Source organism: Erinaceus europaeus, unplaced genomic scaffold (genome assembly GCF_950295315.1).
Source record: "Erinaceus europaeus unplaced genomic scaffold, mEriEur2.1 scaffold_781, whole genome shotgun sequence".
Lineage (NCBI taxonomy): Eukaryota > Metazoa > Chordata > Mammalia > Eulipotyphla > Erinaceidae > Erinaceus > Erinaceus europaeus.
Window position 1 is genome coordinate 1 of NW_026647854.1, and position 60901 is coordinate 60901.

Consider the following 60901-nt stretch of genomic DNA (forward strand, 5'->3'; position numbering starts at 1 on the left):
ATTGTGTGGAATTGTACCCCTCCTACCCTATGATTTTGTTAATTAATCCTTTCTTAAATAAAAAAGAAAATAAATAAATAAATAAATAAATAATCCTCAAACAGGAAAAATAAAACAAAAAAACACTGAAGCCTTCCCAGAAGCTCTCAATGATCGAGGGGGTGGGTGGGGGAGATTCCCTAACAGGCCTGGCTGCTAAAATGCAGCAACCAAGATAAAGTGCAGAATGGCACCTAGAGCTTTTCTTCCAAAAATAGTCGTACAGCTCGAGCCGCACTGGCTCGGGCAGGGGCCGCACTGGCATTAGGGCACACATTCCGGCTGAAGCTCTCTGCCTCGGCCGAGGCCCAGCCACCTATCACTCGTCGTCTCCACAAGAGGGTCTGTCAGAGTCGCCGGTGCTGATGGACAGGAAGCAGAGCTCTGCAAGCCTTGGGAGGCAATGAGCTGAGGGGCCAACAGAAGCCACTGGCCAGCCGGGCACTTACACCTCGTTTTCCTGCAGCGTCACGGGGTGGGAGGACAGCCTCAGGCAGGCGGGAGGGTGGCCAGCGTGAAGGGAGCCGGCAAGGCCTCAAGGAACCAAGTGCAAGTCGGCTTCACAACCCTGAACATTAAGGCACTTCCTGCAGCCAGGTTCTGCATCGATTCGGCCGCTCAGGCTGCAGGGACACCACAGAACTGCCGGGGCACAGCTGAACGAGCCTCCGCCTCCATCATCACAGGGCAAAGAGTGTGAAGCAGGACACCCGACTCCACGCCAGTCTACTGGGCCATGCTGCGAGCTTTTGTCCAGTCCAGCACGCCACCTTACCGGCAGCTCACCAGGGACTCAGCGGCTGAGAGCGAAGGCAGGTTCTCAGGGACCCTGGTGTATGAAGCTGAGCTAGACTGTCTCTACACTCCACCTGGAGGTAAGCGCCCCAAAGGAGGAGGGAAGACAGAAACAGAGGAAACCAAGGAGACTGGCTCTGGAATGGTCCAGGGACACTCAGAATGTGTGGCCACACACAGGTACACAGGCACACACAGGCACACTGGCACACAAGACACATACAGGCACACAGGCACACACAGGCACACACAGGTCCATAGGCACACACAGGCACATACACGCACACAGATGCACACAGGCACACATGCACTCTTGAGACTCATGTCTTTAAGAGCCTCTGCACTTAATATGGAGCAGACAACAGCAGTAGGAAATGTCTGAGATTGCACTGTCCTCATTTATGTCATGCTTTGGAAATTCCAGGTGGGGGTGGGATAGCGTTTGAGACAATAGGTAGTACACTACTGCCTTTACTTAGCTATCAACAATAGATTTATTTGCCTGAGTAAAAGAAATAAGTGGTCTGAGAAGTGGCACAGTGGATAAGGCACTGGAGTCTCAAGCCTGAGGTCCTGAGTTCAGTCCCCAGCAGCACATGCACCAGAGTGATGTCTGGTTCTTCCTCTCTCTCCTCCTATCTTTCTCATGAATAAAGAAATGAGCTCTGGTAAGCTCTGGCATAGGGTGATGGTATCAGGGACAGGAGCCGAATCCTCGCAGGACCTGGACTCTACAATACTAAGCCATCTCCATCACCAAAGAATGGGATCTGTAATTTTTTCCCCAAAAGATGGTGAGAGAGACCACAGTGCAGTGAGGGTTGGGCTCAACGCGGGTAGCTCACAAGGCAAAGCAGCGCACTACCTAGTTATTTCACAGCTGATAATTGTAGCCAGGACTGTTACACAGCTTTTCAGGTACCTGCTTCTACCTTCCCTTTAATCCCGCCTGGAAGACTAAGGGGACGCAGCATCCCAGTAGTCCATATCTGGATCCTGGGGCTACATAGGCAGAAGCAGCAGAGAGGACATGTTCAGCTTGTTGTTTTCTTCTCTTTAAATTTCTTCAGTGGGAAAAACAATCTAAAGCTGGTGGTATTTTCAGAGGCTAGTGGAGAGGCCATTCCAAGCAATGCCGAACGTCCTGAATGTTCAGATATTCTCCTGAAACACTATGGATTTTATTAGCATGGAGGGTCAATTCATGCTGGGTATTCTGGGGGCGGGGACTTCCTTTGCTTCAGCTAATGCTCATCCCAAGGACTTCTGTACAGTCTCTTCTCGCAACATTCCCATTTGTGCAAGGCTTATGTCAAGCACCTTCCAGCTTCAAATCAAACAACTTACGATCATTTAACAGCGGTTTATGCTAACATATGTGCAGCCTTAAAGTGAGACATATTTTCACATAGCCAGGAAGTGTATAATGCATGTGAAATTCAAGTAGACAGAATAAGGTTTGTGATTTGTCATGTTATCTTCTCAGTTTAAAAAAAAAATACTGGGGGCTGGGGAGACGGCATAATGGTTCTGCAAGACTTTCATGCCTGAGGCTTTGAGGTCCCAGGTTCAATCCCCAGTGCCACCATAAATCAGAGCTGAGCTCTGGTCTTTCTCTCTGTATCTCTCTCAATCTCTCCATAAAATAAAATAAAAATTTTTTTTAATTGGGTTGGGTTTCCGCACACCCACTTGAGCACATATTACCATACACAAGGACCCAGGTTCAAGTCCCTTCATGAGCACTGAAGCTGGTCTGCAGGTCTAGCTAGCTAGCTAGCTCTATCGCCCCCTCCCTTTTCAATTGCTCTGCCCTATTAAAAAAAAAGAAAGAAAGAAAAATTCACAAACTTTTTTTTTTAATTTTTTTTTCTTGCCTCCAGGGTTATCGCTGGGGCTTGGTGGCTGCACTATGAATCCACTGCTCCTAGAGGCCACATTTTCCATTTTGTTGCCCTTGTAGTTGTTATTGTTGGTATAGCTGTTGTTGGGTAGGGCAGAGAAAAATGGAGAGAGATGGGGAGACAGAGAGGGGGAGAAAAAGAGAAGACACGTGCAGACCTGCATCACTTGCAGGGGAGTCACTTGCGAAGTGATTCCCCTGCAGGTAGGGAGCTGGGGGTTCAAAACGGGATCCTTGCCTGCCCTTGCGCTTTGTGCCATGTGCACTTATGTTGGGAAACTGTGCAGATATGGTTGAGCTTGGCAGGGCCACAGACCACCCTATTTCCATGCTAGTATTATTATCTACATACCAATCTTCTGCTTTGTCTTACATAAGACTAAAGGCCTCCTTTCTAAAGTCCCCGCCTAATTCCTGCCAGCTGAATCCCTGGCAATAGTTGCTAGGGAGCCCCTACCATTTCCAGCCCCTCCCACTTATGGCATTATAAAAGCCACTTCCGTTTCTGGTTTCTCTCTTTTCCACTTCCCGACCTAGAGGAGGTCATGCCTGCAGACCGGGAGGCCGACGTGGGCCATTGCGGCTGGCTCCACGTGGCTTAACCCGCTGCACTCACGCACTCCAGGGCTCCCGCATGAATAAAGATTTGTATTGCTACTGCCACAAGCTTGGTTCCTGGATCCTCTCTCCCGCCTGTGACGCTAGCCCGGCACACTTAACCCGCTGCACTACCATCCAAAATTCAAAAACTGTTGGGAAGGTGGAAGCGTCCTTAGCAACTGTTGCAATGGTTTTAACTGAATTAGCAGTACCCTGAGGGGATAACGTGGTGGAGATCTGTAAGTAATACTTGCATGGAAATATAGTAGTTTGTGGGCCCTTCTTATGAAGGACTGAGAAATATGTTTTTCTTACTAAGGATGCAACAAATACTCATGTAAGCTCTCTCGATCAGGAAAGCCATGGAAATAGGGTGGCATGAAACACCTAAGTCTGACAGCAGACAACTAGACCAAGTTCCTGAACCCTTTCAAGTCCCGTTCCATTCATGAAGTCTTTCCCAAGTGAGTGGAACAGTAATCTTAAATTAAGGGGGAAGGATGGGTAAAGTCCATTTCTGACACGACACATCTTTGAATCTTCACTCAGCACCTCCGAGTCACCGCATCATTTTTTTATAAATCAACTTTTAATTTTTTTATTATCTTTATTTATTGGATAGAGACAGACAGAAATTAAGAGGGAAGATGATAGAGAGAGAGACAGAGAGACACTTGTAGCTCTGCTTCACCACTTGTGAAGGTTTCCTCCTACAGGTGGGGACCGGGTGCTTGAACCTCGATCCTTGAGCATTGTAACCTGTGCACTCAACCAGGTGTTCCACCACCTGGCCCCCATAAGTCTTAGAAATAGTTTGCTTGCTTTTGGAGTTTTTTTTATTTCTCTCTTTTTTGTAACTTTCATGTGTATCGGTTTCCAAATTCCACAGGAGTGAAATCACCCACCAGTTGTCTTTCATCACTTTAATTACTTTGCCAAACAGGATCATGGTGATGTCTGGGAGGTGGGAGAGTGAAAGCACAGAACTTCGGTGGCGAGTGAGGTGTGGAACTCCATGCTGTAATGCTACAACCATGTAACACACTAGAATCACAAATAAAAATCAAAAAATAAATAAACGTTGCTATGTTTCCACAAAAAAAGAAAAAAGGAAGAAAGAGGGGGGAAGGAAGGTAGGAAGGAAGGAAAAAGAAAAGACAAAAGATTTTCTTAGGCCCTGCACTTCATGCCTCTAGAGTGATGCTCTTCCATCCACATCCCCTCTGACCTTACCTGGAAGGACCAAACACAGACACAGGCTCATAAAGCAGGGGCTTCCTCCCACTGGCCAGAGCATCTGCTATCTCTGGCCCTGTTCTGGTTCTTTTCATATGACATAGTTTTACCACACCTCACAAAATCAGTGGTCCCATGATCTCGAAGTACTGGAAAGTGAGTGGATAGCAGAAGGAACTTCTATTTTATGTGCTTGCCACCATTTGGGGAAATCACACAGCACCTAAAAAAATGCCGTGAAGTTAAAATGACCAGTCTGTTATCTAAATAAACATCATTAGAAAGTTAATGCCGGGAGTCGGGCGGTAGCGCAGCGGGTTAGAAGTGCATGTGGCGCAAAGTGCAAGGACTGGTATAAGGATCCTGGTTCGAGCCCCCAGCTCCCCCCCTGCAGGGGTGTCGCTTCATAGGTGGTGAAGCAGGTCTACAAGTGTCTATCTTTCTCTCCCCCACTCTGTCTTCCCCTCCTCTCTCCATTTCTCTCTGTCCTATCTAACAACAATAACATCAATAGCAACAACAAAAAACAAGAGCAACAAAAGGGAAAAATAAATTAAAAAAAAGAAAGTTATTGCCTTGGGGGGCAGGCGGTAGCACAGCGGGTTAAACACATGGCTCAAAACACAAGGATCCCAGTTCAAGCCACTGACTCCCCACCTGCAGGGGGGTTGCTTCACAAGCAGTGGAACAGGTCAGCAGGTGTCTGTCTTTCTCTCCCCCTGTCTTCCCCTCCTCTTTCCATTTCTCTCAGTCCTATGCACTAAACTGGGGGGAAAAATGGCCTCCAGGAGCAGTGGATTTGTAGTGCTGGCACTGAGATCCAGTGATAACCCTGGAGACAAAAAAAGAAAGAAAGAAAGAAAGAAAGAAAGAAAGAAAGAAAGAAAGAAAGAAAGAAAGAGAGAAAGAAAGAAAGTTAATGCCTTCAGAAAAGAAAAAACAGAACCTCTCAAAGCATTATAGAGATTTGTATTAAACCCAAATGTACTGCCAATTCTATACAGAAATTTCCTTTTCTTCAAAGAAGAGATTTATCTTTCTAAATCTATTTATTCATAATGCATTTCTATGTCATTAGATCACTTGTTTTTTAATGGAGAGAGACAGAGAAATCAAGAAGGAAAAAGGAGATAGAGTCAGAGAGAAAGAGAAACACCTGCACACTGCTTTATAGCCCCTGAATCTTCCCCTCTGTAGGTGGGCATCAGGGACCTGAACTCGGGCCCTTGAGCTTCGTAACTGGCGTGCTTAGTCAACATCACTACCATCCAGTCCCTAAGCAGTCACCCATCTTCCCAAAAATTGGAACCTCAGAGACCAGGAAGTGGCTCATCTGATTCAGTGCATGTTACCAAAAATGGGAGGGTAGTGGAGTATTCTTTATTATATACTAACTTCCTAATTTCTGTCAGGGGAAACCCAATCTCTTTTGTATTATTATCATTAATAGCTTGTTAAAGACTGTAAGATGACAATGTAGAGTACCCACCACACCCACCACCACAGTTCTGTGGCCCCACTCTGCACCCCCAAAAGTAACCATTGTTCTGGTAAGTCTTACACTTTGCTGTCTTCTGTTTTGCTTGGGAGTTTTTTGTTTTTGGCAAGTTCATGTGACTCAGGCAAGTTCATGTGACTCAGATCTCTAGATTCCACGAGTGAAACCAACTGGTAGTTGTCTTTCATCTCTTATTTCCCTCAGCATCATCACCTTCAGTTCCATCCACTTTGTCCCAAAGGACACAATCTCACCTTTTTTTCATTTCAGGGTAGGATTCCATGGAGTCTATATCCCATAACTTCTTTAGCCAGTCATCTGATGATGGGCATGTAGACTGCTTCCACTCTCTGGCTGTTGGGAATAATGCAGCTGTGAACACGGGGGTTGGGGGGGTACATATGTCCCTTTGAATTTGTGTTTGAATGTCCACTGGATAAATACCCAAGAGGAGTACTGCTGGGTCATAAAGTAATTCCATTTTTATTTGCTTAAGGACTCTCCATGCAGTCTCCACAGGGACTGCTTTGTTTTCCCATCAGCAGTAGAGCAGAGTTCCCTTTTCTCCACAACCTGTCCTTTCCTAGTTTGTTGATGGAAGCCTTTCTCTCAGGTGTGTGATGGGATGTCAGTGGAGTTTTAATTTGCATTTCTCTAAGTGAAGTGGAGCATTTCTTCATGTGTCTGTGGGTCATGTCTCATCCTTAGAAAGCTGTCTGTTTAGTTCTTTGGCCCATTTTTTCACTGGGTTATTTTGCTGCTTTTGTAGATCTGTACCAAATCTGTCTAGATGTTTGATATCAGTCTCTTGTCTGGTGTATGATGTGCAAATGCCTTTTCCCATTTACTGGGTTGCCCGGATATCCTGATGTAGTTTGCTTTTCATGTGTAGAAGCTCTTCAGTTTTCACGTAATCTCATTTATTAACTCTTGTTTTCATTTCCCATGCCTAGGGGGTTGATTCTCCAAAGACATCTTTGATGTGAAGGTCCTGCAAAGTTCCACTGACATTTTCTTCTATAAATTTTAGAGTTTCTGGTCTAATACTCAGATCTTTAATCCATTTTGACTTGACCTTGGTGTGTGGTGTCAGGTGGTGGTCTGCTTTCCCTTCTCCACGTGTGGCTGTCCAGTTTCTCCAGCACCACCTGTTGAAGAAGCCCTCTTTACCCCCCTGAATGGTATGGGCCCGCTGTCATCTGTTAGGTGGTTGTGTTTGTGTGGGCTCATTTCTGGGCTTTGGATTCTGCTCCATTGATCCAAGGGTCCATTTTTATTCCAGTCCCAAGCTGTTTAGATTACTACTGCTTTATGGTATAAACTGAAGTCAGGGAGTGTGGCCCCTCATAGTTTTCCTTTTTTCTCAGAAGCACTTTGGCAATTTGTGGCTTTTTGTAGTTCCACACAAATTTTTGGAGAAGTTGTTCAATTTGCTTAAAAATGCCATTGGAATCTTGATACTGATTGCCTTGAAACTGTAGGTTGCTTTTGGCAGAATGGCCATTTTAGTAATGTTTATTCTTCCTATCCAGGAACAAGGACTATTCTCCCACTTCTGTGCCCTTCTGTTTCTTTTAGCAGTGGCCTGCAGTTCTCATTGTAAAGGTCCTCCACCTCCGTGAGGTTCCCCAAGGTATTGTATCTTTTGGGTTCTACTGTAAATGGCATTGAGTCTTTTATTTCCCTTTCCTGACTCTTTGTTTGTATACAGGATTCCACAGGTTTCTGTGTACTGATTTTGTATACTGCTACTCTATTGGAATAATCGCTGCCAGTGTTTTTTCTGGTGGAGTCTTTGGGATTCTCTAAGTATAATATCATGTCGTCGGCAAATAGTGATAGTTTGATGTCTTCTGGAAAGCTGATCTTTAATCAAAGACAGTTGGTGGAGTAAATAAATATAAACACAATCAGCGACCAGTAGCTGGGCAGTGGCCCACCTAGTTGAGCGCACACATCATCAGGCAGACTCAAGCCCCCAGCCCCCACCTGCAGGGCAGAAGCTTCACATCAGTGAAGCACTGCAGCAGGTCTCTCTCTCTCTCTCTCTCTCTTTCCCTTTCTCCTCTTGACTTTTCTGTCCTACCAAATAAATAAAACAAGATTTTAAAGAAGGAAAAAAGGAACACAGATATGGGTGGACTACAGTGCAGGCTCAGAGCGCCGGCGATAACCCCAGTGACAAAAAACAAACAAGGAAGCAGAAGAAGCCACAGATAATGGTAAATATGAATATGAAAAGTATATCCTGCTATTGGTCGTTTACACTTATAGTTTCATTTTGCTCATAATCCTATGGATTCATTCCATGTGTCTCAGGCCACATCTGAAGAAAAGCAGGGCTGTGAAGTATCCTGACCCCTCTGAACCCTAACTGTCCCAGGAAACTCCATCTTCCAAACAGATGGGCACACTGAACCCCAGGGGCCAAACTCAACATTTTCTTTGTTCCAACAGTTTTTGTGCATTATTTGACTGAAAAAACAATAAGAAGAAAAGACATGTCATAAAATGAGCAGTTGCACTGACTTCCCTCCACTGGACTAGGAGTGTCTGGAGGACAGGGCGATTAACAACAGCTGGCATCTCTCTCCTCTACGGGGGAAAAGGATATATTGGGTTGTCAGAAAAGTCATGATGTTTGGGTTTTTTTTTTTGTTTTTTTTTTTCTCTGTTTTCCTACACAAAAACGCATGGTGACTTTTCTGATGACCCAATATTATTTTTAAAAGAAGAACCATACAAGGCTATCAATATACCAGTAAATCTCTTAGAATGGGAAAATGAACTCTTTATCATCTGTAGACAAGTAATGTGACTTCCTTTCTTTATTATTTTATAATAAACTTACCTAAGGTTCAATTTTAACTATTAAAAATACATTTTAAATGTTATAATAATTGTCTGCACTGTTTCCAAAGCTAAGAATAAGAAGGTAAAAAGTCTTGACGTCTTGATGGCTCTGTTGCTATTAAGCTGGATCACCTTCTATTCCTCCACAGAGCCTGGAGACCAGGACTCAGGACTCTGGCAGCAAGCACCTTGTGGCACCTTCAGTCAAGGACAGGCAACAGCATACATCAAGTTCATACAGTGATTACAGCTTTGCATCACCAGGGGAGATAACATTCTCTTTTTTTCTTTCTCCACTGCCACCAGGGTTATCATTGGTGCTTGATGCCAACACAATAAATCCACCACTGCTAATGTTTTTGCTTTTGTTTCTTTGCCTCCAGAGTTATCGTTGGGGCTCTGTGGTGTCGGCACTACAAATCCACTACTCCTGGCTACATTTTTCCCATTTTATTGGACAGGACAGAGATAAATTGAGAAGGAAGGGGAGATAGAGAGGAATAGAGAAAGACAGACACCTGCAGACCTGCTCCACCATTTGGGAAGCATCCCACCGCAGGTGGGGAGCCAGGGGCTCAGCCTCAGATCCTTGAGCTGGCCCTTGCACTTAATACTATGTGTGGTATAAATATAATAGTCCTCTGTCCACTTTATAACTCATGTCAATAGTTTCTCCAGCTCATAAATAACCAACTAACTCAAGTAGTGTTAAAGGGTCAGTGGGCAGGTAGCAAAAGTATAGCTAAGTATATGCCAAGTATAGCTAGTAGTATTCTAAATCATGCCTAATCTTCGCTTCACAATATAATGACATACTGATAGTTTTATTATGGGTGTGGGTGGTTGTGTGTGTGTGTGTACATTTCAACTGGAGCTTTGGGGGAAAAAAATCAAAATTTATTACCTCATAATATACTCAGTAACAGCCATGAAGAAACCTAAGATTATTATTATTTTCAATTTATTGCCACCAGAGTTATCACTGAGGCTCTCTTCCCAGCACTGCAAATCTACCATCCTGGTGGCCATCCGCCCCCCCCCCCATTTCTTTTTTCTATTTTTATTAAATAGGACAGAGAGAAATTGAGAGGGATAGGGGTATAGGGAGGGAGTAAGAAAGACAGGCACCTGCAGCCCTGCTTCACTGCAGCAGGTGGGGACAGGGGCTTGAGTGCAGGTCCTTGTGAGTGGTAATATGTGTACTCACAACCCAGCCCCAGACATGCAAATACATATCACCTCAACTGTCAAAAACCATTCAGCTGAGGTCGTGTTATAGCATGCTTTTGTATCATGCTGGTTCAGATGTGCCTTAGAGAAAGCACAGTTCTATTTCCAAGTGTAGAAAGCCAAGGAACAATTTTGACATGCTAATCATGTCAAAATAGGATGATTAGTGTGACATGCTAATCAACTTAAAGAAATGAAGATGAGATGAAATAGTGGCTGCAAAGTGCCTGGATAAAAGCCAAAGCAATCATTTCTTTAAATGTCCTGTTTTATAAAGTTGAATTATTTATACTTTTTAAATATGAGAAATAAATTATATACAACAAAATATACAAAATTTAAAGTGTTCTGACAAGGGGCCAGGAGGTGGCGCACCTGGTTGAGCACACACATTACAGTGTGCAAGGACCTGGGTTAATGCCCCTGATCCCCAGTTGCAGGGGAAAAGCTTTGCAAGTGGTGAGGCAGAGCTGCAAGTGTCTGTCTGTCTCTCTCCTTTTCTCCCTCCTCCTCCCCTCTCAATTTCTCTCTATCTTTATCCAATAATAAGTAAGGTAAAGTATTTCCAACAATAATAAACTCTCACACAACTACCAGGCAAAACAAGATCCAACATTTTTATCATCCTTTGATTCAATAATTACACTACTTCAACCACCAATCCCAGCAGAGACAGACACTTTCTGACATTTCTATTTTGGTAGATTTGTTTTGCCTGTTTTCAGCTCCACAGAAATGGGACAGCAGACTATACTGTGCTCTCTTCTGTGGGTGACTTCATCTGTTCAGTGTGATGCCTCTGTGATCCATCCATGTCATCAAATCACATCAGTCATTCATTCCTTTGTATTGCTGGGCTGTATGTAATGGATCATATTGATATACCCTATATTTTATTGCCTCCAGAGTTGTCTCTGGGGCTCGGTGGCTTGGCACTAAGAATCCACTGCTCCCGGAGGCTATTTTTCCCACTGTTGTTACTGCTGTTGTTGTTGTTGGATATGACAGAGAGGAGAGGAGATAGAAAGAGAAAGATAAGACACCTACAGACCTGCTTAACCGCTTGTGACGTAACCCCCTGCAGGTGGGGAGCCGGGTCTCAAACTGGGATCCTTACACCAGTCCTTGCACTTCGCGCCATGAGCGCTTAACCCATTGCGCCGCCTGGCCCCACCCCCCCCCCTTTTTGCCATTATAAGTAAAACTGCTATGAACACTTGTATAAAGGTCTCTGGTGGATCTAATTTCTCCTGAATACTTATATGCGGACCTGAATACTTATATGTGAGAGTGATGTAGTTCTTAAATCTGGCAAGCAAATCCCCAAAGGGTGATCCCAGATCCCTCCATAGCAAGGACAGTCTCCATGGATCCACACCTGTTATCACACAAGGACCTGGGTTCAAGGCCCCAGTCTCCATCTGCAGAGGGAAGCTTCACGTGGTAAAGCAGGTCTGAAGGTGTCTCTCTTCCTATCTCCCTCTTCCTTCTTGCTATCTGGCTATCTCTATCCAATTTATTTATTGGATATATTTTTTTAATGTTTTTAAAGAGAAAGGCACTGGCAGCACTATTTCACTGCTTGTGAAGCTTTTCCCCTACAAATGGGGACTGACGGCTTGAACCCAGATCCTTGCACACGGTGTGTGCTGACCCAGCGACGTCACCACCTGGCCCCTGATGCCAAGTCTGTGTGTGTAGGGAATACTCCTATGTAGTATTCAATCTACTTTTTCTCTTGTTGGGTATCAGAGTTACTTGTAGTTCTGCAATATTATAAACGAAGTCTCCGTGAATATTCCGCCCTGAGTCTAGGTGGATAGACAGACATGCATTTTTGGGGGGTTTGTATCACTCATTACCTTCTTGGGAAATGCTTGTCTGAAGATGTCATGGAGAGCTTTCATCTTTTAATCACTGTGCTGATCTATACTCTTTCCAATAGTGTGTGTATTTATGTGTACACACCTCAGAGTTTCCGTGCTTTGTGTCTTTGTTGACACTTGATGCTGTTGCTCCTTTCATGGGAACTATCCTAGAAGGTTCCCCGTGAAATCTCACTGTGATTTCAATCTGTGTTCATTGCCAGGAGCGTTTCTCAGGCACTTGTTGGACAGTGGATGGTTTTAGAGCTTCCAGGTCTATAGAGAGCAGTCACGAGACGAAATGGAATTTACACTTCTGTTCCGAGAATCAATCTCTTAGGTTGTGCCACATTCTAATGACCTTACAATGCTTTCTAGAGATGTTTTGATAGATATCACTACTATCTATACAAAAATCACCTTTGAGGAACAGAGCACTTCCTAGGCCAGCTGTTCAAACTATTTAGCATTTTGAATTTTCACAGGGGGAGGTGTGAAGGGCTGGACGGTAGCACACTGGGTTAAGTGCACGTAGTACAAAGTGATCCCACGGAAGGATCCCACGGAAGGATCCCTGTTTGAACCCCATCTGCAGGGGGTTGCCTCACAAGGGGTGAAGCAGGTCTGTAGGTGTCTTTCTCCCTCTCTATTCCCCCCCACTCCTCTCTCAATTTCTCTCTGTCTTATCTAATAAAATGGCCACCAGGAGCAGTGGATTCGTAGTGCTGGCACTGAGCCCTAGTGATAACCTTGGAAGAAAAAGAGAAAGAAAAAAAAAAAAAAAAAAGAATAATGAATGTTTTGTTTACTGTCCACTGGTTTATGCCCCAACAGGACAAAAATAAATAAATAAATAAATAATAGAGAAAATGTGGGCTGTCGTAAATAAAGAAAATTTATAAAAACTCAGTACTCATTGCTAATATGTCACTTACAAATGTAAAGTAAGTAATTAAGCAGAGGCCAGGTGGTAGCACACCAGGTTAAGTGCACATGGTACTAAGCTCAAGGATCCAGGTTCGAGTCCCTGGCTCCCCAAATGTAGGGGGGATGCTTCACAAGTGGTGAAGCAGGTCTACAGGGTTCTCTCTGTCTCTTTCCCTTTCTGTCTCCCCTCCCCTCTCAATCTCTCTCTGTCCTGTTCAATAAAATGGAAAAATGGCCACCAGGAGCAGTGGATTCATAGTGCCAGCAATAAGCCCCAGCAATAACCCTGGAGGCAAAATAATAATAATAATTTAAGTGCCACCACAAGGGCATAAAAAGAGACCTTGTATTAAGGAAGAAAGCACTTTAATAGAAAAACCAAGGCCAACATTATATTTAAGGGGAAATGTAAAAGCCAGTAAGTGGCTGGTATAGCTGGGTTTGAACATCTGGACTAATGTTGGACCTGCCTCCTACTGTGGGTGGCACAGGACACACTAAGGAATGTAGCTTATTCACAGCCAAGCTCCTACAGTTCAGCACCAAGTCAAAATCAATACTCGACTCTCCATATTCACTCACAGAAGTCAACCCAGGGGGGCGGGGTGGGAGCTGCTCGGGGAATCACGACAACATTGAGTTGTTCCATTTGGCTTTGCACATATGAGCAAAGCTGTCTAGTAAGAGCCGGTAGAGTGAGGCAGAGAATTCAGTGAGGAAAAAGAACGAGCAATTATCCATGTTAACAGAACAGGTAAATGGATAAACAAAAGGTAGCAAACGCATACAGTGTGACACTACTCAGACACTAAGCATGGAAGGAGCCTGGAAACATTACAGTAAGTGAAGTAAAGCAGATCCCAAAGTACAGGTATTGCCAGATGTCCAAGTAGGCAGACACTTAAACAGTGGTTACTGGGCCAGTGTGGTGGCACACTTGGTTGAACACACATTACAGTGCTCAAGGACCCAGGTTCAAATCCCCAGTCCCCAACTGCAGGGGGAAAGCTTCACGAGTGATGACGCAGAGCTGCGAGTGTCTCTCTGTCTCTCTCCTACTCAACCTCCCCCTCCCCTCTCAATTTCTCTGTCTCTAACCAATAGTAAATAAACAATAATAATAAAAACTAAAAGTTTTCAAAAAGGTAGTAATGGCTGCATAAAGTGGGCAATGTCGTTCATGTCACTGACTTACACTTTTAAAAGCTAGTTAAAGGGCCCGGGAAAGAGCTCCTTGGACAGTGCGATGCTTTGCCCCAGGCAGGTCAGGGCCAGGGTGCCAGCCCAGCCCCACCACCTTGAAGCAAACTCCTGTGCTGTGGCTTCTTTGCTTGCACTTGAGTAAGGGTGCCAGCTGTGCCTGAGAGCTCCTGTGCCCCCCCACCCACACACCCCTCTCTGCTTCTCTTTTTCTGAAAGAAAAAAGGAAAGAAAAAAAACTAATTAAGATGGCTTTTTTTGTTCTTCATGTACTCCTTGGTCATATGTATGACTTCAGTGAAAAGTATCTATTTAGCTCTTTTGCCTAATTTTTTGTGTCTTTCGGCAACTGTGAAGAGTGTTGGGAGGTCGGGCAGTGGTGCACCCGGTGACGCTCACGTGGGATGAAGAGCAAGGACCCACACAAGGACCTGGGCTTGAGCCCCCATTCCCCATCTGCAGGGGGGTTGCTTCATGAGTGGTGAAGCAGGTCTGCAGGTGTCTTTCTCTCTCCCTATCTCCAACTCCCCTCTCAAATTCTCTGTCCTACCTAATAAAAAAAAAGTGTTGGTATGAAGTGATTTTGCTCAGATTTGATTTATAATCAGGACTGAGTACACTGGTCTATCATTTTCCTTTTCAAAATGCTTGTCTTGCTTTGGCATCAAAGTAACGCTGCTGCCATAAGCTGAGTGGAAACGTAGAGCTGTATTATCTACTCTGTTAGTGTGTTAGAAAGCAGCATTAAAGCAGTCTGGGCGTAAAGTTTTCTTTGTTAGTGATTTTTTTAAATACAAATTCAATTATTTAAATAAAGGGAGCTATTCAAGTTATCCACTTTTCAAATATGTCTTAGCCAGTTGTGTTTTCAAAGATATTTGCTCAATTCACACGGGATGTGGACTGGAAGGAACTCACAGTGCTTCCTGCAGTGACTGGCAGGAGCTCAGTCTGCTTTGGCCTACAACGGTCTGCAGGGATCACATCTCATCCCCAACATCCTGCATGGGGGGGATCCATTTTATTTATTTTTTTAATTTTTCATTATCTCTGTAAATTTTTAATTTTTTATTTATCTTTATTGCTGGATAGAGACAGCCAGAAGTTGAGATGGAAGGGGAGACAGAGAGGGGGAGAGACAGAGAGACACCTGCAACACTGCTTCACCACTCATGAAGTGTCCCCACCGCACGAGGGGGCTGGGGCTCGAACCCAGATCCTTGCACGGGTCCTTGTGCTTAGTACTATGTGTGCTTGATTGAGTGTGCCACCGCCCGACTCCCTACTTATTTCTTATTGGATAGAGACAGAAATGGAGAAGGTAGGGGAGACAGAAAGGGGAGAGACACAGAGAGACCTCTGCATCCCTGCTTTACCACTCATGAAGCTTCCCCCTGCAGGTGGGGATGCGGGGCTTGAACCCAGGTCTTTGGGCACTGTAATCTGAGTGCTTAACCAGGTGGGCCACAGCCTGCCCCCCTCCTTGCTTACTTTCTATTTCTAAATTCAAAGAAAATGGATTCCAAAGTCTCCAAGTTGAACTGTAGGACTGTTCAGATCTGTCACTTTGCTCGCCAAGTTTTCCAGCTGTTTCTGGCACATGTGGATCATCTGGACACTCTGCTGGGCTGGCTCTCAGCACCATCAAACACAGCTCTTTGGCCCTCACATCTGTCTCTACGTTGCTATTTTTTTTTTTTTTGCCTCCAGGGTTATCACGGGGGCTCGGTGCCTGCACCACAAATTCACTACTCCTGGAGAACATTTTTTCCCTTTTGTTGCCCTGGTTGTTTTATCGTTGTAGTTATTATTATCACTGTTACTGATGCCGTTGTTGGATAGGACAGAGAGAAATGGAGAGAGGAGGGGAAGACAGAGAGGGGGAGAGAAAGAGACACCTGCAGACCTGCTTCACCACCTGTGAAGAGACTCCCCTACAGGTGGGGAGCTGGGGGGCTTGAACCAGGATCCTTACACCGGTCCTTGTACTTTGCGCCATGTGCGCTTAACCCACTGCACTACCACCCAACCCCCCCCCCCCACGTTGTTGTCTACTTTATCTGATATTATTACCAGTTTTCTTTGAGTAATTATTGGCATGACATATCTTTTACCACCCTTTTACCTGAAGTTTATCTCAACCATTTTCAAGTTCTTGTAGAGAGCTGAAAGTTGGGTCATAATTTTTTTTTGCCTCCAGGGTTATCAATATCACTGGGGCTCAGTGCTGGCACTATGAATCCACCGCTCCTAGAGGCTATTTTATCCATTTGATTGGATAGGACAGAGAGAAATTGAGAGGGGAGGGGAAGAGGGAGAGGGAGAGAGAAAAACAGACACCTGCAGAGAACGCCTGAGGTACTGCTTCACCTTTATGAAGCCTTCCCCCTACAGGTGGGGACTGGATCAAAGACTTGAACCCTAGACATTTGTGCATAGTGAGATGTGCTCAACAGCGTGGCCCTAAAGTTATAATTTTCCTATTTTGTTTTCGCTTCTATCACCTGAAGAATTTCTCTCAGCATTTATTTTATTCTTTACATATATTTATACTTATTATAATTGATTCCTTTCATATTTATTTCAAACATATGCATGATAGCCTCTGTCTCACAGATTCCTGACACCTGACTGGTTTGTTTGTTTGTTTACAAGAGCACTGCTCAGTTCTGGCTTATGGTGGAGGGGAACTGAACCAGGGACCTTGGAGCCTCAGGCAGTAAAGTCTATTTACATAACCATTATGCTATCTTCCCCACCCCTGAATTGGTATTTTAAAGTCTCTTTCTGTACATTCATTAAATGCTATAGTTTATACTGCCCTGTTGTCTTTTAGTTTAATGACTTTTCTTTCCTCTGTTGTAACCTTTACTTGTTACTAAGACTAGCCAGTGAATACTTTCTTATTCAGTTCCAACTTTTCCATTTGATGCTTTCAATACTTTTCTCTCTGCTAAGATTTCTCTTTTTTTAATTATTTTATTTTATTTATTTATTCCCTTTTATTGCCCTTGTTTTATTGTTGTAGACAGAGAGAAATGGGGAAGACAGAGAGGAGGAAAGAAAGACAGACATCTGCAGAACTGCTTCACCGCTTATGAAGTGACTCCACTACAGGTGGGGAGCCAGGGGCTTAAACCAGGATCCTTACTCTGGTCCTTGCTCTTTGCACCATGTAGGCTTAACCCGCTGCGCTACCACTCGACTCCCTCTGCTAAGATTTCTATGTTTCAGTTAATTCAAGAATATTAAGTTTGGGGGACAAGCAGTGGAATATCTGGTTAAGCAAAGACACAGCTTTGCTCAACAACCCAGGTTCAAGCCCCTGATCCCCACCTACAAGGAAACCTCCACAAGTGGTGAAGCAGGGCTGCAGGGGTCTCTCCCTTTGCCCTCTCAATTTCTCTCTGTCCTATCAAAGAAAAGGCACTGGGGCTCAGTGCCGGCACTACGAATCCATTGCTCCTGGAAGCCATTTTTCCATTTTATTGGACAGACCAGAGAGAAATTGAGAGGGATGGGGGAGATAGGAAGAGAGAAAGATAGACACCTACAGACCTGCTTCACAGCCTGTGAAGCTTCCCCTTTGCAGGTGAGGAGTGGGGGTTCAAACCTGGATCCTTGCAGGTCCTTGCACAGAGAAAATGGGGGTGGGGGGGACAGAGAGGGAGAGAGAAAGAGACACCTGCAGCCCTGCTTCACCGATTATGAAGTGTCCTCCCTGCAGATGGGGAGCCAGGGGCTCAAACCTGGACCCTTGCACTTGGCACTATGTGAACCAACTAGATGTGCTAGCGATCAGCCGCTCAAGAGATTTTTAACTGTGGTCTGGAATCTCGTCGTTAGATGGAGTGCATCCCTGCCCCTTGTCGGTTTCTCTCCTTTTTCCTCCACCATCACTTCAATAGCCTCAGGAGTGTGTATCTGACATCCTCCATCCTGAACCCACGAACAAACCACGTGGAAAAGGACCTGCCAGGATGCGGCTCTCTGAACAGTGAGCACTGTGGACACACCATTTCCTTGGCCCCTTGCTTTCAGAATTACATCCAGATCCTGCAAACATCAGTAACGGTGAAACTGTATCTCCTTCCAAACTGTCCAGGGTGCTAAGCTCACTATAAAACCATTCAAGAATAGTTTCAATAGCTTGATTTTTGCCTTGGTTAGTTTTTTTTTTTTTTCTTTTGAAATCCCATGCAATTAAGCAGCTCAAAAGGATGTTGTAGGCCATTAATGCTACCCCATAAAGTGCAAAAAAACTAAAAATTAAATAAAATTTAAAGAGTTCCATTCACTTTTCACATTCTACTTCTATAACACCAAGACATGTGATTGAAATACACCTGCCACTGTCTATAACATATACTAGCTTTTGTAACTTGTTCTCTTTTGTGAGGTAACCTTACTCTGGATCTCAGGGATATCTCCTTCCACTTGGGAAGTCACTCAGCTCCTATTTCTTCAGACAAGAATTCTGCTTGGGGGGTCAGGTGGTGGTATACACACTAAAGTGCACGTAATACTAAGCACAAGGGCCTGTGCACAAGGATCCCAGTTCGAGGTCCCCACTCCCCACCTGCAGGGTGGAAGTTTCACGAGTGGTGAAGCAGGGCTGCAGGTGTCTCTATGTCTCTCTCCCTCTCTATCTTCCCCTCCCCTCCAATTTCTCTGTCTCTATCCAATAAATGGGAAAAAATGGCCACAGGAGCAGTAGATTCGTAGTGCAGGTACTGAGCCCCAGAGATAACCCTGGAGAAAAATAATAATAATTCTGCTTGTGGGCTGGTCATGCAAGACTCTCATGTCTGAGGCTCTAAGGTCAAGTCCAGTACCACCATCAGCCAGAGCTGAGAAGTGTTCTGACATCTTTCTCTCCTTCACATTAAAATAAAATAAATATTAAAAACAAAACGATGATAATTCTGCTGGTATAGTGCATCTGCTCTGTCACGTGTGCAGTCCGGGTCCAAGTGCAGTCCCCACCACACAGAAGGAAGTCTTAGTGCTATGCTGTCTTCTACCTTCTCCCTCTGTCTCTCCTCAAAATGCCCAAGTCCCAGCAGTGACACGGATATAGCAGATGTAGTGCCACTGGGCCATCACCTCGGTGCTGGCAGTCCTGTGCACACTCTGAACCTGACAGGGAAGACTGCTAGGCTGTGCACTGCAAATCTAGCCCAATGTCTGTTACTATGGAGACGGAATTCCGACACAGCAGCTGTGTTCTCCAGAGCTCAGGCATGCAAGTGGCTTCAGAGAGGTGCTGCCATCACTCTCCCACTCTCTCTTTGCAGCTTTTAATTTCCTGTTTCTCACAGCTGGCAAGTTCTAGGGGTGGGATTGTTGTGGTGGGGCCACAGACCCGAGCCTCGTGCCGTACACCTCTCTCTCTCCCCCACTTACAGGTCAGTTACTGGGATGGGAGCGTCTTCCTCGAGTTGAGCTTTTGCCTCTTGTTGTGTTCAGCTGGCTACTGTGCATGTTTGCTCGTGAATTGCTGGGGCCTCGCAGTCAGTGCTTGGAGGAGATGAAGAGTCAGGTCATCTCTACTTGGCTATGATGACCTTGTCTCCTATATTAAATACTATGTATGATACATTTGGGAATGCACAGTTCTATAAATACCAACTGTATATGCCAAGATCTTATATAGTTGTAAAAATGGAAAGCACAACAGGTGGTTATAAAGAACAGTATAAAACAGTCAGACTAAGCCTGGATTTGTACTAGATTTTATCTTACATTCTCTTTGGTGACTGAAACATAACAGATATTTCCAATTCTTAAAAAAAAAAAAAAAAAAAAAAAGAGGAAGAAAGAAGGAAGGAAGAAAGGAAGGAAGGAAATTTACTTTTTAAAATTTTGGAGTGTACACTATCATAAATTTTTTTTTTTTTTTGAAAGATAAATCTTGACAAATACAGCATCTGTGTGATAGCTTTTCCACTGCTTGCACTTCTGGAGATATATATATTAGTTTAAATGCTGTTTCCATTACAAAATAGGGACTTTAGTGAATTATTTATTCCCATTAAGTTCAGTTTTCTTGCTTATGAAACAAGAGTAGCAGCAGTTCCAAGAAAAACTTCTGAAAACTGCATGACCCATATGAAAGGCTGTCATAGTACCTGGCTGCGAGGAAGTAAGCATTAACTGTTTATTAAATGGATCTTTGGCTCTGACTTTAATAACAACTGCCTGACTTCATTTTGTAGCCAAATCACAAAACTGATAACTAGTGATAAATATTGAGGGATGGAGAGAATGGTTTACCAGAGAGAGAGAGAGAGAAAGAGAGAGAGGAGAGAGAGAGAGAGAGAGAGAGATTACTAAGGAGCTACAAATGATAAACTCTACCCTCCAGCAAAGAAACAAGAATGCAAAATGAGCCATTTCTCTCCATTACTGTTTTTTTTTTTTTATTTACTTCACAAGGACCGTTGGTTAAGTCATGTTACACTTTAAATAGCTTTCAATATTTTCCCTATTATAAGAATGTCACTAGATCCTCTAAGTAACAGAATGACTACCTCCCATGACAACTTAATTATATGTGAGTGTAATAAATAAAGAAAGAGATCACTAAAATGACCACGTATTCCCTTCAAAACAGTCACGGGAAGTTAAGTCTTAGCAAAGCTTGTGTTTGCCATCAGTATAAAAACTACACTGAATGGGGTGCAAATGGCAGGTGGCTGGATTGAGACTCAGTCATTAGGTGGATATATTAATGGGTGAAGAAAACATAGCGATTTCGTTTTGTAGTCACTGGCGCTTTACTGCTCCAGTCTGACTTTTTCAGAGAGAAAGACACAGATGAAGGCCACCCCGGCGCTGAAGCTGCCCTCAGTGTGGAGCAGGCCGAGCTCAACGCGGGTCAGGCACCAGACAAACACGCACACGCCTCCAGTTAGCTACTCCTGCCTTCCCTGGGCCTGGAAAAACTTTTCTTTCTTTTTTTCATTGAGGGGGTTAATGTTTTATGTGCAGTCACTGATATATGCAGACAATTTCATTATGTGACAGGCCCCCCCTAGTTTTCTTCCTCTCCTCCATCCAACCCCCCCCCCCAGAGCCCTTTGCTCTGGTGCAATATCCCATGTCCAGTCCATGTTTCGCCCTGTGCTCTGCCTTCCTCCCCAGAGTCCTTCGCTTGGTGCTATAGGAAAATATTTCTTTTTTTTTAATATTTATTTTATTTATTCCCTTTTGTTGCCCTTGTTGTTTTATTGCTGTAGTTATTGACGTCGTTGTTGTTGGATAAGACAGAGAGAAATGGAGTGAGGAGGGGAAGAGAGAGAGGGGGAGAGAAAGACAGACACCTGCAGACCTGCTTCACCGCCTGTGAAACAACTCCCCTGCAGGAGGGGAGCTGGGGGCTCGAACCTGGATCCTTATGCTGGTTCTTGTGCTTTGCGCCGCCTGCGCTTAATCCGCTGTGCTACCGCCCAACTCCCAGGAAAATAATTCTTTTTTTTTTTTTAATATTTATTTATTCTCTTTTGTTGCCCTTGTTGTTTTATTGTTGTAGTTATTGATGTCATCCTTGTTGGATAGGACAGAGAGAAATGGAGAGAGGAGGGGAAGATAGAGAGGGGGAGAGAAGATAGACACCTGCAGAGCTGCTTCACCACCTGTGAAGCTACTCCCCTGCAGGTGGGGAGCCGGGGGCTTGAACCGGGATACCTGCGCCGGTCCTTGTGCTTTGCGCCACCTGCGCTTAACCCGCTGTGCTACCACCCTGCTCCCAGGAAAATATTTCTTAACTGCAAGGTTTTTATAAAAGTTATCAAAAAGACCCAGAGTATATGTGCATGCATGTTTATATTTTCATTAGTGTGCTTCTGTTTTCTGAGTGTGACTTTTCGTCAGTTTTTCTCTGGGCTGCCCAATAACTAGTCCAGAACAAGGGGACAGTTGAGACTGAAAGTGGGCAGAGTAAAATGAGATAGAATGTTACATGACTGCTACCTCATTTCTCATCTGATGAGAACCACGAAATCATCCAGTCTAGCTTCTGCATTACAAAGTGTTAAAAATTCTTAAGGACCCTAATTTTCTGAACTTTTTCCATTTACTATGCACTCAAGAGACAGCCCTTGTCGAAACCTTGACTTCAAGCATCTTAGCACGATGCTCAGTCAGAGAAGACACACAGGAAGCAGTGCCTCCAGCTGAGGAACTAATGCTGTGGTCCAAGGAATCAGCACTCCGTCTCTCTGTAGACCCCCCAGGCAAGAATGTGTTAGAATCTATAGTGGTCTGGGAGGTGGCGCAGCGGTTAAGGGACTAGACTCTCAAGCATGAGGTCCTGAGTTCAATCCCTGGCAGCACATGTACCAGACTAATGTCTGGTTCTTCCTCTCTCCTGTCATTTCTCATGAATCAATAAATAAAATTAAATTTTAAAAAAAAAGAATCTATAACCACTATCCCACTGCACTGTAGTACAGGGCTGGAGAAATAGCATAATGGTTATGCCTAAGGCTCCAGAGCCCCATGTTCAGTCCCCAGCACCACCATAAACCAGAGCTGTACAGTGCTCTGGTAGCGCTGTGTGAATCATCTTCTCTGCATCTCTCTTATATTAAAATAACTAGATATTTTTCTTTACATAGTACAACTACAGAAAAAACATGCATCCCACTTAATTCACAGTGTTGGCACCTAAGCTTTTCCCAAAAGTGAACTGGGCACCTATTTCCCAAGCTAAGCAGCACTGGCCCCACCCTGCTCCTTAAAGTCACTGATCGTCAGAACAAACACAAGCACCTGACCATTCATCAACTCGGGGCCACACGGCGGGAACAGAAGCACACCATGGATCAAGAAAAACTCACGCCTGGCGTTTCTGTAGAGGAGGAAAGGGTCTTGCAGCTGCAGGTCCAGGTCTTTAGTGATGGGCTCTGTCCTGTTCTCCATGCTCAGCCTGTTCATAATGGTGAAGCCGTGCTTGGGTGAGGCAGACCTAGAAAGCAGAGGCAGGGGAGGTGGATCAAAGACAAGTCCCTCAGGAGAACGGCCCCAGCTGGGTCGCTCAGTCCTTCCGCACTCCACGGAGGTGAGCGTGCAGTGTGTGACCTGCAGCAGGGCTTCCTCAGTGTTCCCGGCACGTTGTGCGGCTCAGACGCCTGGACTAGGCTCAGGTGTGAATTCAGCATGAAGCTCTTACCCTTCCTGTGGTGAGATTACTTATGATGTACACACACGTGATGCTTTGTCATACACATTGTAAATTTCTTTAAGGCAGAGATAGTAAATAAGGTAAAAAGCAAAAAACAATAAATAATAGGGGGCTGGGAAGTGGCGCACCCAGTTAAGCGCACGTAGTACTAAGCACAAGGATCCGGGTTCAAGCTCTCGGTTTCCCACCTGCAGGGGGGATGCTTCACAAGCAGTGAAGCAGGTCTGTAGGTCTCTCTCTCCCTCTCTCTCTCTTTCCCTCTCTCTCTTTCCCTATCTTCCCCTCCCTTCTTGATTTCTCTCTGTCCTGTCCAATAAAATGGGAAAAAAAGGCCTCCAGGAGCAGTGGATTTGTAGTGCTGGCAGTGAGCCCCATCAGTAACCCTGGAGGCAAATAATAATAACGGTAATAGTAATACTACTAATAATAAATTACTGGCAGGTACTAATAAAGCATCTTGATGGCCAGCAAGTTGTGCACGGGGTAGCAGGGACGCTTTCTCATGGGCAAACAGCCCAAGTCTCAGTCTGGTCCCCAGCACACTGGAAGCAGTTTCAGTGCTGGAGTACCTTTCCCTCTCTTCCTCACTCTCTCCTGGCTCAGAACAGGCAGACCCCAAGGAGAACAACAAAAGAACCGTGATCAGTAATAGAATGAACACCAAGAGGTCGGGGTGGTGGTGCACCTGGCTGAGCGCACACATTACAGTGCAGAAGGACCCTGGTTCAAGCCCTGTGTCCACAACTGCAGGGGGAAGCTTCACGAGCAGTAAAACAAAGCTGCAGCTAGTTCTTGGGTTGTGTGTGTGTGTGTGTGTGTGTGTGTGTGTGTGTGTGTGTGAATCTCTGTCTCTCTCTCCTGCCTGTCACGCCCTCCTCTCTTAACTTGTGTCTGGATGCAAAAATAAACAAATAGGGGCTGGGCTGTGGCACATCAGGTTAAGCGCACATAGTGCAAAGTACAAGGACCTATGCAAGAACCCAAGTTCGAGCCCCTAGCTCCCCACCTGCAGGAGGGACACTTCATGAGCAGTGAAGCAGGTCTGCAAATATCTCTCTTCCTGTCTCCCACTCTTCTCTCAATTCCACTCTGTTCTATCCAATTAAAAAAAAAATGGAAAAAATGGCCACCAGGAGCAGTGGATTTACAGTGCTTTCACTGAGCCCCAACAATAACCCTAGAGGAAAAATAAAGAAATAAATAAAGATATATTTTTAAAGAGTGTATATCACAATTAAATGCAGAAAATTCTCATGGAAAACATCAGCCCTGTCTGAAATTAAAAGCTGAAAAATCTCACAGAAAAATTACCTAACTCAGGCAAGAGAATATATAAGGAGACAGAATTCACTGTTTTAAATTATTTCTGCCAGGAGTCAGGCAGTAGTGCAGTGGGTTAAGCGTATGTGGTGCAAAGCGCAAGGACCGCCGTTAAGGATCCCCGTTCGAGCCCCTGGCTCCCCACCTGCAGGGGAAGTCGCTTCACAGGTGGTGTAGCAGGTCTGCAGGTGTCTCTCTTTCTCTCCCCCGTCTGTCTTCCCCTCCTCTCTCCATTTCTCTCTGTCCTATCCAACAACAACGACATCAAGAACTACAACAATAAAGCAACAAGGGCAACAAAAGGGAATAAATAAATTTTTAAAAATTATTTCTGCCATTCTCGTTACTAGTACTTTCACAGAGGTTTGCAGAGCTCTGAGGTCCAGGGGTATAGTCTCATAGCCCTGTGTGTACATGAAAGTCACCCACCCCACCTCCAGCATCCTCTGAGACGATCTGGCCATTTTCTAATTTGTGCCAGTCCATCTGTTGGTTGCCTACGCTCCACATCTGTGCAAAAGCAGCCAGAAACTGTCTCAAACCCACTCACTGCCCGCAGTCCAGTCAGCTCCAGCTCCCTAAGTGATATGGTCTCACACTCTCCTTTGAACTGCACTACACTGCACTGCACTTCACAAAATACAAGGTAGTTTGAGAGCTCAGACTTGGTGGAAAGCACATTTTTTCCCAATAACTATGTTTTTATTTATTATTGGTTAAAAACAGAGAGACATTGAGACAGAGAGGGAGAGAGACAGAGAGACCCCTGCAGCTCTGCTTCACCACTCATGAAGCTTTCCCCCTGCAGATGGGGACAGGGGCTCAAACCCGGGTCCTTGTGCGCTATGATGTGAGCACTTAGCCAGGAACACCACCGCCTGGCCTCTATAAAATCATTTCACAACTATTGACTGACACCTTGCCGATGCACTATACCTAAGAACTTTGTAGCATTTGCCTGAATTAAGTACGAACTATGTTGTCTAATAGGGCTAAAAAGTTTAAGTAAGCTCACCTATATTGAAGTTTAAAATACATTCTAAAAGAAAACGTGTCACATGAGGCCAGGTGACATTGTGTAACATTCTCTTCCTGACACCATCTAGAACTTCAGACTAAGATTCAGTTATGTTATTCCCTCTGAAATAAAACTTCATTGGAAGAGTGAGATGACTAAGCTAAAATAGTCTTGCAGAAATCACCAGTTTCTCTATCAAGTCTCCTTACCTTGTGTAAACAAATAAGGTTCCCTCCACGTCAGTCTTCTCCTAAGAAACAAAACACATAGAGCAAAATATGTATGTTTTCTTCACTAACAGCAAGCATTCGCAGAAAACAAACTTCTTACACGGGTTGGGGCATAAGACAAGGACTTATTCTGAAGGAAAACAGGGTTCCCAGCCTCACTGGGGCTCTGCACTCATTCTCTTCTAGTTATCTGGAAAATAAACCAACATAATCTCTCTCTGGCTGAAACCCTACAGAAAGGCAGTACTCCATGGATGTCACCAGATAAATCTGAGTGAGCGTGTCTGGGTTCCACTCTTTATTTCCTGATTCGTTTCCTCTTCCCATCTCCTGTCACTGAGGGGAGCAGGTGATAAACTGCTAGTAACTTTGATGAGTAGATAGAAAGAAGTTTTTTTTTTTTTTCTTTTTTTTTTTTTTCCTCCTCCAGGGTTATTGCTGGGCTCGGTGCCTGCACCATGAATCCACTGCTCCTGGAGGCCATTTTCTTTTTTTTTCCCCCTTTTGTTGCCCTTGTTGTAGCTTCGTTGTGGTTATTATTATTGCCCTTGTTGACGCAATTCGTTGTTGGATAGGACAGAGAGAAATGGAGAGAGGAGGGGAAGACAGAGAAGGGGAGAGAAAGATAGACACCTGCAGACCTGCTTCACCGCCTGTGAAGCGACTCCCCTGCAGGTGGGGAGCCGGGGGCTCGAACCGGGATCCTTACGCCGGTCCCTGCGCTTTGCGCCACATGCGCTTAACCCACTGCGCCACCGCCCGACCCCCTGAAAGAAGTTTTTTTAAAAAAAAAAAAAAAAAAGGCATAGTTTTCAGAGAGGTTAGCCAAGTACCTACTGGGTATGGAATATTTAGGGGAGAGAGAGAAAAAAAAAAAAAAAAACTTTATCAAGTTAGGGAAGAGGTTCACCTAGAAAAACTGGGGGATGGGATGATGAACTATGGGGGGGAGGCTCCCCAAGTGGGGTGCTTGCTGCAGGATCTCCTCTCTCTGTAGCATGTCTTATTGAATGAAAAAAAAATTAATATTAACAACAACAACAAAAAAAAACCTGTGGTCCTAGGCCTCTAGTCAGTGAAGCTGTACATACAAGTGGGCCTGCATGTGTACACACACATTTTGATGTTGAGGCAATAATAATAATAATAAAGACTTCACAGTGTTTTTTTTTTTTCTTTTTTGCTACTAGGCAAGTCTGATTTCAGCACCCTAGTTAGCCTCCCAATATTTTAGAACTAACAGGATCACCAAGATCATTCAGATTCTAAATATGGTGGAAACACATCCAAGAACAAAGGATTATAGCCAGTTGATTTTGTTTGTTTGTTTTTTATATTTATTTTTCTCTTTTGTTGCCATTATTTTACTGTTGTAATTGATGTCGCCATTGCTGGATAGGACAGAGAGAAATGTAGAGAGGAGAGGAAGACAAAGGGGAAGAGAAAGACACCTGCAGACGTGCTTCACCGCCTGTGAAGGGACTCCCCTGCAGGTGGGGGGCCAGGTCCTTGCACTTTGCGCCACATGCGCTTAACCCGCTGTGCTACCGCCCGACTCCCAGTTTTTGTTTTTGTTTTTAAAGCACATGACAGAATTGGGTATTTCAACATTCTCAAGTTTAATGTCAGTGATTCTTCTTGATCACCTGAGTTCAGTGAGTCTCAGCGTGACTGAGGGGAAGGGACAGGCAGGGCTATAGATGTCTCTCTTCCTCTCTATCTCGCCCTTCCCTCTCAAGTTCTGGCTGTCTATCTAATAAATAAGGATAATAAAATAAATAAATAATGTTGACAAAAAACAGAATAATATCTACTAAAGATATGGCCCGTTTCTCCTATTTTGCGTGGCTAGTAAGAGAACAGACCTAATTCCTTGCTCTAGTTCAATAAATTCCCCTTTACCTAGGCATCCAGACCAACTCAAGGCAAAACTGTCCTTTCCCATTTTAGGAGCTACTTCTTTACCTTGTTTTATTATTATTAATTTTTTTTATTTATTTTTTTAAGCAGAGCACTGCTAAGCTCTGGCTTAAGGCGGTGCAGGGGATTGAACCTGGGACTTTGGAGCCTCAGGCATGAGATGCTCTTTGCATAACCATTATGCTTTATACCCTCTGCCTCTTCTTAACCTTGTTATACAGATTTTTTTTTTTTTGCCTTCAGGGTTATCGTCTACACAAAAAAATCCACTGTTTCAGTGACCAATTTTTCCCATTGTTGTTGTTGGACAGGACAGAGAGAAATGAAGAGAGGAGGGGAAGACAAGGGGACAGAAAGAGAGACACCTGCAGACCTGCTTCACTGCCTATGAAGCGATTCCCCTGCAGGTGGGGAGCCAGGGGATCGAGCCTTGTGCGGGTCTTTGCGCTTCGCGCCATGTGCGCTTAACCTGCTGCGCTACCGCCTGACTCCCTACAGAATTCTTCTGATAGAGGTGAAAAGCCCCCTTGACGCCCCCCCCCCCAGGTAGGCTGTGTACATGAAAGTGGCGTCAGAAGCTATGAACTTGTTCACTATGAGCATTTCCCTCGCACAGATCTTAATTCTGTCCAGTGTCAAAGAAAGCACATTTTAAGGGGGCGGAGCAGTGGCACACACCCAGTTAAGTGCACATATTACCAAGTGCAAGGACCAAGGTTCAAGCCCCTGCTCCCCACCTGTAAGGGGTCCCCACTTGTGAGCAGTGACGCAGGTCTGCAGGTGTCTATCTTTCTCTCCCTTTCTGTCACCAGGTTCTCAATTTCTCTCTGCCCTACCCAATAAAAGTTAGAAAAAAAATTTGAGAGAGAGTACATATTAAAAAATGATCTCCAATCAGTTCACCCAAATTATTTCTTTTTTTTTTTCTTTTTTGCCTCCAGGATTATCACTGGGGCTCCATGCCAGTACTACCGATCAGATCCACTGCTCCTGGAGGCCTCCCCAACCCCCAATTCTACTGGATAGGACAGAGAGAAATAGAGAAAGGAGAGGAGACAGAGGGGAAAGAAAGACACCTGCAGACCTGCTTCACGCTTGTGAAGCTACTCCCCTGCAGGTGGGGAGCTGGGGGGCTCGAACCTGGGATCTTTGAGCTTTGTACCATATGCACTTAACCCACTGCACTACCAACCAGCCTCCTCTACTTTATTTTTATTTGACAAGACAGAGATAAATTGAGAGAGGAGGAGGAGGAGGGGATAGAGAGGGGGAGAGAAAGAGAGACACCTGCAAACCTGCTTCATCGCTTGTGAAGTGAACCCCCCTGCAGGTGGGGAGCCAGGGGCTCGAACTGGAATCCTTGCTCAGGCCTTGCACTTGGTACTATGTGCACTAACCCGGTATGCCACTGCCCGGCCCCAAGGTTCATTTCTTTATACCATTTGTAACTGATGTTAAAACAACAGGAAGACATGGTTGTAGAATGGAGTATCACTATTTGAGGCAGAATCCACTTTAAATAGGAAACAACAGCAACAGACATCTCTCTGCTCTCAAGCAGGTGGTGGGTCACAAAACCAATAGTAATGATTCCTGCAGCAGGGCTAGTTCCCGGGGCTCCTGCCGGCCCCAAGGGATAAGTAAATCAGGTCTCATCTCAGCCCTGCTGATGAAGCTGTGCTTGGAGAAGAGCACAAACAATTTGGCTGAAGTGAACTGGGACTTGGAACTCCGGGTTGCCCGGTGTGGCCCTAGCTTGAGGCCCCACCCCTCCTCCTCCCCAGGGAGAGGAACAAGCAGACAGACAGACTCCTCTGAGTGAGGGTGAGGGCCAGGGCACCTGTCTTCCCTTTCCTGGGACCCGCTTTCCCTCCCAAGCAGGGGTCCCCTCAACCAAGCTCATCTGCCCCTCTCCCAGCCTGTCTGTCTGTCCCCCCCCCCGCCCACATCTCACTGTCTCCTCCTTTCCCTTCCCTCAGCCTGTCTGTCCGCACCTGCAGCTTGTCTGTCCCCTCCTGTAGTCTGTCTGTCCCCTCTAGCAGCCAGTCTGTTCCCTCCTGCAGCTTATCTGTTCCCTCCAACAGCCTGTCTGTCCCCTCCAGCAGCCTGTCTTTCCCCACCTGCAGTCTGTCCCCTCCCTCAGCCTGTCCACTCCAGCAGCCAGTCTGTCCCCGCCCCCCTAAGCCTGTCTGTCTGTCTCCCCACCCCAACCCCAACAGGCTCCCCCCACCCCCGGGTTCCGGCGCCCCCGTCCCGCACCCACACGCACCCACTCGTTAGCGCGGGGGCCGAAGGTGTAAAGAGCCACCTGGCTAGCCACGTCCACGATGCGGCTGATGTAGGGGTCGTGGCGCTGCAGCGCCGCCAGGCTAATGTCGCGGCCCCTGCCCGCCCGACCCCCAGCCGCCATCTTCCCGCTGCGCCGACGTGCACGGAGCGCAGAGACCCTCTCAGCCGACCGCCGAGCGGGCGAGCGAGCCGCCTAGCAACCACACGCCCCGCCCAGGACAGAGGCCTAGCCAGTCGATGGCCGAAGGCCCGCGTTGCTAAGGGCGACAGCTAGGGCCCGCCCCTCGCTCCCACCCTGCATGCTGCTTTTTTTTTTTTGTCTTCTGCCCCCCCCCCCCAGTAACTTTTTTTTTTTTTTTTGAAACTACTAGAACCTCCACGGTGGAACTCTCAGATGTGTTTATTCTACGCCTGTTATGCTTTCCCGCTTACTCGCCTATTTAAGCTACAATATAAGCCACAAGCCACACTGACTGCAGAGAGTCAGCCTTCCGGCCCAGCTAATCCCTGAGGGCCTCTAGGTGCCCCGCAACACCCTGGGGCCCCTCAACCCTTCCAGGAGGTCCGCCGGTCGCACCCATGTTGGTGACACGGGTTCGGTTCCTGTGTCAGTTGTGCAGAAACCGCGTGGGGCTCAGGGCGGGTCCTGGCGGGAAATGGAAGATGCAGCCCCGGTCTAGAAGCCGGAGAGGGAGACACTGGTGTTAACAAAGTGAAACACTGAGGTGCGCTGTTTAAGTTCTGTACAGAAAAAGCAGCAAGTTTGCATATAGCAAAGTGCACAGTGCCCATCTCCCAGAAAACACTTCTTCCTCTTCTTCTCCCTTCTCTTCCCCTCCTCCTCCGCCTCCTCCCCTACTCTTCCTCTTCCTCCCCTCGTCTTTCTCCGCCTCTTCCTCCTCTCTTCCTCTTCCTCCTCTTCTTCCCCCTCCCCACCTCTCCCCCTCCTCCTCCCTCTCCCCCTCCCCCTTCTCTTCTTTTTCACCTGAAAGATAGACAAGCTGTTCATTCAGACCGGTAGTTGACAGATATTTTCTCCAAAATAAATTCATTGTACCTGCCACTTTCAGTAAAGCAAGGCAAAAGAATTGTTGTCACTGGTAATGTTTCAGCCTTGGTTTTTGAAAATAGTCACCACCGGGAACAATTTAAAAAGAGATGCTTGTGTAAGATCATTCGGAGCAAAGTGAGAATTTCAAAACTCTGAAAAAACCTGAGAATGCACCGACAGTTGGTCTCGCCCTCCTAATACAGCGAGTACAGGCAGGCTTTCTGGACAGAGAGAAATCATTCTACTAGCAGAGGAGAGGAGCTAATTACCTGAAAAGGAACCATTGTGATGCACACAGTGAACTCTGACTCTGTTTGTGGGACCAGTCCAGGCTGCAACTTGGAGTGAGTGTTTGTGCAGATAGGAAGGGCTGGGCATTACCTTGGTTCCTGCCTACAGCAGTTTGCAGCTGAGACAAGGGTGATCTTGATGCACTCACATCTCCACGACAAACCTGTCGGCTGGTTTTAAAAAAAAACTCTGTTTTCTCTCACGACTTCATTAAGTAGAGGGTGATCTATAAGGCTTGTTGTCAGAGGGTTACACTTTTACAAGCCCTCCCTCCGCACCAAATTGTTCAGTGTACCTCACACCCTTTTTTATTTTTAAATATTTTTATTATCTTTTTTATTTATTGGATAGAGATGGTCAGAAATGAAGAGGGGAGGAGGAGACAGAGAGGAAGAGAGACAGACAGACACCTGCAGCCCTGCTTTACCACTCGAGAAGCTTTGCTCCTGCAGGTGGGGACCGGGGGCTTGAACCTGGTCCTTCACATTGTCAATAGTTTTTATATCCTTAGTTCTGTTGAAATAGGCCAGAATTCATTAATGTTTCTTTTTTTTTTTCACTTTTCCTTATATACTTATTTATTTTCTTATTATTTATTATTGGATAGAGAGAGAACTTGAGAAGGGAAGGGGAGAGAAACAGAGAGACCCCTGCAGCCCTCCTTCACCACCTGAAGCTTTCCCCCAGGAGGTGGGGACAAGGGGCTTGAACCTGGGTCCTTACACACTGTAATGTGTGTGCTTAACCAGGTATGCCACCAAGCTTTATTCCTAAACCACCCCCCACCCTGCTTTTTTTATTCAGACTCTCCTTTGAAGAGACACTCCAGTTCCATCTAGGTCTTACCTAGAGATTTCATCATTTTTTGCATCTGAGTAGTATTCCTTTGTGTATACTTGCCCATTGCTTCCTTAGCTACTCATCTGTCATTGGACACATACTGTTTCCAAACATGAACTATCAAAAGCAGTGCTGCAATGAGCTGAAGTACGTATAGGACTTTCTGGGTGGGTTTTTCATTTTTGGTTTAATATCTAGGAGAGAGATATCCAGATCCTATGGAAGATCTATTTTAAATATTCTGAGGAATCTCCTGCGCTTTTCAGTGGAGCTTAAACCTGTCGCATTCTCACCAAAGTTGTAGAAAATTCCTGTCTTCAGCACATCCTCCCTAGAACTTCCTTGCTTTTTAATGTATGACATTCTCAAAGGTGGTTGCTCACAGGTGACATTCTCATAGGTGCTGTCAGTTTGGTCTTGATTTGCATTCCTCTGGTCATCGGTGACTTTGAGCCTTTGTTTAAAAAATTTTTTTATTTATAGAAAGGAAACATTGACTAAACCATAGGATAAGAGGGGTACAACGCCACACAATTCCACCAACAGAAATCTATATCCCATCCCATCCCCTGATAGCTTTCCTGTTCTCTATCCCTCTGGGAGTATGGACCCAAGGTCATTGTGGGATGCAGAAGGTGGAAGGTCTGGCTTCTTTAATTGCTTCCCCGCTGAACATGGGCATTGATACGTTGATCCATATGCCCAGCCTGTCTCTGTCTTTCCCTAGTGGGGAATCAGAGCTCCAGGACACATTGGTGGGGTTGTCTGTCCAGGGAAGTCTGGTCAGCATCATGCTAGCATCTGGAACCTGGTGGTTGAAAAGAGAGTTAACATACAAAGCCAAATAATTGTTGATCACTCATGGACCTAAAGGCTGGAATAGTGCAGATTAAGAGTTGGGGAAGGTGTTGTTTTTGCCGGGCTAGGTTGTTTTCGCCAGGCTGGCTTCACGGGCAGGTAACAGATGACCAGGGACTCATGGTTGAGCTGTAGGCAGTATCTCTTTATTCATGCAGGACACAGCACAATCTAAGACGAGCTAAGCTAAACTCAAGTACCCTAAAACTCATAATGCTGTCTTTATATATACTTGCCAAGTAGGATGGAAACAGGATGTGACATAGAGAGGGTGGAGAGAAAAGTGACTGGTGAAAATCAGAGTGTGACAAGGAGGGGGTGGAGCAGGTGAGAATCCTATCACTGAACCACCAATGCCCTGGAGGAAGTGCTTTATGTAAATGTAAAAGTGATTTATGTAAATAGACCAAAGCTTTAAATAGGATTAAATCTATCCCTATATAGGCATATGGTTAAGCAGAAGCCAGGGGGAGCTGGCATACTATCCAACATCTCCCCCTTTCTTTTTAACTAATGGCCATTGTGGGGTGAACAGAAACCTATATCGTACAGACGTTTTCAAAAGAACTGGCATAAGACATGGAAAACAAAATAGGCGGGGATTCGACTTCCGGAGGTGGAGCTACGAGCAGCAGATGGCTTTCTCTCCTCTCCTCTCCTCTCCCGGATCAACTAGGAATACCAAAGGAGACCACCCGGACCGAAACAAGACAGGACTAGAATGACCACAGAAACCCAGTAAATCACCCGTGAGTACAAACACACGTGGCTGGTGACAGAGAGGAGAGAGGGGCCTAAGGAGAGATTAAGTGACTGCTAACAGTTCGACAGTTTGTCAGTGGAGACACCACCTCCAGTCTGCTGCACCAACAAGGGGACAGCTGAAGGGAGGAAAGGACTCCCCAGAGACTCACCAAGTGCAACTCTGAGTCTCCATTGCTACTACCCTCAGAATCTGGAGCAGCAACAGGGAGGGACACCAGGGGACAGAGATCTAACCAGGAAACTCAGGAGAAGACCTATACCTCGATGGCATAGCTGAGGGGCTGTGAAAGTCTCTTTGCATAACCACTGGATTATCTCTGCCACACCCTGCTTTATCTCTTGGTCAGGAATCAGTGATTAAGCTAAGAAGCCTATTGATAGTTTAAAAGCCCTCAGGCTCCCATAGCCTACAGGGAAAAAAAAAAAAAAGCTTTTACACCACTTAACTCCAACTCAGGGATTGAAAAAATTGTTAACTTATATAAAATGGTTAAAACAACAAGAAAAAATATTGGAGACTCGAACCAGGACAAGAGTCCAGCTAAAAGTCCTCCAGAGGGTGAAGCACAAAACAACGAGTTCAACATCCAAACATTAGCTAAGGAAATAATAACAGGAGTGAGTAAAGAATTTGAAAAAATTGTAATCAGAAATGCAGGAACAACAAATGAGAATATGGAAGAAAATTCTAATTATCTCATGGTTATTAGAGAGCTGAAAGCTGAAATCACTGAGTTAAGAAGGCAACTAGCTGAACAAGCTAAAACAGTATCAGAGCAGGGCAACAAAATAGATGAACTCCAGAAAGCAGTAGAGGGCAGAGAGAATAGAATCAATGAGGCTGAAGACAGAATTAGCAAGATTGAGGATGAATTAGAGACAACTAAAAAAGAAGTAAGAGATCTCAAAAAGAGATTAAGAGATGCTGAAAACAACAACAGAGTCCTATGGGATGACTTCAAAAGAAACAATATACGCATTATTGGCTTACCAGAGGAAGAAAGAGAAGGGGAGGAAGAAAGCGTTCTCCAGGCCATAATAGCTGAAAATTTCTCTAGTCTAGACAACACCAAAGACATAAAGATTCAAGAAGCCCAGAGGGTCCCAAACAAAATTAACCCAGACCTAAAGACACCAAGACATGTCATACTTAGATTGGAAAGGAATAAGGATGAAAAAAGGATCCTCAAGGCTGCAAGAGAAAAACAGAGAGTCACCTACAAAGGAAAACCCATAAGATTAGCAGCAGACTTCTCCATACAAACACTACAGGCCAGAAGAGAATGGCAAGATATCTATCGAGTGCTCAATGAGAAAGGCTTTCAGCCAAGAATACTATATCCTGCTAGATTGTCATTCAGACTAGATGGAAGCATCAAAACCTTCTCAGACAAGCAACAGTTGAAGGAAGCAACCATCACCAAGCCTGCCCTGAAAGAAGTTCTGAAAGGTCTCCTATGAACAACCAGACCACCACAAATAGGACATATATCAAAACACTCTAAAACTCTACAAGAATGGCGTTAAAATATCTTCAATCTTTGATATCAATAAATGTCAATGGCCTGAATTCACCTATTAAAAGACACAGAGTAGGAAGATGGATCAGAAAACACAACCCAACAATATGTTGTCTACAGGAAACTCACCTAACACAACAAGACAAACACAGACTTAAAGTGAAAGGATGGAAAACTATCATTCAAGCCAATGGCCCACAAAAAAGGGCAGGAACAGCTATTCTCATCTCTGACATGATAGACTTTAAAATAGATAAGATTAAAAAAGATAGGAATGGACACTACTTAATGCTCAGAGGATCAGTCAATCAAGAGGACTTAACAATTATTAATATCTATGCACCCAATGAGAAGCCATCGAAATACATCAAACTTCTACTGAAAGAGCTACAGCAATATATTAACAGTAACACAATCATAGTAGGGGACTTCAACACCCCACTATCTCAACTTGACAGATCATCCAGGCAGAAAATCAGTAAGGCATAAGGGAGCTAAATGAAGAGATAGATAAACTAGAACTATTGGACATTATCAGAGTCATTCATCCCAAGAAACTGGAATACACATTTTACTCAAATCCACATGGATCATTCTCAAGGATAGACCATATGTTAGGCCACAAAGACAGCATCAGCCTATTCAAGAGCACTGAAATCATCCCAAGCATCTTCTCAGACCACAGTGAAATTAAACTAACACTTAACAATCAACAAAAGATTAGTAACAGTGCCAAAATGTGGAAGCTCAACAGTACACTTCTTAACAACTTCTGGGTCAAAGAGGAAATCAAGGAAGAAATCAAAATGTTTCGAGAGTTCAATGAAAATGAAGACACAAGCTATCAAAATATTTGGGACACAACTAAAGCAGTTCTAAGAGGGAAGTTCATAGCTATACAAGCACACATTAGGAAACAAGAAAAGGCACAAATAAACAGCCTGATTGCACATCTTAAAGACCTAGAAGAAGAACAACAAAGGAATCCTAAAGCAACCAGAAGGACAGAAATTACTAAAGTTAGGGCAGAAATAAATAACATTGAGAATAGGAAAACCATACAAAAGATCAATGAAAGTAAATGTTGGTTCTTCGAAAGAGTAAACAAAATCGACAAACCTTTAGCCAGACTCACAAAACAAAAAAGGGAGAAGACCCAAATAAATCGGATAATAAATGAAAGAGGAGAAATCACAACAGACACCGCAGAAATTCAACATATCATGCGAGGCTTCTATGAACAACTATATGCCAGCAAGCTAGAGAACCTGGAAGAAATGAATGATTTCCTAGATACATACCAACTTCCAAAACTAAGTAAAGAGGAAGTGGATAACATGAACAGGCCCATCACAGCTAATGAAATTGAAACAGTCATCAAAAATCTTCCCAAAAATAAAAGTCCTGGACCAGATGGTTTTACAAATGAATTCTACAAAACTTTCAAAGAAGAACTAATACCTCTACTTTTAAAAGTCTTCCAGAAGATTGAAGACACTGGAGTACTCCCTGCCAGCTTCTATGAAGCCAACATCACCCTGATACCAAAAGCAGACAGGGACACAACCAAAAAAGAAAACTACAGACCAATATCTCTGATGAACGTAGATGCGAAAATATTGAACAAAATTCTAGCCAACCGGATATAGCAGTATATCAAAAAAATTGTTCATCATGACCAAGTGGGGTTTATCCCAGGCATGCAAGGTTGGTTTAATATATGTAAATCAATCAATGTGATCCATCACATCAACAAAAGCAAGACCAAAAACCACATGGTCATATCAATAGATGCAGAGAAAGCCTTTGACAAAATACAACATCCCTTTATGATCAAAACACTACAAAAAATGGGAATAGATGGAAAATTCCTCAAGATAGTGGAGTCTATATATATCAAACCTACAGCCAACATCATACTCAATGGTGAAAAACTGGAAGCATTTCCCCTCAGATCAGGTACTAGACAGGGGCTGCCCACTATCACCATTACTATTCAACATAGTGTTGGAAGTTCTTGCCATAGCAATCAGGCAGGAGCAAGGAATTAAAGGCATACAGATTGGAAGAGAAGAAGTCAAACTCTCCTTATTTTCAGATGACATGATAGTATACATGGAAAAACCTAAGGAATCCAGCAAGAAGCTTTTGGAAATCATCAGGCAATACAGTAATGTGTCAGGCTATAAAATTAACATTCAAAAGTCAGTGGCATTCCTCTATGCAAACACTAAGTTAGAAGAAATTGAAATCCAGAAATCAGTTCCTTTTTCTATAGCAACAAAAAGAATAAAATATCTAGGAATAAACCTAACCAAAGAAGTGAAAGACTTGTATACTGAAAATTATGAGTCACTACTCAAAGAAATTGAAAAAGACGCAAAGAAGTGGAAAGATATTCCATGTTCATGGGTTGGAAGAATTAACATCATCAAAATGAATATATTACCCAGAGCCATCTACAAATTTAATGCTATCCCCATCAAGATCCCAAGCACATTTTTTAGGAGAATAGAAAAAATGCTACAAATGTTTATCTGGTGTTGCTGAGGACTTATTCTGATGCAGTCTCCGCCCCCAACAATCTGGAACCAGAAAAGACCTAGAATTGCCGAAACAATCTTGAGAAAAAAGAACAAAACCGGAGGCATCACACTGCCAGATCTCAAACTGTATTATAGGGCCATTGTCATCAAAACTGTTTGGTACTGGAACATGAACAGACACACTGACCAGTGGAATAGAATTGAGAGCCCAGAAATGAGGCCCCACACGTATGGACATCTAATCTTTGACAAAGGGGCCCAGACTATTATATGGGGGAAGCAGAGTCTCTTCAACAAATGGTGTTGGAAACAATGGGTTGAAACATGCAGAAGAATGAAACTGAATCACTGTATTTCACCAAATACAAAAGTAAATTCCAAGTGGATCAAGGACTTGGATGTTAGACCAGAAACTATCAGATACTTAGAGGAAAATATTGGCAGAACTTTTTTCCGCATAAATTTTAAAGACATTTTCAATGAAACGAATCCAATTACAAGGAAGACTAAGGCAAGTATAAACCTATGGGACTACATCAAATTAAAGCTTCTTCACAGCAAAAGAAACCACTACCCAAATCAAGAGACCCCTCACAGAATGGGAGAAGATCTTTACATGCCATACATCAGATAAGAGTTTAATAACCAACATACATAAAGAGCTTGCCAGACTCAACAACAAGACAACAAATAACCCCATCCAAAAATGGGGGGAGGACTTGGACAGAATATTCACCACAGAAGAGATCCAAAAGGCCGAGAAACACATGAAAAAATGCTCCAAGTCTCTGATTGTCAGAGAAATGCAAATCAAGACAACAATGAGATATCACTTCACTCCTGTGAGAATGTCACACATCAGAAAAGGTAACAGCAGCAAATTCTGGAGAGGGTGTGGGGTCAAAGGAACCCTCCTGCACTGCTGGTGGGAATGTCAATTGGTCCAACCTCTGTGGAGAACAGTCTGGAGAACTCTCAGAAGGCTAGAAGTGGACCTACCCTATGACCCTGCAATTCCCCTCCTGGGGATATATCCTAAGGAACCCAACACATCCATCCAAGAAGATCTGTGTACACATGTTCTTGGCAGCACAATTTGTAATAGCCAAAACCTGGAAGCAACCCAGGTGTCCAACAACAGATGAGTGGCTGAGCAAGTTGTGGTCTATATACACAATGGAATACTACTCAGCTGTAAAAAATGGTGACTTCACCGTTTTCAGCCGATCTTGGATGGACCTTGAAAAAATCATGTTGAGTGAAATAAGTCAGAAACAGAAGGATGAATACGGGATGATCTCACTCTCAGGCCGAAGTTGAAAAACAAGATTAGAAAAGAAAACACAAGTCGAACCTGAAATGGAATTGGAGTATTACACCAAAGTAAAAGACTCTGGGGTGGGTGGGTGGGTGGGGAGAATACGGTCCATGAAAAATGATGAATGAAATAGTGGGGGTTGTATTGTTAAATGGGAATCTGGGGAATGTTATGCATGTAAAAAAAAAAAAAAGAAGTAGAAACGCAAAGCAGAAATTGACTGAGTTTGGAGTATGGCACCAAAGTAAGAAAGAAGAAGTACACTAGAGTTTGCATCACCAGGTTCCAGGTGTCATCAGGATGCCAACCAGACTTCCCTGGATTGAGGACCCCACCAATATGTCCTGGAGCTCAGCTTCCCCAGAGACCCACCCTACTAGGGAAAGAGAGAGGCAGACTGGGAGTATGGACCGACCAGTCAACGCCCACGTTCAGCGGGGAAGCAATTACAGAAGCCAGACCTTCTACCTTCTGCAACCCACAATGACCCTGGGTCCATGCTCCCAGAGGGATAGAGAATGGAAAAGCTATCGGGGGAGGGGGTGGGATATGGAGATTGGGTGGTGGGAATTGTGTGGAGTTGTACCCCTCCTACCCTATGGTTTTGTTAATTAATCCTTTCTTAAATAAATAAAAAAAAAAATAGGCGAACAGCAATAACCAGTGTGATGCCAAGGGGAACGTTTCTTGCCTCAAAGGGCAAGGCCTAGCAGGTGAAAGGGCATTTCTTGCCTCTGGGAACGCTTCATGCCTCTGGGGGCATCTCTTGCCTCAAAGGGCGTTTCCTGCCTCTGTGGGCATCTCTTGCCTCTTGGGGCGCTTCATGCCTCTGTGGGCATAACCTAATAAGGAGGGGGAGTTTTCTGCCTCTGGGGAAGAGCCTGCAGGCGAGGGGACATGGTCTATAAAGTCTCAAGGCAATTGGCTGAAGTTAGTCTTTGAGAAACACAGCAGCGTGTACCAGTAAGTTCGATGGAGGTGTCAGTCCAAAGTAGCTGACCACAGAAGAAAATGCCAGAGGATGAAAGGCTGCACGTCTGTCTCGATGGGAATGTCGGCCACCAGAATTCTGCTTTTCTGTAGAGAATGAGCTTTGAAGTCTGTGAATCAGTTTCTTCAGGTCGTGCCATGTCATCTCACTGGTTTCCCGGGGTGTGTTGTAGTCATTCCATCTTGTGGGAGAACAGGATCTCTTGTCAGAGAACAGGATCCAAATGGATTTCCAGGAATTCCATTTGAGTGGATGCTTTTTCATGTGAAGACTTGACAGCTGAAATTCACTTACTTGTCAAACAAAACTTGTAGCAGATTAGAAGTTTACTATAATTGATAACTCCATTATAATTGGAAGTCCTTTCTAGTATGATTTTAAGGTTGTTTAAACAGTTTAAACTCAATAAAATGTGGAAAGGTAAACAGAAGAACCACAGTTAAAAGCCTCAGGCATGAGAATAATTAGCATAATCATTGCACTATCTGCCCCACCCATAACTCATACAGTTTTCAGGATTAAACGTTTCAGATTCATGTCAAGACGTAAAAGAGAAATCAAAGGAGGGAAAAAACTATTTTTTGGATTGTTTCTGGATGTCTCTAGAAATCATGGCTGCGTCCAGCATTTTTTTTTAAGCCAATGTCAAACAAAAATTCAGTCATTCAAATCATTCTCTTATGAAACGCAACTTGAACCAGATTATCAAGATCTCACCATGTAGGATTAAGAGTCCCCGGAGGGTGTCCTAGTCCAAAAAGCTCCTCGAAATTCCATTTAGGGTGCTTCTGACTGTTCCTGCTGGATTGCTTCAGGCACCCATTTTTAAAAGTGTCTTCCCATTGAAGAAAGAATCCAATCAGGAGAGTAGAACTAACCACGTGTCTCCATACTTGGGAACTGCCAGGGTACTGGAGAATGCTCCTCAAACTAGAGTAGTCCTTCTCCATGGGAAACATTCGAGAAGAAGTCCAGAAAGTCCCAGGGGAAATCCCCATGCATATCCCAAGGTCTACGATCAAGGTCATAAAGAACCAAACTGTGGCCCGGAGCAAAATGTAGTCCTTTTCCTCAGGAAACATGGGAGAGGGAATCCAGAAAGTCCAAGGAGAAATCTCCATGCATCTCCCAAGCTCTATGATCCCGGTCATAAGAAACCAAAGTTCCAGTCAGGGAACCAAAGTGTGGCCCAGAGTAAAATGTTCCAGAGACAGAGAAACTGTCTCATAATGAAACAGTAGAGGCTTTGGCAAACCTCTTCATAAGTAGAAGAGAAGACCATAGTGCATAGGTAGGCAAAGTCTTCACTTATCTGGGAGTTGCGCAGGTCCAGTCCCACATTGTAGTGCCATATGTTGTTTTCACCGGGCTAGGTTGTTTTCACTGGGCTGGCTTCACGGGCGGGTAACAGACGACCAGGGACTCATGGTTGAGCTGTAGGCAGTATCTCTTTATTCATGCAGGACACAGCACAATCTAAGACGAGCTAAGCTAAACTCAAGTACCCTAAAATTCACAATGCTGTCTTTATATATACTTGCCAAGTAGGGTGGAAACAGGATGTGACATAGAGAGGGTGGAGAGAAAAGTGACTGATGAAAATCAGAGTGTGACAAGGAGGGGGTGGAGCAGATGAGAATCCTATCACTGAACCACCAATGCCCTGGAGGGAGTGCTTTATGTAAATGTAAAAGTGATTTATGTAAATAGACCAAAGCTTTGAATAGGATTAAATCTATCCCTATATAGGCATATGGTTAAGCAGAAGCCAGGGGGAGCTGGCATACTATCCAACGGGGGGGGGGGGGGTCCTCCATTTTGTAGATAGCTAATAGGCATATTTTAATTATATTCCAAAGGCCTATGGCTATACTAGTTTTTTTTTTTTTTCTTTTTTCCCCTGAGCCTGAAATCTGATATGCAGGTGGATCCTAATTATTGTCTGGGGAGATGATATCATGGCTGGAAAAAGGACCAGAAAGCTGGATCAGGGAAGAGAGTAGCTCCCTAATATGAGAAAGGGGTATAAATATTGTTGACTGTAAACCCCATTGATTTGATGTGATCTGAGGCCTATATTCAGCTTAGGAGCCTGTTTGACCTCTGCATCCCTGTAGATCTGAGCTCACATTCTGTGGTAATGAGTAGGAACATTCCAAGCTGCCCCAATATCAGGACCCATCTTCCTCAGGTATAGTATAGAGTATGTTGTCTATCCTCCCTTCGGAGGATGGAACATTCTCTACCATTGTTGACCCAAGTTGAGAGCAAGGTCATATGGGGCCCACAGAGGGGTCTATTGTGTTGTTCCTGATAGAAATGACTGGTATTATTGGGGAGAGGGATTTATTCGAGGTCTAGGCCCATTAAGTCTGTTTGGGAATCTCAGGATTCCCCGATTAGGGCCCAAGCTGATGGGGTGGCCTGATAGTGACTAATGAGGCATTGTTAAAGTATGGTAGTCTCTTTCCCTTATTCAACTTTTGCAGTCCTTGCTTTGATAAGTGAGAGCTTATCCTAGCTTCGAAGTGAGTGAGAGAAATGTAATAGGAAGTAGGTGAGAAGGGTATCTAAGTCTAAGTAGACACTAATCATTAGGAACTTTGGATCGACCTTCTCGTGGTGCATCCCATGAGTACCCATTTATTGGGGAAACTGACGATCCTTCCTAGCCGACTGAATCCACATGGATCCCAGTCACTTTCAAAGCCAGCAACAAGCAGACATCAGGCTCAACCTGACGCTATTGACTGGCTACGGAAGAAGGGCAAACGCTAGAAGAAGAAGACTCACTGACTCACTGCTGACTATAGTGTACTTTTGTTTTCAGGTATATATTTTGCCCTAGTTTATGGATACATGTGAACATATGCTCTATCTTACGGGACCTGGTCTATATCTAGGTTTTGGGACTTTGTTAGGAAGTGAACCTCCTGGAATGGAATTAGAGAATACTATGAAAGGAAATGTCTCACCGGAGTGATGAGGGTGAAGGATTGACATTCCATGGCTGACGTGTCTGGACACAGTCTGAAGTGAAGCATGCTGAGGTGGTACTCGTTGCATTGATTAGGTTGGGATCAGTAGATGCAATATCATTTGTTATAAATTGAGAGAAGCATGCAGGAAAGTGAGCCCCAACCTAGTGGTTCCAGGACTGGGGGAAAATATAGGCTCTATAGAGGAAGCGGGAGGTTTCTGCTGTCTTAGGGTTTAAGAAGACAATAGATAGTTATTGCTATAATCATATTTTTTGGCAGTTGGGTTAACTTTGAAATATCCCTTTGTTAGGATTTGCTGTATCATACACAATATCACCATAATTTATGTCCTTTAACATTATTTGTATATACCTGTGCCACCGGTTGTTTCTATTCTCCCTGGTCTAAGCTTTTAAGAGTTAACATATCAAAGACTCAGCCTATGTATTAAAAAGACTCAGTCTGTGCTTTAAAAAGTTTGTGACATTCAGTCAATGTTCCCCTTTCATATTAATTAAATAGTGATTTATATGACTACAAATTAATAGGAGTGTACATAAACAACATTCCCACCACAAAACACTGTGTCCCATCCCATCCCCCCGCCCACCTCATGAAGCCGAACATCCACCCTCACCCTCAACCCAGTGTTTTTACTTTGGTGCCCTACTCCAAGACATTGAGCCTTTTTAATAGGCTTGTTGGCCATCTAGCTACACACTTGGTTGAGAGCTCTGTTCACATCCTCTCCCCGTGTTAATGCAATTATTTGGGTGTTGTTATTAGTAGGTTTTATGGGCTCTTCATAGAGTTTGGTTATTGGCCCTTTGTCACTTGTATAGCATGTAAATATCTTCTTCCCTTCCATGGGATGACTTTCTCTTTGAGTGATGGTTTCTTTTGCTGTGCAGAAGGTATTCAATTTCAGGTAATCTCACTGGTTTATTTATTTATTTATTTATTTAAGAAAGGATTAATTAACGAAACCATAGGGTAGGAGGGGTACAACTCCACACTATTCCCACCACCCAATCTCCATATCCTACCCCCTCCCCTGATAGCTTTCCCATTCTCTATCCCTCTGGGAGCATTGACTCAGGGTCATTGTGGGTTGCAGAAGGTAGAAGGTCTGGCTTCTGTAATTGCTTCCCCGCTGAACATGGGTGTTGACTGGTCGGTCCATACTCCCAGTCTACCTCTCTCTTTCCCTAGTAGGGTGGGTCTCTGGGGAAGCGGAGCTCCAGGACACATTGGTGGGGTCTTCAGTTCACTGGTTTATTTTTTTTAATATTTATTTTATTTATTTATTCCCTTTTGTTGCCCTTGTTGTTTTATTGTTGTAGTTATTATTGTTGCTGTCGTTGTTGGATAGGACAGAGAGAAATGGAGAGAGGAGGGGAAGACAGAGAGGAGGAGAGAAAGATAGACACCTGCAGACCTGCTTCACCGCCTGTGAAGCGATTCCCCTGCAGGTGGGGAGCCGGGGTTCGAACCGGGATCCTTATGCCGGTCCTTGTGCTTTGCGCCACCTGCGCTTAACCCGCTGCACTACAGCCCGACTCCCCACTGGTTTATTTTTGCCTTTTGTTTTCTTTGCCATTGGACCTGAGTCTCTAAAAACATTTCCAAAACCAGTCTTAATGGAGTGCTCAGCCTGATTTTGCTCAATACAGTTCATGGTTTTCAGTCTAATACCCAAGCCTTTGCTCCATCTTAAATTGACTTTTGTATGCAGTGAGGTCCAACTTCAGTCCTCTACATGGAACTATCCAGATTTCTAAGGCAATTCTTTTTTTTTTAAATAATAGTTGATATTTTTATTGCTATATGCTATTGTTTTATTTTTATTTAATTTTTATTATCTTTACTTGTTTATTGGATAGAGACAGCCAAAACTTGAGAGGGGAGGGGGAAGATAGAGAGGGAGAGAGACAAAGAGACCCCTGCAGCCCTGCTTCACCACTTGTAAAGCTTTCCTCCTTCAGGTGGAGTCTGGGGGCTTGAACCTGGGTCCTTGCACACTGTAACACATGCACTCAACCATGTGTACCACAGCCTGACCCCTATGTTATTGATATATGTTGTAGTTAACTTAAAAAAGGGGTTGTGGTGGGGGCTGGTGGCTGCTGTGGTGCATAAAAGGATTCACAGTGGGGAGCTGAAAACTGGTGTAAACAATACAGGGTTTATTAGGGTGAAAAGGTAAAAGGCAAAATAAGCACTTATCATCAAGGGTTAAGAGTATACTAGGTCCATAAGGTCTGAGTATAGCTATCAAAAGTTTAGTCCCATAAGATAAACAATTATCAGCTCTGGTAAAGGTTGCTTATGGCTATAGAGGGATCCAAAAGTTTACCGGCTAGCAGAGTCACACGTGTTCAGTTCCCAGGAGAAGTAGCCATGGTAGAACCTAGCTCACCTCCCTCAAGATGCTTCCAACCAGGAGAAGCAGCAACAGCCTAAAAGGGCGAGTTTAGGCTGGCTGTATTTTTCTTTGTACACCAGCACAGCCTGGATCCGCCCACAATCCACCATACACCTGCTTTAGACCACTGCATACTCTGTCACCAAGGCTGATGTCAGCACTGTGTCGGGACTTCCATCCATAGTCGCTGGTATAATTTGTCACCACAGATATATATTACTTTTTAATGATTTACAAAATAACAAGGGTACAGTTCCATACCACACCCATCACAGAGTTCTGGGTCCCCATTCCCTCCATTGGAAACTGCAGTGGTTCTCCCAAGGTCACAGATATGGGTTGATTATTCTTTCTTTCTTTCTTTCTTTCTTTCTTTCTTTCTTTCTTTCTTTCTTTCTTTCTTCCTTCCTTCCTTCCTTCCTTCCTTCCTTCCTTCCTTCCTTCCTTCCTCCTTTCCTTCCTTCCTTCCTTTCTTTCTTTCTTTCTTTCTTTCTTTCTTTCTTTCTTTCTTTGTCTCCAGGGTTATTGCTGAGGCTTGGTGCCTGCACTACAAATCCACTGCCCCTGGAGGCTACTTTTTCCCTTTCATTGCCCTTGTTTATCTTTGTTGTTATTATTATTATTATTGTTATTGCTGTCATTGTTGCTGAATAGGACAGAGAGAAATCGAGAGAGGAAGGGAAGACAGAGAGGGGGAGAGAAAGATCTATACCTGCAGACCTGCTTCACCTCCTGTGAAGTGACCGGAGGGGCTCGGGACCTTTACTCCGGTCCTTGCTCTTTGCGCCACGTGCGCAACCTGCTGCGCGACCACCTGGCCCCCTGATTATTATTTCTATAACTTCGTCCATCTATATACATTTTTGCCCATTTTTTCTATTCCTGGCTTCTCTTCCTTTTAAAGTCTCACCTACACATATTACTACTTCTGAATGTCCTTCATTTTTCCTCTTCTTTCTCCATGCCCTGATGGAGTTGGAGTTCAGACCCATCTGGTCATTTTCCTCTTATCATTTCTCCCCCACTGGGAGTATGGACCAAAATTCTTTTTCAGGTGCAGAAGGTGGGAGCTCTGGATTCTGTAATTGCTTCTCTGCAGGACATGGTTATCTCTTTGTCTCTTTCCCTCTCTGTCCCTCCCTCCCCTCTCAACTTATATCTCTATCCAATAATAAATAAAAATTTAAAATAAATAAAATAAAATAAAAGGCTCTAAAGGTTTAATTTGAAAGAGAAGGGGTTTTCTCCCATTTGTTGTGGCCTATTTCAAAGGAAAGCCATAGTTTGGGAGGAAGAAATACTTATCCTCATCATCTTTGATGTGGCTTCCCGTCAGGAGTGACCCACTCGCTGCACATTTGTAATCCGAGACAATTGCCTATGTTCAGTTGTCTATGACAGCGTACACGGTAGACTGGAACTCTCAGCTGGAACCCATCTGAAGAATTCTCCGCTTACTACTGCTACAACCTCCTATATGCCAGCTTTTCACTTTGTGGTTCATTTTACTTTTTCAACTGATATACTAAACTCCAAAGGAAAAACGAACTGCACAATATTGTGTGGAACTAAACTTAAGCCCCAGATGAGAGACTTTGCTTGATCCGAAGTTAGAACTCTAAGAAGGTCTAGAGACCAGAGAAAAATTCAAGTAGTACAGTTTGCCATGCTGTTGCTGAAATCTGTGAACAGCTCCCTGCTTGGGCCTTCAAATCTATCATGACTATCACCATAGGCTTGACAGATGGCAGCCCACGGGACAAATCCAGCCCCTGCTTGTTTGTGAGTAGGGTCTTATTGGGCACAGGGTTCCTCAGGGCATTGCCTCTGCATGTGTTTACCTCACACAACAGAACTGTTGACTGCTTGTGATTATGTTAAAAACAATGTTTGGAAAAGCCTGAAATATTTCTTCTTTGTTCCTCTACAGAATAAAAAATAAAAATGCTGGCCATGAGTCTATAACTTTTAAATAAGTCAACAAGTAGCTCAGATTGAGAACCTTTGAGTTTGGGTGGTAACTCACCGAGTAGAGTGCATACATGGCCAGGAACAAGGACTTGGGTTTAAGACCCCAGTCCCTGCCTGCAGGGTGGAGATTTCAGGAGCAGTGATACAGTGGAACAGGTGTCTAGCCGTTCTCTCTCTCTCTCTTTCTCTCTCTCTCTGTCTTTTTTTCTCCCCCTCCATGGTTATCACTGGGATTCCATGCAGTGCCAGACTGCCCACTGCTCGTAGAGGCCATTTATTCCGTTTTTTAAAATAGGATAGGACAGAGAGAAATTGAGAGAGGAGGAGAAGACGGGGAGAGAAAGACAGACACCTGCAGACCTGTTTCACCACTTGTGAGATGACCCCCCTGCAGGTGGGGAGCTGGGGTCTAGAACCAGGATCCTTGCACGATCCTTGCCCTTTGGACTATGTGTGCTTAATCTGGTGTGCCACTGCCCTGCCCCTCTTTTCACCTTCTATCAAAAAAAAAAATTAAATGATGGCTGGGAAGTTGGAGGTGTGCTGGCACTGAGCCCCAGCAATAGCCGTGGTGACAAATGCATCCATAGGTAAAAGTCTTCGTTTGCGTAGGCATCAGCCTGGACAATGTAGTAAACACAAGCTAGCTTGAAAAGGCTGTGAGTGGCCTGGTTTCTAGTCTCAAGCAATTTAAAATCTCACAGAGGAGACAAAGATAGGACCTTGGCAAAAAAATAAATTAAAAAACTGGTGGACAGTGGAAGATAGCACTAATCAAGGGTTAAACTGTATATGAAAATGGTGAGCCTTCTCGTAGTTGGAGAAGACAACATTTAAAATAATACATTCCAGGGCACAAGAAGAGACTGGATACTCCCCCGAAAGCCACTGTAATTGGATTTGACACAGGTCAAATTTCCACTCTAGTGTCATTTAAGTCACTGATATTCTTCATCTAATGCTTCAGGCAAAGTATCTTACTGACCAGAAATGTTTCTGAATAACTTTGGCTGGCTGACTGCGACTCCTGAAACTGCATCACCTACAGAGAATATAATCCACTGCATGATGTCTTCCTTTTCCTTCTTCCTTCCTTCCTTCCTTCCTTCCTTCCTTCCTTCCTTCCTTCCTTCCTTTCTTTCTTTCTTTCCTTTTTAATCTTTTTTATTATCTTTACTTATTTACTTGGATAGAGACAGAAGTTGAGAGAGAAAGGGGAGACAGAGAGGGAGAGAGACAGAGAGACACCTGCAGCCCTGCTTCACCACTGGTGAAGTCTTCCCCCTATAGGTGGGGACCAGGGGCTTGAACCTGGCTCCTTGCGCACTCAACCAGGTGCACCACTGCCTGCCAGCACTCCTTTTCTAGAGACAATACAGAATAATCAGTAAGAGCCTAAATGTTAGAGTCAGAAACCCAGGTCATAGGGTCATTATCAAGATCCACCCCACCACCACCACCAGCTACAGATACTGAGTTCTGCACCAGGCTGTCTGTCTATAAATAGAAACAATTGTAGTACCTAGTTCTTGGAGTTGTAAGATCTAAATAACATTGCCCCTGCCTAGTACAAAGACAGCAGTAATGAATATGTGATCATTGACCATTGCTGCTGTTGCTGCTGCTGCTGCTGCTGCTGCTGCTGCTGCTGCTGCTGCTGCTGCTGCTGATAATGCTTCTCCTTCACTTGATTTTATTTGATAGATCAGGGAGAAATTAAGAAGGAGGGGAAGAGAGAGAGACACACATGCAACAATGGTTCACTGCTTGTAAAGCTTTCCTCCTGCAGGTGGGGACCAGAGGCTTGAACCCAGGTCCTTGCGTACTGTAACGTGTGCTCAACCAGGTGCGCCACCACCCGGCCCGTACACAACTCTGTCATCACTGAAGTGGGTGAAGGCCCAGGGAGGCTGCCTCCAGAGCCATCACCATCTGCAGGGGGAAGCTTCACAAGTGGTGATGCAGGGCTGCAGGTGTCTTTCTGACGTTCTTCCTTTCTTTTGCCCTCTTCCCTCTCAATACTTAGCTGTCTCTATCAAATAAATAAAGATAATTTTAAAAAAATGTTTTAAAAAGAATCATGAAGAAGCTAGGTAACAAAGGACATCGGAGATCAGCTTTATCTCTGTGAGTGTGCTGAGCTTCTTGTAAATCCCAAGGGCTTCTGATGCCATGACACAGGAGGTCTTAACACTTAGGTCTTAATGGCTGAAGAGACTCTGCTTCCTGTGCATGGTATAAAGCCTGGTGAGAACTTTGCTTTCTGTTTGCCTTGTGGCTATTTGGAGATTAAAGGGCAGCCAGTGTACTTTGTGCACTTCCTGTGGATAGTAGTGGCCTTTGCCAGGGCTGTGACCTTCACTGCTCAGACAGTTTTAAGAGCTGCAGTCACTAAAGACCTTGTTTGGTTTTATTGGCCATTTTCAAGAATTTTGTGGTCCTTAGAGGAAAACAAGGAGATGTCAGGGCGGCAAACATCTTCATCCCAAATAAGCCATGTTTAGTCTAAGCTGGGAGCATGGTTCAGGATGAATGGAGCGGCACTGTCTTCCCCATGAAGCTAAGTCTCCTGTGTTCATCCGTCCAGATAGCCTCTATACTCAACCTTCTCCCTCACTGAATATGTATTCAGATCTTAAAATGGCACAGGCAGGTGGAGGTAGATAGCATAATGGTTATGCAAACAGACCCACATGCCTGAGGCTTCTAAGTCCCAGGTTCAATCCCCCATATCACCATAAGCCAGAGCTGATCAGCGCTCTGGTTTAAAAAAAAAACTTAATAAAAAAATGGAACAGGCACTGGCTAGCAGTTGGGAATCTCACAGTGAACAAGGGAGACATGTCAAGCCCTCCTAGAGTCTAGACTACCTGCAAAAGGGGACACACAGCTAGACAATTACATGAGAGCTGGGAGCATGAGACACCATGCTCAAGGAATTGGGTTCAAGCCATAGTCCCCACCTGCTATTAAGCTAGTGAGCAGAAGTACATCTTTTTCTCTCCCTCTCCTCTTTCAATTTCTCCCTGTCCTATCATATAAAAGGAAGGGAAAAATGGCCCCCCAGAAGTGGTAGATTCATTGTGGCTGCACTGAGCCCTAGCAATAACACTGGTTACTGCTATAAAATAAAATGAATGAATAAAAGCAAGACAATGGTTTGATACCATGTGAAAAGTATAGGATGTAAGAAAGAGGGAAAGAGGTTTCCATATTTCCACTTCTTTAAAGTGGAATAAAGAGTAAAGATTTTATTCTTATGTGTTGAAGTTTTCTGATCTCAACTTCCTGATACTTATTATTAGAAATCTTTTAAAAATATTTTATTAGCAATTTAGTAGTAATGAACAAGGCTGTAAGATAACAGGGGTACAATTTCACACAGTTCCACCACCAGAGTTCCCTGTCCCATCCCCTACATTGGAAGCTTCCCTATTCTTTGTCCCTCTGGGAGTATGGACCCAAATTCTTCTTCTTTTTTTTTTTTTCTTAAAGATTTTATTTATTTATTTATTAGAAAGATAGGAGAGAGGGAGAAAGAGAGAGAACCAGACACCACTGGTACATGTACTGCCGGGGATTGAACTCAGGTCCTCATGTTTGAGAGCAGCCACTACACCACCTTCCGGACCACATGGACCAAAATTCTTTATGGGGAGCAGAAGGTGGGAGTTCTGGCTTCTGTAACTACTTCTCCACTGGACATGGGCATTGGCAGGTGGATCCATACCCCTAGCCTGTTTCACTGTTTCCCTAATGGGGCAGGGGTCTGGGGAGGTGAGGTTCCAGGACACACTGGAAAGGTCGTCTGCCCAGGAAGTCAGGATGGTGTCATGGTAGCATCTGCAGTTTAGTGCCTGAAAGGTGGTAAGATATAAAGCAGAACAAATTGTTTAATAAACAGGAACCCAAAGGTAGGAATACAGCAGATAGAACTAGGGGTTTTTGTGTGGGAAGAAGTTAGGAAGTCTATCTTATGTATGTTCCAAGGGGCTCATGATTTTAGTCGTTTTTGCCTGAGCCTGATAGCTAACATGCAGATGGACTAAAAGTATTGTCTGGGAAGATGGTGTGAGACTTTAGAAAAGAGATAGAAAGCTGTATTAAGGCAGAGAGTAGCTTCCAAACATGAGGAAAGTATATAAATACTATTAACTATTAACCCCATTGATCTGACCCAGGACCCATGTCTATTCAGGAGCCTGTGTGACCTCTGAGTCCCTGTCCATCTGAGCTCGCAGTCCATGATCACAGCTGGGAACATTCTAGGCTGAAATCTTACTGAATTGCAGTTTTGCTTTATGCTCACAAAATGTATATTTTGCTTGTTGCTTGTCTGCAAGGTCCATTCCTTTGGCTAATAATATTATGAGGCTTGTAGTACATGTTCTGTCCCATTAACACAGGAACTCTGCTCTAAGACAAAGTCTGGATATTTCAGAGCTCTCTGCCCATAGGCAGTAGAGAGTTGTATTGCCACAGCAATCACCCTCTGATGTCTGGTTGCTGCCCTGAGGGTCTGGAGATTGTGCATGGGATAACTGGAATAAATTCAGTATCTTATGGCATTAAAAGGATGTTCCTGACATAATGACAGCTTTAAGCACAGTCACCCTGATGTATCCCTCCTTAGAAATGTATTCTGATCTTTGTCTATGTGATGTATACCCACCTTAAATAAATACTCTTGGAAGCTTGGAATGGAAGGGCTCACACTTGACACTGTCCTAGCTGGGATATCACATGTGTGTGTTTCTACCTGACTTTTTCTGATCACAGTATGACCACTGGCTGTGGCTATTCTCTCTCCACCCTGGAATGCATCTAATCTCAGAGCCCTGGCAATTGGCTAAAGTTCTTCATCCACATAATTTCCATAGACAAGTATAAAAAAAAAATGTAGGTATTATACATACTGTCTTTGTGAAAAGACCAGGGGGCACTGGCCTGGTTGGAGATTGGGCCTTGGTAATTTTTTAAATTTTTTTTTTTATTTTTACCTCCAGGTTATTGTTGGGGCTCATGGTGAATCCTCTGTTCCTCGAGGCTAATTTTTCCCTTTGTTGCCCTTATTGTTTATTGTTGTTGTTGTTATTGTTGCCATTGTTGATGGATAGGACAGAGAGATGGAGAGAGGAGGGGAAGACAAAGAGGGGGAGAGAAAGACAGACTCCTGCAGACTTGCTTCACCGCTTGTGAAGTGACCACACTGCAGGTGGAGAGCTGGGGGCTCCAACTCGGATCCCTCGCGCCATGTGCACTTAACCTGCTGTGCCATCACCTGGCTTCCAGCCTTGGCCATTCTTACACCAGATACTTTTTTGGGAAGTTTGAGTTTGAGGACATTGAAAGAACTAAAAATTCATCTGAGCAGTGTCTTAGGCATCACCGCAAAGGTGCTCTGATTGTCTTTGGGGTTGGCACACAGCAGGCCAAGTCAGACCCTTTTAAGAGCAATTCTTTTTTATTTTTTCATTATCTTTATTTATTGGAAAGGAACAGCCAGATATCAAGAGGGTAGAAGGAGATAGAGAGGGAGAGAAAGAGAGACAGAGATAAACCTGCAGCCCAGCTTCACTGCTTGCAGACCTTTCCCTCAGCAGGTGGGAGACCAGGGGCTCAAACCTGGGTCTTCGTGTATGGTAACAAGTGTGCTCAACCAGGTGCACCACTGCCCGGCCCCATGATTTCACTGGGCAGACGACCTCACCAATGTGTCCTGGAACCTCACCTCCCCAGAGCCCTGCCCCACTAGGGAAAGATAGAAACAGGCTGGGGGTGTGGATCCATCTGCCAACACCCATGTCCAGCGGAGAAGCAATTACAGAAGCCAGAACTCCCACCTTCTGCACCCCATAAAGAATTTTGGTCCATACTCCTAGAGGGATAAAGCATAGGGAAGCTTCCAATGGAGGTGATGGAATATGGCACTCTGGTGGTGGGAACTGTATGGAGTTGTACACAACTTATCCCAAAATCGTGTCAATCAGTATTGTCACTAATAATAATGATAATAAAAAGAAGTTGAAAAATACGAAAACACTAAGCAGAGCTTGGACTGGATTTGGTGTATTGCACCAAAGTAAAAGACTGGGGTAGCAGGGAGGGATCAGGTCCTGGAACATAATGGCAGAGGAGGACCTAGTAGGGGTTGAATTGTTATGTGGAAAACTGGGAAATGTTACACATGTACCAACTACTTTATTTTATTATTGACTGTAAACCATTAATCTCCCATAAAGAAAAAATAAGAATAATGGATATTCCCAGAGTTTACCCTTTGCCTGAATCTGAAGCTGGGAATAGATGCAGGGATAAGTCCTTATACCTTAAGCTCAAGTTAGGAATTGGGGTGATAACATAATGGTTATACTCAAGTCTCTGAGGTTCCAGGTTCAAACCCCACCACCACTGCAAGGCAGAGCTAAGCACTGCTCTGGCCTCTCACACTATATGGTTCTCATTAAAATACATGAAAATTTTAAATCTTGAATTATCATAAGAATAAGTAGGTTCAGCTGCCTCTTAACATGAGAGAAGCTGAAAGCAGAGAAATGGTTTTTATGATGCCATGTCAGCTCAGGGTAGAGAGTGGCTGGAGCAGGTCTCAGCCCATACATACCATGTAAGGACTGTCTAACCAGGCAGGGAAATATCAATCACCAGAGTTTGTAGTCTTTTAGCCTCTCCTCCTCCCCACCCTCCCATCATCCATGATTGGTCAATTTATACTTCACAGGGCTTTGTGATTGGCAGAGGTGTTGACGCGGAAGGTTCTGGGAAATGTAGTCCAGTACCTGTCATCTCCTCGGCTTATTTCTGACCTACTCTAACAACTCACGGAAAGTCTGAACTTCACCCACTCAAGTAGGAAGGCCTGGAAGCTTCTTCACAGACTGGGTGCCGGTAGCCAACCCCCTCCCGTCTCCCATCCTCCCGTATCTCCAAACTCAGTGACCAGTCACCTAACTCAAGTTGGACGTGCTAAGATCGACCCAGTCTGGAAAAGAGAAATTTCCCATGAGTGGTCATCCCACTTCCGGTTATCTTGTCCACCTCCAAAACTCTCTCCCTTTACATTGTCTGAACTGGAAGACACTTTGAAGAGGGTTAAACCAGGAACAGCTGCTGGCTATGATAACATCACCCCAAAACTCATTCTTAACCTGGGTCCCGTGGCAAAGATGTGGCTCGCTTCATTCCTGTCCCACATCTTGGAATCTGAGTCTATGCCCAAAGTTTGGCGTCGTGCGAAGATTATAGCGGTTTTGAAACCAAAGAAAGACCTAACACTGGCCGCCAGCTATAGACCAATTTCTCTCCTCTCTGTGTGTTACAAACTCCTTGAGAGGCTGCTTCTGTCCTGTATTTCTCATCTTACAGAGAAATTCCTATCACCCGCCCAAGCTGGTTTCTGCCCAGGAAGATCTACCTGCGAACAAGCCCTGGCCCTCTCAACTTACATTGAAAATGGATTCCAGAAGAATTTAAAGACGGGTGCTGTCTTTGTTGATCTCACAGCAGCCTATGACACTGTCTGGCACCGTGGTCTCCTAGTCAAGATCTCAAGATGCCTGCCTCCATGGGTGGCCAACACTATATCGTTTCTTCTCCAAAACAGAAGATTCCAGGTGCATCTGGGTGACAAGTCTAGCAGATGGAGACTTGTCTCAAGTGGCCTCCCCCGGGGCTCTGTTCTGGCTACTACGCTATTTAATATTTACATCAATGACCTCCCAGAAACTTCTTCAAGGAAGTTCATCTACGCCGATGACATCTGCTGTGCAACTCAGGCATCCAAGTTCGACATCCTCGAGGAAACACTCACGAAAGACATGTCTCTGATATCTGATTACTGTAAAAAATGGCGACTAATCCCTAGCACTGCAAAAACGGTATCATCTGTTTTCCATCTACACCATGCTTCGGCCTTGCGTGAGCTTAATGTGCAGCTTGGCGATACGAGAATCCGGCATGAAGCCCAGCCAGTCTATCTTGGCGTTACTCTCGATCGCACTCTGTCATTTCATGAACATCTCATAAAAACTGCAGCAAAGGTGGGCACGAGGAATAACATCATTGCAAGACTGGCCAGCTCCTCATGGGGCGCGAGCGCTTCCACACTACGATCATCATCTCTGGCATTATGTTATTCCACTGCAGAATACTGTGCCCCAGTATGGTTCTGTAGCCCCCATGTCCACTTGGTTGATTCCAAATTATACTCCTCCATGAGGATAATTTCTGGAACCATCCGTTCCACCCCGGTTCCATGGCTGCCAGTTCTTAGCAACATCGCCCCGCCAGATATTCGTCGGGATGCGGCATCATCTAAGTTCATTTCCCACGTCTACGCTCGACCAAACCTGCCAATATACGCGGATATCTTCACCTACCCTGTCCAACGCTTGACGTCTCGTCACCCAATCTGGTTCCCTACGCCTACACTGAACTTCTCTGTTCCAGTCTCTTGGAAACAGAGTTGGCAGTCAGCTGAGGTAAAGAACAAACACCTCATCACAGACCCCTGCAAGCGTCAACCCGGCTTTGACCTAGCACGTTAGGATTGGGCCCTCCTCAATCGCTATAGAACAGGCCATGGCCGGTGCGCCGCTATGTTCCATCGCTGGGGAGCCAGAGACGACCCGAACTGCCCCTGTGGCTACAGACAGACTATGACCCACATAGTCAATGACTGCCACCTCTCCAGATTCAAAGGAGGTCTCGAAACTTTACATCAGGCTCAACCTGACACTGTTGACTGGCTACGGAAGAAGGGCAAACGCTAGAAGAAGAAAGGAGGACCTCAGTAAGATTTACGTGAACAGGGGCTGTGATACTAGGCTTGGGAAGAAACCCTGGATCAAAAGAGAAGAGAAGGAATCCTAGCCTTACTTCTGTCCGTCTTTGGTTTTATGATTTAGTTGTTGTCTTGGTAAACATCTGAAGAATGTGGTTGCTATGTGATAGCTTGGTCTGGATCTGCTCGAAAAACTCTCACGAAATTATAGATTTCAAGATGAAACAGATGAATTGTAACCCTTAAAAAAATACAAGGAGACAGTTAGATTCTGTAACGACTCAGTTGATTTCAGCAAAGTAGATAGTAAAGCTCCCAAATAGATCTTTCAGGAGGCGGACTACTGAAATTCAATTACTGGATAATCGCCAAATATTAAATTACCATTGTGATGTGAAGTTGTTTTATTCCCCCCCCCCTTGTCTAATACTGTAGTAGTCGAAACATTTTTACTACTGTTGGTTCTATGGAACTAAAAATGACTCGTGTTGAGATGATTGAATTCATTTGCCTCATGCCCCACCAAACTCCATTGTCAGCTGAGTTTGAATCATTCACAGTAATGGAAGAGAGAAGAACCCACAGAAGGTTCAGATATTGACTGAAAGACATAGCAAACACATGAGCAAATGTGCTGATCTTGACTTCTAAATTGGCCCATACAATATTCATTCCCTACTAAAGGGAAGTTTGGATCGTTTTTGTTTTTGTTTTGTTTTCCCCACAAATCTTTAAAATCCATTCTTAGCTTAGGAGTCATACAAAATTAAGCAAGTGGCCACAGTTTGCAGACTTCTAGGATGAGCAATTAAGCAAAGCAATACATCAAAAACTAGTGTGCAGCATTTGCTATTTGCTCTGCTGTAAATATACTCAAAGACTTGGCCTCAGGTAACCACAGAAACCCCAGTGAAAATATGGCTAGGAGGAGGTTTGCAAAATCTTGCGAATGTTTAGTACTTCCTTTTCTTTCTTTCTTTCTTTTTATTTCTTTCTTTCTTTCTTTCTTTCTTTCTTTCTTTCTTTCTTTCTTTCTTTCTTCCTTCATTCCTTCCTATCTTCCGTTCTTTTTTCTTTTCTTTTTCTTTCTTTCTTTCTTTTTTTTTTTTTTTTTTTTACAATTTTTATTGATTTAAGGATCGACAAGATAGTAAGATCACAGGGGTACAATTCCATACAGTTTCTACCACCAGAGTTCCAAGTACCAGCCCCTCCATTGGAAGCTTCCCCATTCTTTATCCCTCTGGAAAGGTGGACCCAAATTCTTTATGAGGTGCAGAAGGTGGGAGTTCTGGCTTCTGTACTTGCATCTCCACTGGACATGGGTGTTTGCAGGTGGATCCACACCCCTAGCCTGTTTCTGTCTTTCCCTAGTCAGGCAGGGCTCTGGGGAGGTGGGGTTCCAGGACACATTGGTGAGGTTGTCTGCCCAGGGAAGTCAGGATGGTGTCATGGTAGCATCTGCAACTTGGTGGCTGGAAAGCAATAAGATATAAAGCAGGAAAAATTGTTTAATAATCAGGAACTAAAGGTAAGAATATAGCAGATGAGATTTGGGGTCTCCATTTTTTAAAAAGCTAGTAGGTTTATTTTAGGTATATTCCAAAGGGCCCATGACTTTACTAATTTTTGCCTGAGCCTAATAGCTAACATACAGGTGGGCCAAAGGCACTGTCTGGGGAGATAGTGTCAGAGTTGGGAATAGGACTAGAAAACTGGATCAGTAGCTCCCAAATATGGGAAAAGTATATAAATACTATTAACTGTAAACCCATCAATCTGATCTAGGACCCATTTTCACCATAAGGCATAATGGTGATGTAAGAGGCACCAGAGGTTCCAGGCTTAATCCCCAACACCACTATAAGCCAGAGATGATAAAAATAGATAAGTAAGTACATATTGATAAATAAGTTAATAAATATTTTCATATTAAAGCTACAATTGATATAAATAACTGAGAACCAGGATGATGATGATGAAGAAAACAGGAAGTGACATTTTATTTTTTAAAGTATATGTCTTTTTTATTATTATGTTTATCAGAGCCCTGCTCAGCTCTGGTTATGGTGATGCAGGGGACTAAACCTGGGACTTTGGAGCCTCAGGCAGGAGAATCTATTTGCAGAATCATTATGCAATCTACCTTCCTCCCTTTTTTGTTTGCTTTTGTTGTTTATTTAATTTAAAATGTGCATGAATGGATGCTAATGTTGGCTATGCTTAACCATCCATCAGCTTATAAAATGTCTGAGATGTTAAGTTCGCTCTTACAAACTGGCCAACTTGGGAGAGGAAAGTTGGAATGCTGAGCCAGCAGAATGGCTCCTTGGGTAGCTCTCTGCTTCAACGTGTGTGCACCCTGGCCTCACCACACTGGAGGACTCTTTGGTGCTGTAGTCTCTCTCTTTCTCTCTCTCATCCATCCACCATCAATCCATCCATCCATCCATCCATCCATCCATCCATCCATCCATCCATACTTCTTTCTCCTCCTCATTCCTTCTTTGCTTTTCTATGTCTCTCTAAAAACTAAGTAAGAATGCCAAGCAGCAGTTGGGGTCAAAGAGGGGTGAAGGAAGATGGAACTGACAGCTGGGAATCAATGCTTGATCTTCTCATGATACAATCTGGTCGACTGCAGGCACTGCAGGAGAAAGGGGTGGTGCCAAGGAAGCAATTTGGTCCCTCTTGGCTGCTACTCTGTACACAGGACTCCAGTAACTGAGAGGAGGGGACCAGCTCAGTCTGCCCAAAGCTGCCAAGGGCAAAAGCCAAGACTTACCCCCATAGCAAGTATGATTTTTAACAAGAGAGTCTGGATTCAAATTTAGGTGTGAGCAAAACCTTCCCCAAATGATAGATCTTTTCCTGGGGCTGGGTGGTGGTGCAACTGGCTGAGCACACATGTTACAGTGCTCAAGGACCCAGGTTCAAGCCCCTGGTCCCCACCTGCAGGGGGAAAGATTCATGAGGTGCTATCTGTCTCTTTCCCTCTCTTATCCACTACTCTCTCAGTTTCTTTCTGTCTCCATCTAATAGAAAAAAAAAATAGAGCTTTTCCATGACCTTAACATTGGGTTTCCTTGCTAAGCTAGGATTCTCCCACGGGAATCGGGCAGTAGCGCAGTGGGTTAAGCGCAGGTGGAGCAAAGCACAAGGATGGGCATAAGGATTCTCCCAAATGTGAATTCACACCAGCTAAAGCAGTGGGCCCAACTCCTCTTTTTATCATTATTACGATATTAGGTAATTGAGCCCAGTGCCTCACACACAAGTTCTATCCCTGAACTAACTCTCTAGCCTGGTTTTCATTTAATTAACTTAATTAATTAATTAATTAATTGATTGATTGTGAGTGAGAGACAAGAGCACTATTATGTCCATAGCCCTCCAGTAGTCGTTGTTGCTATGGTTGTTATTTTTCTGCTAATTCTTGTGGTGCCAGGAATTCAGCCCAGGGCCTGCCATGCAAGTGGCATGTTTTCCACTGTGGGGCAACTTCCCAAGACCCCAAAGTCCTCATCTGGAAAAAATATGGCCCCAGGGGTCCAGGTGGTAGCACGCCCAGTTAAGCAGAGTTTTAAGCACAAGGACTCCTGAAAGGATTTAGGTTTGAACCCCTGGTTCCCCGCCTACAGCTGGAATGCTTCACAAGCCATGAAGCAGGTCTGCAGGTGTCTATCTTTGTCTCCCTCTCTGTCTTCCCCTCCTCTCTCAATTTCTCTCTGTCCTGTCCAATAAAAGGGCAAAATGGCCACCAGGAGCAGTGGATTTGTGGTGTCAGCACTGAGTTCCAGCGATAACCCTGGGGGATAAAAAAGGTGGGTTCCTGAGTCCCGTGCACACACATGCACTGTACTGAAGAAGAAATAGCAAACGGGATGTTTGCTGAGTGCTTGCTTTAAGCCTTGTGATTCTCTAGGAGTCCTGGGAAGGCACTGCAGGCACAGGTTGAGGGGGAAGGCAGGTGGGCAGGAGGATCAAGCAAAGGTGGTAACACTAGAGGGTGAGAAGTGGAAACTGGACAGTCGGTCTCTTACACCCTACTGCTTTGGTTATGCGGTTCACTACAGAAATTACTTTACTGGAATTGTACTTCTATTAACCTACAGTCTTGTTGATAATTATTAAATCAATTTGAAAAAGAAAAATCATTTCACTTGCTGGCGGGATGAGTCTGCTTTCAGTGCCTGTGAAATGTTACGTATTACTTAATGCAAAAATAATGTACTCACATGTATTTAATATTTACCACTTAATGCTATCTTTAAGATACCAAGGGTCCTGGTAGGTGGTGGTGCACCTGGTTAAGTGCATGCACAAGGAGCCAGGTTCAAGCCCCTGGTCCCCACTGCCGGGGGCAAGCTTCATGAGTAATAAGGCAGGGCTGCAGGTGTCTCTCTATCTCCCACTTTTGAATTTCTCTCTGTT

The 60901-nt window shown here is 44.4% G+C and overlaps 2 protein-coding genes across 2 annotated transcripts; one reads left to right on the forward strand and one right to left on the reverse strand.

Annotated features, from left to right (window-relative positions):
* Positions 1–476: 476 nt before the first annotated feature.
* On the forward strand, positions 477–9281 carry LOC132536502 (voltage-dependent L-type calcium channel subunit alpha-1C-like). Its single transcript, XM_060184464.1, has 2 exons — positions 477–914; positions 9074–9281. Exons 1-2 carry the CDS (start codon positions 776–778, stop codon positions 9166–9168), a joined length of 234 nt encoding a protein of 77 aa, XP_060040447.1. The 5' UTR covers positions 477–775; the 3' UTR covers positions 9169–9281.
* Positions 9282–22843: 13562 nt separating this feature from the next.
* Positions 22844–30292, reverse strand: LOC107522215 (mRNA-decapping enzyme 1B-like). Its single transcript, XM_016185585.2, has 3 exons — positions 30091–30292; positions 25881–25921; positions 22844–23117 (listed from the first exon to the last, which is right to left on the reverse strand). Exons 1-3 carry the CDS (start codon positions 30229–30231, stop codon positions 22859–22861), a joined length of 441 nt encoding a protein of 146 aa, XP_016041071.1. The 5' UTR covers positions 30232–30292; the 3' UTR covers positions 22844–22858.
* Positions 30293–60901: the final 30609 nt, after the last annotated feature.

What these genes read in the sequence shown, in the direction of transcription:
- LOC132536502 (XM_060184464.1), top strand. Translation starts at nt 776, where the DNA reads ATGCTGCGAGCTTTTGTCCAGTCCAGCACGCCACCTTACCGGCAGCTC. An exon ending in TCTCTACACTCCACCTGGAG is followed by an intron (nt 915 to 9,073) that starts GTAAGCGCCCCA and finishes ATTCCTCCACAG; the next exon opens with AGCCTGGAGACCAGGACTCA.
- LOC107522215 (XM_016185585.2), bottom strand. Translation starts at nt 30,231, where the DNA reads ATGGCGGCTGGGGGTCGGGCGGGCAGGGGCCGCGACATTAGCCTGGCG. An exon ending in GCCCCCGCGCTAACGAGTGG is followed by an intron (nt 25,922 to 30,090) that starts GTGCGTGTGGGT and finishes TTTGTTTCTTAG; the next exon opens with GAGAAGACTGACGTGGAGGG. An exon ending in ACCTTATTTGTTTACACAAG is followed by an intron (nt 23,118 to 25,880) that starts GTAAGGAGACTT and finishes TCTGCTTTCTAG; the next exon opens with GTCTGCCTCACCCAAGCACG.